Genomic DNA, 60,948 nt, shown 5'->3' on the forward strand with positions numbered 1-60,948 from the left:
ATACTGAAAATCCTAGCCTCAGCACAGACAACAAAAAGAAATAAAAGGCATCCAAATTGTCAAGGAAGAAGTAAATGTCTCACTATTTGCAGACCACATGATACTCTATATAGAGAACCCTAAAAACTCTACCAAAAAACTGCTAGAACTGATACACAAATGCAGTGTAGGATAAGTGTAAGTCCTAGGATACAAAATCAATGTATAGGAATCAGTTGCATTTCTATACAGCAATAACGAAACACCAGAAAGAGAAATTAAGAAATCAATCCCATTTACAGTTGCATCAAAAACCATAAGATACATAGGAATAAGCCCAATCAAAGAGGTGAGATACCTGCACCCTAATTAAAATTTGAATCTACCCACTTATCTCACTCTCCCCTGCTGTGAGCCTTGGTCCTCTGGTAATTGCCCTTCTAGCCAAGTGACTCATTTGGCCTCCAGCTGTCCTGCCTGATTCTTTCTATACTGAGAGGTGAGATGATCTTTCTCAAAAGCAAATCTGATCATATCACTCTTCTGGAGAACTTAGGAGAAAATCCAAAATACTTCATATGACCAACAAGGGTGTGTGATTTTTTTCCCCCTCACCTCCTTCTAGAACTTAATATGCTTCACTTGTCTCCCTGTTTCCTAAGCTCCAGCAATTTTGCCTTTTTAGCTCTCAAACATACCGAGTCACTTCCCACCTAAGACTGCATTCTCTGTATCCTCTACCTGCAGCACACCTTCCCATGCGTGCCCTTCTCTCCTCAGTGACTCCTATGTACCTGTGTATCTCCAGAGGTGTGGCTCTTCCTCAGGAACGCCCATCCTCATACTCCACTAAGTTAGGTGTCTCCCCTATATGGTGTTTCTCCACCCAGAACTTTTATTTTATGGCACTTAGGTCATTGATTTATTATGTGATCGTTTATTTATTATTTAGATTATAAACCCCATGAGTGCAAGGATTCATTCTTTCCTTTTACCATGTGTTCTCAGCTCCTGTTTTAAAAAATAATAATAATTGTAGGAGTGTCTGGGTGCCTTATAGACTAAGCATCTGCCTTTGGCTGAGGTACTGATACCAGTATTGGGGGATCGAGCCTTGCATTGGGCTCCCTGCTCAGTGGGGAGTCAGCTTCTCCCTCTACCTGCCATTCCCCTCTGCTCACGCTCTCTCTCTCTACACTCAATTTTTTTTCTCTTTCTCAAATAAATAAATAAAATATTTTAAACAAAAAAAAATTTAAAAATTGTATTTATGATATTTGTTAAAGATGGTAAAGCTGACCTTTTTCAGGGGTGCTAGTACAATGGGGTTTTATAGTAGAGGAGACATCAAACTCAACTCTGAACATGAGTGCAGGTGGGGATTTACAGCCAAACAGCAGGAAGGGGGGTAGTGGATGAAGAGCATCATTTAAGAGGAAATATCAGAGCTGAGGAACTATTGCTAGATCAGCTCAACAAGGTTCTTGCTGAAGGCAGATCAAGGTAATAAGTATCAAAGGCATGGAGATGAGGACTTTGGTCAGAGTTTTACACCAACCCAGTAGGATTTTTATTTCCCCGGGACAGAGCCCAAGCCTGGAGCCTTGAGGACTTAGCAGGCCTGACTCAATTTGGAACTCAGTCACTGCTAACACAGTGCCTAGCGCATAGTAGGTGGTCCACACACACACACACACACACACACACACACATACACACATATATAAAGTGAAGTAGGTGGTGGAGAATCTGTTGTGTGATTCACCAAGAAAGCTGCCCACTCTCATTTTATCCCTAACATGAGCTTATAGACAAGCTCTTCTCAAAAACTGAAAAATGAATTTAATAATTTAAAATGTCCTGAATTGTATCTGAAGTTGAATTTTCTTTGAGTTCATTTTGCTATATGGCAAAATAAAGGGCCTTGAAAAAGTATCTTTCCCACAATAGATACATAATTCTCTAAGTGATTTGTAAAAAGCCTAGCCATAGATTTAAAAAGCAATGTTTCCTTGTAGAATAATATTATTTATGCTGTGTTCCACACCAGACAATTTCCCTCTTTAAGCCAATAGGAACAATTGCAAGCTTCCAATGGAAACCTGAAATATTAGCAATCGTCTCATTAAGTCACTTAAACATTCTAGTCGCCTCAATGCCAGTTACTTTGCCCAATAAACAAGAAAGCAATTCCTCTTCCTACTTAAAATCACAGCTACAAATTTTAAAATCATTTCATGGTTGTGTGGACAACCAAGTTATTCTGCAAATGTATTACTAAAAAGACACAGGGGGCCTTAAGCTAATTCTCAAAACAAAGTGCATTAGATCAGCTTCAGGATATTTTTCGTTTTCTTTTGCTCCCGGCTCCTATTTCAAGCCTTAAAAGGCTCTGGGCCACACAGCTTGGGTACTCCTTATGACTACTACGATCAATGGAAGGTCAATTGATTTACTTTGCTTTTAAGTAGATAACATGCCAAGTGACCTTTGGTGGATCAAAATGTGATTCTCTCAAAGACTCTGATCTTTTTTCAAAAATCAAAAGATTTTTTTGGGAAAGAGAACTTTTTATTACTTTTAGTTACAGAAAACTCAACAGTGAACACTTAGCCCAGTTTGGTGACCAGTTGTTTAGATTTTGCCTCTTCCAGTTTGACTATGCCAACTATGGACTTTAGATCCAGGATGCTGCCTTCCAGGGATGGCAGGTCTCATCGAATCTGTCATTGTTATTGTTTCTGACAGCTTCCACCAGCTTCACTTCAGCTCCTTTGTCTTCTGAGTTAACCTATGTGAAGATGACAGTGGTACAGGTTTTCCTGTGGACCAGACACCCCAGTCTGGCCTTCCCCTTGATAATGTGGTAGGGAACCCCCATCTCATGACATAGAGCAGGCAGGAGGACAGCCAGCTCAGTGGGATCCACATCATGTGCAGTCACTACCAGTTGAGCCTTCCTGTTTTCCATTAAGGTGGTAATAGTATTAACTGCCACTTGAAGGACAGGTGACCTCTTAGTGGGGATGTCCCCTTTGCCCACAGCTTTCTTTTCAGCCTGGGGCCAACAGCCTCTGCTTCTTCTCTTGCTTTGTCTCTGGTCTGTATCTGTGGGCCAGCTTCAGCCTTCGAGAAGCTGCTTGGCGGCCCAAGACCTGAATGAACTGATTAATCATGAAGATACTTTTAGATGTTTATGCAAAACAGCCCTGTGCCATTGCAGCCCAATGTAGCTGGGCCATTTGATGGAGGATGAAGTCCTTTTTGAGCTCAATGACCTGCTCGATGTCAAATTTCTTGGGCATTTTCTCAAGCAAAGGACTGATCACCCTCTTGGCCTACTTCATGACAGCAGGGGCTGGGGCTACCTCCTTCTCCTTCACCTTCTTTCCTTTCAGCATCTTGGATGGCTAAAAGAGAGCGAGAGCCAAAAATAAAAAGATTCCATGATCTTTGAGTCAGAGCACTGCCTAACTCTCAAACATAGCAACTATTCTCACCCTTTACCCTAGTGTGCCTGCCATTTCCTTTTTTGTTGTTGTTGTGATTTCATGATTTTTCTTTTATAGAGCGTTTTCTTTGGTTTAAAAATGCCTTGGGGCGCCTGAGTGGCCGTCAGTTAAGTTTCTGTCTTCAGCTCAGGTCATGATCTGGGGCCCCAGGATCCACTCCCACCCCCCAAGTGGGGCTCCCTGCTCAGCAGGGAGTCTGCTTCTCCCTCTGCCCCTCCCCTCTTCCCCTGCCCTCCTCCCTGTCTCCATATTCTCTGTCTCTCTCTCTCGGATAAATAAATATAATCTAAAAAAATTTTTTTAAATGCCTTGTTTGTTTTTATTTTTGGAAATGAGTTGAATTTAATAACAATATATAAAAAGTTAAATTTATTTTTTAATTACCGTATGACACTGTAAAAAATAAAAACACAAAATGATAATAAGTAATGCTTGTAGAAGTGTTCATAAGAAGCAAAGGTACAAAACACACATGGGAGTGACACCAACCCTAGGACCCCGGAGACCTCCCAGAAAAGAAAAAAAAAAAAAAAAAAAAGAAATGGGCTGGTGGTTGTAATTTAGCTTTAAAATTTGTCACATTCAAATGCAGTACACAAAGTGATATTTGCAAAATTGCAAGCAAATATGCTTAGTGGCTCACTCCCAGAACCCAATCTGGAAATGCTCCAGAGTGAAAATGAAATTGATGGACCCGACTAATTAACTGAAAGACTGTCACAAACCCCCTGGGACATCTCAAGTGGGTTGGCGTGCGTGGGAACTGAATGCCCGACTGCAGGAGGACCGGAAGCCACAGCAAGTCGGTGGCTAGAAGATCTCTTAACTGTTCTTTCTTCTCTCTGCAGGTTAGCCCAAGCCACTCAGCCCAAGTCACCACACGCAGGAAGAAAATCTGAGTGACAACCTGGTGCTGGAGCCAGGGACGGGTAGAGTCTAAGTGGAGCCAGAGCCCAGGAGGTACAGGACAACAGGTTGCAACAAGTCCTGGTGACCTCCCAAGGGAAGTGACAAGCCTCTGGTAACATGAGATCACAGAGAAATATGATGAGCATCCAAAATTTAGCTGCAGAATCAATGTGGGGCAAAGCACAATGAATTGATTTCACTTCTATGAAGAATCTAAAGAACCAAAGTAAATGAAGAAATAAAGAAACAGACTCATAAATTGTTGACGGAGGTCATCAAAAAGACATGACAGACACTTGACCTGTGAGATGGACCCTTGGGCACTCGGAGGCTCCTCACCCTTCTCACCCCTCCCTTGTCCTTGGAATGTGAGTTGTACTTTCCTGCTCCCAGAGGCTGCTTCTAGGACATGGGCTTGAGCTAGTGAGGTGGAGTGGAGCACACTTGCACCAATTACATAACTAAACTCAGCGAAGGCCTCTTTACTGTTAGGATTTGGTGGAGAGGTTTGGGGATCCATTTGTCTTGCTGCTGCTCCAGACAAGCATTCTATGTAAGTTTCTTTTGCGTATTGAAACTGCCACCTACCAACCTGGAGTAATCTTCAGTCTCCCCTGTCCTACTGGCGGCCAGTTTCAGATTACACCAGGGAAGCTCCAAAGAGGATTGTCAACCAACACAACTACAAAGAACAAACAAGGTTACCAGAGGGGAGGGGTGGAAGGATGGGTGAAGGAGATTAAGAGGTACAAATTTCAAGTTCTAAGATGAGTAAGTCATGGAGATGAAAAGTACAGCATAGGGAATATAGTCAATAATATTGAAATACCATCATATGGTGACAGTTGGCAACCTCACTTAGAGTGGTTAAGTAATGTATAGAAGTGCTGAGTCACTATGTTGTACCCCTGAAACTAACATAACATTGCATTGACATGACTCTATTTCAATTTTTATAAAAATAAACAAAAAGTACTTTTCAAGAGGATATTGGTAAGTTGAAGTAGGAACAAAGGGTTATGAGGAAGAGGCAATTACAAGTTATCATTGCAATAAGAAACACTGTAAAAAGGATCCAATTCAGAATGGATATAGCTAAAGAACAAGCTACTAAACTGGAAAAACAAAATGTAAAGGAATTCTCCTGGAAGATAATAAGTATGACATAAAAGAAGAAACTATGAAAGAAATGTTAAGAGTGGAGGAGGATGGGAGAAGCTTCAAAAGTAGAGAATACAATCAATGGAGGGGAGAAAATATTTGAAGAAATAATGACCTAAAATTTCCTATAAAGAAAGAAGGAAGATCACAGATTATAGGTTTTTAGGAAATGTCAATCAGAGAGATAAGAAAAGCCCACACTTTGTTAAGATCATCAAAGTCAAAGATTCCTCACACAAAGAAACACAGGTCAAATTGATACTAGATTTTTCAGCAATGATATTAGATGAGAACAAGGCTAATATTTTGAAAATGTTGAAGGAAAAAATAAATGTAGAATGTTTAGAATGAATAGAATGTTTTCCTCCAGTTGAGTTTTTGTTTAAGTGCAATAAAGATATACTCAAGCACATTATTGTGTCAGAAGGATTAACACAAAGACTGTCTTTGAAACTACTCTTGGAGGAAGTATTCTGGCAAAAGAAAATGCATCCAGAAGATACAAAGAGATATATACAGGAAGTAAAGGTGAGTAAACCTGAATTTGGATTTCATACACACGATTCGTATATTGTTTTGTGTCTAGATTTTTTTTGTTTAACGTAACGTCTTTGAGATTCATCCACATTGTTATACATGTCATCTGTGATACTTTCAATTATTCTGAATTTTAGGGATCAGAGGAAATAGAGTCAAAAGGGCAAACAGCGTAGATTTGAAAGACCTGAGCTGAAATTCTGATTCTTCTTTGTTGCGTGACTTTGCACAAATGATGTAATCTTGGGGCTATTTGGATAAATTTCTATACCTCAACTTTTTAAACTTCAAATAACTATAAGAATACTCAGCTCATAAAGTCGCTGTCAAGATTGAGATAAAATAAGTGAGAACATGGTGCTAGACACATAATAGTTGTTCCAGAAAAAAAAAAAATGAGAGAGATTTGTTCCATCTGAGTAAAGCAGGCTAGTCACAGATATTGACTAATTACACCACCGTAATGACCAACCACAGAGGGGATGAAAAGAAGCAGAAATTGTTTTTTGTTTTTTATTTTTCCCATCAAACATGACAATAGAAACCTTATTTTCTCCCTTGAAATACAATTTCAAGATTTAAAAGGGATTATATATAAGAATATATAATTTCAGTTTGAAAACAAATGAGCAAACAGTTAAACATTGAGAGCCGGTGGCAAGGCTTGGGGTGGGGAAGGGGGTTGGGTTGGACACTCTGTTGTAAGTCTTATCTTGAACTTGAGAGTCTGGATCCCAGCCATTTTCACCGTCTTTCCTCAGGGAGGATAAAATTAATTTGAGAGATTTAAAGATAGGCATTCCTGTTATGTTAAATGCTATGACTCAGGCAAAAATCTTTTTCATGAGACTAAAACAGAACCAGCATATCTGGTGGCATTAAAACGAAATGATAGACCAAAAAAACCCCATCATTCTCCTGCCTGTGTTTCAATCAGCTCAGAGAATATCTTCCCATACACATTAATTATTCCAAGATGTAGAGAATTAAAAATGTAACAACCATTTCCAATTATCTGTGCTGTTCCTTAAAAACTAAGGGGCGTGAAGCACTAAAGAGCTAATTTAGGGAGGAAGGCCGTCTTTGAATACGTTGAACACCCAGACGCCTTGGAGTACACTGACACTTTGTTGTCATCTGGTTTGATGTGACAGTTGAAATTACCATTTAGCTGAGGCATTTCTATATTGGTAATTCTTGGACTGGGCATTTTTCAGTGGAAAAAAAAAGTAAAGCAATCATTTTTCTTCTTGTGGTTAATTTTACATGAATAGAAAGAGATAATACAGTTTAGTCCTTTTTCTAATACTTCCGAATACGGTTGACCTTATAGAAATTTAATTATAAAATACATGTATGAACCTTGATGAATCTATTAGGAGGCTGTAGCACAGACAAAAGATTTGGAAGTAATTTTGCTCAAATAAGAGCCACAAAGTTAAGAAATATAAATATGTCATTGCCTAAAAGAATGCTTTACATCTTTATGGTGCTCTTTAGGTTTCATATATATTTATTCATTTATCTATATATAATCCTATAAAATAGGTAGAGTGAGGGTTAGGATCTCCACTCTAGAGGCAGAGAAATTTGGACTGAGAATTTTGAGAAGACTAATAGTAGAAGTGATGATGCTTCTTCCCAGATGTTTTTGTTGCCTCAAATTTTTATGGTCCCTTTACCATTTATGAAGCATTTAGAGATAACTCGCTAAGGCAGAAATTCAAACCAGGTTCATCCAAACAGAAGGGAATGAACTGATTCCCATAATGAGGAAACCAGGATGATCAAATGCAGACAGACTCAGCTCCCACCTTGCTGATGTTTCTCGCTTCCTCTACCTCAGCCCTGCCCTGTGTGTGTCTGTCTTTCCCTCCCTCTACAGGTGGGCTTCCTCTACTTGGCTCAGTAGGCAAGTACAAGCAGCCTCAATACCACTTCCTCCCAGCACCCACAGTACAAAAATGCCAGGGCTAATCTTTTTCATTTGCTCCAGTTGAAAAAGCCAGGAGGCCAGCTTAGGTGACATGCCAAGTTTTAGCCATTCTCTGAGATCAGTTGTATGGAGCTGTGATTGCCACAAGTAGGACCTTGTCTCTCATGTGTTACTTGGGGACAGAGCATGTGACTGACCACATGTAATGGGAGAGGATGATGCCCCAAAGGAAAGGATATTGGCACATATTCATTGTCTCCTGTGTACTGGCATAGAAAGAAACAGACAGGCAGCTTAATGGGCCTGATTAGAACCTTTAGAAACAGATACATCTATATGTAAGGATTTATTGCAAAATCTTTCTGGAAGTTCAAAGAGGTGGGGGAAAGATGAGTTATATAATTAATGCTGCAACAACTCAATTAATAATGTTGTGAAAACATCAGTATTTGTTGAAGGTAATGAAATGAATGAATGAGTGAATGAATGAATGAATTAGAGTCTGAGTTAGAGTCCAATTCTGCCACTTATAGCTCTGGGATCTTGGGTTAGTCACTTTTCTCTCGTAACTTCCATCTTCACTGCGATTCTTCCCTTTTGGCAGATTAAATAAGCTCTTGAAACCACAGGAGCCCAATGGAAGTATTAGCAGAGGACACAAACACAAAATAAGAATAAACAACCTAATTTATTTTGTGTTACAAAATAAACACAAGAAGTGCATTGAAAACATTAATGCTAATACTCCATTTTAGTGGAAGAGTGGACACTCTGATTTGAATCAGTATCACTGACTTCAAATTCAAGTTGGTTTAGCCTCCTTGGAAAATGACTTACAATATATTGCCAAAATTCTACAAACTGTGTATGTTTTCTCATGCTGACATTTCACATCTATGAATTACAGCTCTATAAATTACAAATGTAACATTCTTATGATTTAATTACAAAGATCCCTTTCTAGCATTGTTTGTTAGCATAATTAGAACTGACCAACATATCCAATAATAGGGAATCACTGAATAAATGATGGTATATCAATAAGTAGAAACACCACAATCATTAAAATGAATTTGTAAAATAATACTTAATGGCACAAAATAGTCATTGTGTATTTTTATATTAAAGCAGAATTTACAAATAGTAACAGAAGTAATTCCATCTCGATAAATAATATGTATTTGGTTGATTTTTTTAAGAGCTGAAGGGTGCACCGTGTAACACGGACAGATATTGCCAGTTAAGGACAAAGACTTCACAATCTCACCAACTTTGCTTATTTCCAAGTCTGTTCTTTTTTAACCTCAATTTCTTTTGTTCAAAATGGAAAGAACCAGACGTACCTTACTGTAAAAACTGTACACTTTAAATGAGATAGTACACACTAGTGTTTAGAATAGTGGTGTGTAGCACATAAGCACCCAATATATGGTATGGAAAAATTGATGCACCCCCAGAAGTCAACTGCGAGTGCTCCTATGTGGTTGGACAATGGACTGTTTTCATTTTGTTGTTTTGTTTTCTACAAATTCTTCATGATTTACATGTAAGTTTTGAAAATAAACACAAAGATGAAAGTAATTTTATAAAAATCTTTTGAAAATGTGAAGAACAATGTAAAGAGACTGGTGGGAAAGAACCAACATGGAAATTGTAGCTGTCTTTGAATTTTTAGCAATTAAAAAAAATTTCTCTTGATTTTCAAAACGTTTTATAACAACTATGTACTTCTTTGTTAGTTTCCTATTCTATCTCCATCTTGTTTTATCCTCACCACCCTTTCATCTTCCAAGGTAAGGGTGGGGAATACAAACATGAAGTAATGGAAATCATCTTCTTTGCCGGCGAAGAGATTCTGTTCCACCTTCTGCACATTGCTTCAAGCACAACAAAGTCATAATAACTGTGGATTTGCTTTTTTTTTTTTAAGATTTTATTTATTCATGAGAGACAGAGACAGAGAGAGAGAGAGGCAGAGGGAGAAGCAGGCTGCATGCAGGGAGCCTGACATGGGACTCGATCCTAGGTCTCCAGGATCACACTCTGGGCTGAAGGCGGCGCTAAATCGCTGAGCCACCTGGGCTGCCCTGGATTTGTTTTTAATTCTCAAATTGGACGTGCCATTTGATATGTTGTCTGAAACATGGTGTGGCTGTGGGACTTAACATCTGCATTTAAGACTTGCCAGAAAATCAGAAATGAATTCTCACAGGAATTAACACTGCTTTCTTTCTGCTTGGCACACGCATACATAATGTTCAGAGCCTTCTCTGATGGTACTGTGTTCTCATGGAAGACTATTCTTTTGTCCATTTTTTCCATTGTCCCTGTAACGTAAGAAGGATCCAGACACTTTTGCACATTATTGCTTCCACACCTAGGGAGGAGAAGTGTCACTGTCATTATCACATTAAAGTGTGCATCAACTTATTTTATCAGGTAGATCTTCTTCTGTAAGATGATCTGCTTTCGCTTACCTCCAGAACACTGATTTTTAATTTGATCTTAAGATAAAAAAAGTTATTCCTCTAAAAATACAAAGAAATATCCATGACTATACAGTATTAAGATTGCAACACAGGAATAAAGAAAAAATTGATTGTGCCCTAAGTGTCCCAAATGTTCTTGTTGCTAAAGAAAGTGAATGGGCTACAGGCCAATATAGCTCTATCTTATTAGTGAAAAAAATGTCATTTTGATTTATATTAGCTTAAGAGCCACAAGTTTTCACTCACTTTTAATTTTATGTTGGATTTCTCTGCATGAAAGTAGGAAGACAACCTAGAGAAAACCAAAATAGATCCAAACAAAATCCACCAGCCATCAGTATGGAATCCATGAACATCTTGTCTCTTTTTGCTGGCCTTGCTTACCCTTTCATAATCTGAAAATGGACTAAATGACTCCATAGGAAAAGCAGGCATTGCCCAGTAGGAGGTAGAAGAGTGATTTTTTTTTAAAGATTTTATTTATTTATTCATGAGAGAGAGAGAGGCAGAGACACAGGCAGAGGGAGAAGCAGGCTCCATCCAGGGAACCCGACATGGGACTCAATCCCGGGTCCCCAGGATCAGGCCCTGGGCTGATGGCGGCGCTAAACCGCTGAGCCACTTGGGTTGCCCGAGTGATTTTTTTTTTTCTTTAAGATTTTTAAATTTTATTTATTCATGAGAGACACAAGCCTGATGTGGGACTTGATCCCGGGACTCCAGGATCACGCCTGAGCTGAAGGCAGACACTCAACCGCTGAGACTCCCAGGCGTCCCTAGAAGAGTGATTTTTAATATTACAGGTGATCTCTCATCCCCAACAGATAGACTAAAGGTCTGGGCTGAAGAGAATTTTCCTAGCCTGACTTGTTAAGACTGCTTCCCAGTAGATAATTTTTGGCCACAACGCCTCCATCAGCTCTCACGTAGCACCAGGTTGTGTAGGAGCTAACTCATTATTCTGATGTAGTTTGACTCTCTAAAGAAATATTTAAAAGGAAGAATAGCTCAGAGTAAGGAACAAAGGAGTTAGACCTCAAGTTAGTATTTATTAAATGTGACAATATGAGTGACAAACAAGATGAATAAGCTCTGGAAATCTGCTGTACAACATTATACCTGCAGCCAACAATTAATGTATGGTACACTTAAAAGTGTGTTAAGAGAGCACATCTTGTGTTACGTGTTCACAAGATCTGCTTGTGAAATGAAAGAAAGAGAGAGAGAGAGGAGAAGGAAAAAAGGTAGGAAAGGAAGAAAACTGAATGAGTGGATAAAGAGGTCTGAGTATGAGTCTTGGGTCTGCCACTTAAGGTCAGGGATCTTGGGATAATATTTATCTTCCCACAGTTACACACAGTCTTCATTAGATTGTTGGAGGATAAAATGAGATAGCAAGTGTGTAAAGCACCTGGTAGACAATGTATATAAGTGCTCAATAATTACCTCACTTTGAGATGATGGTCATGTTACCCTCTCCAGCTTCATAAACACGGCAAGAAAAAGCAATGTTAGCCAAGACACAAAAATATCTTCTCTGGCTGATGCCTTATTTCTTCAGACTTTGGCAAACACTCTCGCACTGGAGAGGGTGTGGCACTAAGACTATTGGAAGAGCTAAATGACAGGAACAAAGGGAAAACTTTTCCCCCAGAACAAAAGAGCAGTCTCACTAAAGTTGGAATTGTACCTTCGCTACAAATCAATTCAGACAAAGGAAGGTTATTTGTTGTGTGCCATTTGCCAAGAATAAAAAAAGAAATCTAGGACTTGGAAAATAAGAAACATGTTCACATTCTTTTCACTTTAAAACTGTTGCTCGCTGCATTTGCATATATTGTAACAAGCATCCCTTTCATTTACCTTGAAAAGAGGGTTGATTTGCCCCCAGAAAGATGATTACTCTTAGAACTTCTGACCCTATTAGGCACAAGGAAACCTGCAAGTTCTACGGGAACCTATTTTCTTCTTTATGCATACCCTTCCCTCATTTTGTGGCTTGAGAGCTTCTAGGGTCACTGGTCCACACTGAGCATGCATCTAAAATGTAACCCACTGAACTGTTCTATCCTGTTTTGAATTCATAGCCTGTTACACTGCAGCAAGCAACAAGCTCATGTTTAGGAAAGGAAATGAAAAAACACAAATAGCCTGGCTTTCTTTGGAGCTGAAGAGTTGCACAGGGAAGCCAGCTCAGCCAGCTTCACATCAGTCCTCTGTAGCATAAGAACTTGGCCTCCATTGCTTATACTGCAGCATGGTTAGGAGGCTAGAAAATAGATGAAACGATGTCAGCAATGCATAAAGAAAGAGAGTATAGCCATCCGCTCACCAAACAGTAGCAATTCCCCCGACCCATAGCACTTTCTAGGAGCAGGATACAAACAAACAGAAAATGCATGCTTAGGATGTTGTTCCTAGTGTTAGAGGCTGGTGGGTATCCGCTGGTTTGTGCTCATGATTTGCATTTTTGCATGAGGAAAGATAATGCAACATCCATGGTATCAGATATTTTAGGAGTCAAAATTGAATAGATCTGGGATCTCAGATTTAAATGTCCATAGGAGCAAGCAGATGACCTGACTATGTAAAGCAGACCAGGTATGAGCACTTCTGGTGGTTAGGTCCATAATGAGTGCTGCAGACCCAATGTATGCTCCCACCCTTATCCATGTGTCAAAGCCCAAGTTCCCAATGTAATGATATTTGGGAGGTAATTAGTTTGTGAAGGTGGAGCCTTCATGAAGGGATTATAAGAGACACGAGACTGCTGTCCTCTCTCCCTACCATCTGAGGACACAGCAAGAAAGTGGTCATCTGCAAACCACAAGGAGGGCTCTCACAGACAACAAATCCACCAGCACCTTGATTTTTGGACTTTCCAGCCTCAAGAATGATGAGAAATAAGTGTTTTCTGTTGAAGCCATTGGTCTATGGTATTTTGTTATAGCGGCCTGAGCTGAGAATAATGGGGACAGATAATTTCTCATGTCTCTTCCTCCATCTAATTAATCTAAAGAAATGACTGCCATGTATAGGGAACTAGAGGTCCATATGTATAGTGAATTCAGGTCTAAATGTCTATGGAATAGCCTCTCCAGGGAAACAAAAATTTTGTGAGATCCCAGGTCTCTGAAGACAAGACCAAGCACATGGGGAATGGAGAATATGAAATCAATCATGGAGGGTGGGGCAGGGGGCACAGTGTGTGAGAGCTGCTCATGAAAAAAAGCTGCCAGCTCTTAAGTGTTTGGAGATGCTCCAGGCTTTCCTGTAGCAGACACCATGTACCTTCTGAGGATCAGCTGTAGGATTTTGAGTGAGATTGAAAAATGAACAAACTCTCCAGCCTCTGAAGGCTCTGATGCTGTTAGACTGAGGTCACAGGGCAATACTCAAAGGTGACAAGAAATCAACTGGGTGAATGTACTACTTTTATCAATTTCTTTTTAAAGATACCATCAATAAGCCTTAAAAATTAAGGGTTCAGCAATTATTTCATTCTGCCCTCTTTTTAGCAGATAATTCTTCCATCAGGAGTCCCTAATTATTGGTTGCTTGAAACACAAACAACAACAAAGTGTTTCAGGTGCAATGACCTGAGGCAGCATCTGGATGGGCGCAGCTTGAGATTGTTCTTTGCACCCCACCGCCATTGCCTCCTGTGTGTGATGGTTACTGTGCTTTAAGAACGCAGTACCCAAATTCTGCATTCTCTGCAGGGTGTGATTACATGAATAATCTTGTCAGAACACAGTGGATGCTCCCTCCACCACCTGCTCGCCCACCCTCTCTTCCTCCGTGCCAGTCAGCCCTCCTCCCTCTCTAGAGTTTTTCCCAAAGCTTCTCATCATCTGGAAATGGAGTTAGGATCCCATGAAACAGATGTGAGGGAAGGAGCATGTTTTAAAGACAGGAAAGAGTGCACCTGTGTGGCTCAATGGTTGAGCATCTGCTTTGGCTCAGGTCATGGTTCTGGGGTCCTGGGATCCAGTCCTGCAAATGGGCTCCCTGCAGGGAGCCTGCCTCTCTCTCTGCCTATGTCTCTGCCTCTCTCTGTGGTTTCTCATGAATAAATGGATAAAATCTTTAAAAAAAAATAGAAGAAGGATCCAATTAAGGAGAGAGAGAAGGTGTAGTCTTTAATGTCAAGTTTCTGAAAAGCAGAAACCTCAGGGAATCCTGAGAATGTGGGAGAATTTGCCGGTGGGAGGAGGGATCACAAGAAGGAGTTATCAGGCCTCCCCTACTTCCTCTTCCTTCCTCCCCAATTACTTATGCTCCTCTGTGCCCCAATTTTCTCACTCGCAAAATGGTAATAATAATGGTATCTTCCTTCCTACCCCACTTCTCTTTCTCCTTTTCAGGTCCAAACATGCAGAATATTTGGACTTAAATTGACCCTTAGCTATTCTATCTTTTCCATTTCCAACCATTTCAAGAGTGTTTCTAATCTGTTTTGCAATGATCCTAGGCTAGATAGGAGCCATTAATAAAATCTTATAATTCTCATCAAATAATTGGGAATGCAATATTCTCCTTGTGTGCGACAGATTCTATTACAGTAGATTCAGTCTGTTATAATTGGACTCATAATGTCTAGGCTTTTAAAATAAAATACAAAACAAGACCAAATAGAAGAATCAAAGAAGCATTTTCTATCCTTTGACCTCCTCAGCCACCCCCCCACCTGAATACCGAAGATTGGTGACTTCCCAGCAGATTTTTTTTTTTTTTTTTTTTGAGAGAGAGAGAGCACACAGAGGGAAAGGGAGAAGCAGATTTCCTGCTGAGCAGGGAGCCCAAATCAGGGCTCCATCCCAGGATTCTGGGATCATAACCTGGGTTGAAGGCAGAGGCTTAACTGACTGAGCCACCCATGCTCCCTGCACCACCACCATCCCCCTCCGCCCCAGCAGATATGACGGAATGGGTCTTTCACAGTTATCTCAAAAGTCTGTCTAAAGCAATCATGCATCCTGAAGTGACCCTGGAGAGCGAGGTTGAGTCTCATGGGATGTGTGATGACCAGACATGTTCTTGGCTTCAGCCCCTGCTGCTTGTCTTGGTGTGGAGGCTTCATGCTCCGATATATGAGTGTTCAGCCCACATAGGTTAATTGAGCAAATCCTGACTCAAGTGTGTCTACTAAAAGCCTCTGTTACACTTTCATTTCACAGGAGACCTCTGGGTTATTATTGTGTCTGACAGTGACATCCCAGGCATTGGTATGCAGGCTGCAGATGCACTTGCCAAAGGGCCACTGGTGCTGGCGGTGGGTCCCCTCTCATGCACTGCAAACCCAGCTCGCCCCATGGGAGTAAATGTCTCCTGCCTCAGAGGCTAGTGCTGTTTTGTAAAACAATCTGTTCTCATTTGCATCCTCTTTAATTTTTCTTCTTCTGAGTAAGTCAATTTTCAATTAACTTCAACCAACCCACATTGGATACTAATACATGTAAGGCATTGTTATAGGTACTGCAAGGAATATGAAGTTACATTTACTAGGCTGTACATCCCCCAAGGGCAGAGCCCTGTCTTATTATCCTTGTATTGTGCATAGTGCCTGGCACAAAACAGGGGCTTCATAAACATAACTGAACCAAACAAAATAAATGTGTCGACTGTCATCTTTAGGTACTCATTATAAAATAAGGCGGATGCGAAAATTAATTGAAAACAAGAAAGAATGTACTAAGCCCATAATACAGACACAAAGTGTTATGAAGAATAACAATAGAGCAATAACATGTTTTAGGGGTTAATTAAAAGGAACTTCATGGAGGAGATAGTAATTAATGTGGTCAATGAAGAATGGTGGTGTCCAGCAGAAAAACAGAGCTAAAAATCAGACAAAGAACATTCAGGATGGATGGGAGGGAATGATATGAAAGAAGGTGCTGAGGCTTTGGGAGCTGGGAAAGTTCAAGCATATATAGGTGACATCACGTAGTGATTATATGTACAGGCTCTGAGTTCAAATCCCTGTGTTGTCACTTACTTCTTAGAATGTCAACCGAAGCAGTAATTGATTCTAGGAGTGTCTGTAGTCAACAGGTCTTCAAGGAAGTAGAATACAAGGACAGTGGGGTAGCCTGGCTGCCTCAGAGCTGAAAAGCTTATAGAAAGAAATCGAGTTCAAAGCCTTTATTTTCCCAGAATAAGGCATAATCAGAAAGCCAGGGAGTTTCTCTGATTTCTAAGGAAGTACTAAAAGAACTTATCTTTGCTACAGACAAAGGACTCAAGTAGTAAAAAATCAAAGTCAAGGTTTGAACCTGTGGGTTGCCAAAATTCAGAGTGAGAGAGGGCATCACCAAAATAGCAATGCAGGAAACCCCAGCTTCCATCCTGCTCGAAAGATAAATAATTAGACAATTATCCATGAACATAAACAGCTCTGGGAGAGCTCTGGGGCCACTTAAGAAACATCAGCAAGTCAGTGGAACAAAAAACCTGAGACTAACTGCACAAAAAGGGAAGGGAGACAGTTTCATTCTGCCTGCATCATCCCATTCCCCACAGTAGCACTGCTGGGCACCAAGAAGAAACCCCCTAGCTAGAGTTTTCCTCACAGGGAGAGGAAGAGGAGGGTGAGAAAGCAGCTTCCCCAGCCTTTGGGGCCCTGCACAAAGATCCTACCAGCCTTCTGTCTCCCTGCCTGCTTTCTTCTCCCTGTCCCGTCCCACCACCTCCGCCAGGAAGCCAGTCCCAGCCTCTGTGATTGTGAGTTAGGCTCGTCAAGGTGGTCCTGCAGCTGTGTGTGTGCACATCACATGCTCTGGCCACCATCAGTCACTGCCTGCTCTGGTCTCTAGCCACTGGATGTGGAGGTGCCACTGAGGACCCCAACCGCACTTCCTGCCACTGCAGACACCCTGCAGCACGCACCAGGGACCACACAAGTTGTTCATGCTGTGAACCCCAGTGGCCTGAGCCAAAGAGACATCATGCCTTCAGACCTGGTGCTGCCACATGCCCCCATATTTGGCACCCAGCACCACTAGACCTGGGGCCATGGAATGCCCCAGCATAAAACATTGGGCATGCTTTCATGATATGTAAAAATATCAGCAAGCTAAGAACAGAAGGGAATCTCCTCACCCAGATCAACAGCATCTTTGAAAAACCTATAGGCAATATCATACACAGTGGTGAAATGCTCAATGCTTTTTATCTATGATTAGAAACAAGGCAAAGATATCCACTTTCATCACTGGTGTTTAACATTACAGTACTGAAGGTCCTAGCCAGAGCCAGAGGTGAGAAGAAAACAAATAAAAGGCATGAAGATTGTAACAGAATGATAAGAACAAAATTTTTCTTTTTAAGATTTTATTTATTTATTCATGAGTGACACAGAGAGAGAGAGAGAGAGAGAGAGGCAGAGAGAGAACCAGGCTCCACACAGGGTGCCTGATGTGGGACTCGATCCCGGGACTCCAGGATCATGCCCTGGGCCAAAGGCAGGTGCTAAACCGCTGAGCCACCCGGGGATCCCTTCTTATTTGAAATAATGATCATGTAAGTAAAAAATCCTGAGAATTTTCAGGAAAACTAGTAGAACTAATAAATGCATTTAGTGAGATTGTAGGATATAAGTGTAATATTTTTAAAAGATCAATTGTGCTTCTTTATAGTAGCATTAAACTTTAAAAACTGAAATTTTAAACACTATTTACTATCACATAAAAAAGAAACAGCAAAATATTTAGATAGATTTAATAAAGGATATGTAAGTCCCTGTATCCTATAAACTGCAAAGCAATTTAAAAAGAAATTTAAAATATGTAAGTAAAAAAAAAAAAAATAAATAAAATAAAATAAAATAAAATAAAATAAAATATGTAAGTAAATGGAGATACATAAAATGTGCCTGGATCATAATGTTGTTAAAATGGCAATCTTCCCTGGGATGCCTGGGTGGCTCAGCGGTTAAGCACCTGCCTTCGTCTCAGGTTGTGATCCCGGAATACAGGATCGAGTCCCGCATCAGGCTCACTGTGAGGAGTTTGCTTCTCCCTCTGCCTATGTCTCTGCCTCTCTCTCTCAGTCTGTGTCTCTCATGAATAAATAAATAAATCTTAAATAAAATAAAATAAAATGGCAACCTTTCCTCTATAGATTTGTGCAATCACAACCAAAATTCTAACATAATTTTTAAAATGTATAAATTGACAAACTGACTTTAGAATTTTTATAAACAGGCAAAAGACCTGGAATAGCTAATACAATTTAGTAAAAGGGAAACAAAATTGAAAAAACTGTGCTGATTTACATAGTTACTGCAAAGCTATAGTAATTACGATAGATTGGTTTTAGGGAAAGGCTAGACCTATAATGAAAGAGAAAAGGCAGTCCAGAAATAGACCCATATTTTAAAGTCCATTGATCATCAACTTAAGTGCCATGGTGATTAGGAGAAAAGATAGTCTTTTCAAAGTGATGTTGTAAGAATCGTATATTTCTATAGAAAAAAAAAATGAACCTTGACCCCTATCTACCTTACATTATACATAAAAGTTAACTCAAAATGAATTGTAGATCTAAATGTAAAAACTAAAACTATTGTGCTTTTAGAAAAAAATGCAGGAGAAGATCTTAGTGAAATTGGGTTGGTCAAAGATTCCATAAAGAGGACACAAAAAATACAAACTATAAAAGGAAAAACATGATAAAATGTGTTTCATCAAGGTTAAAAAATTTTCCTCTTTGAAAGGCATAGTTAAGGTAATAAAAAGTCATAGACTGAAAGAAATTTTTGAAAAATATATATCCAACAAAGAGCATATGTCCATAATATGTAAAGAACTTCTACAACTCAATAATAAAAGACAAAAAAAATAATAATAAATAGACAAAAGATTTGAGGATGCATTTCTCACAGAAGATATATGAATCACCAAAAAAGGATGAGAAAAGCAGTTCAATATCACTGGTCATCAGAGAACTACTGGTTAAAACCACAATGAAATACCACCACACATTCATTGCAATAGCTAAAGTTAAAAAGACTTAACAATACTGTGTTGGTGATGATGTGGAGTAACTGGAGCTCTCATAGAAATAGAAACCAGTACACAGAAAACTATGTAACAGTACTTTATAAAATTAAATATATATTTACCATATGATACATTTCCACTCATAAGTATGAGAAATAAAAACATATGTCCATACCATAATATAAACATAAATGTTCATAGAAGCATTATTCATAGTGGTCCCAAACTGGAAGCAACTCAAATGTCCATTCACCAAACTGGTGAATGAATGAAAAACTTTAGTATATCCCTATAAGGAATTTAATGCATAAACAACATTGAGAATTGAAGAATTATCAAAACATTATGGTAAATGAAAGAAGTGACATACAAAGGCATGCATGCCATTGATCCTGTTTATGTGAAATTCTACTGAAATTCTATAGTGACAGAAAACCGATCAGTGATTGCTGATGGCCAAGGTGCACATAAGGGATAAAGAGCAAAGAAATGTTTTAAGGTTCCATGTTGTTTTATACTTTGTGGCATTATTTACATAATTGTTTATGTGCACCAAAATTCATTAAATTATATACTTTGTGGCATTATTTACATAATTATGTGCACCACAATTCATTAAATTATATATTTTAAATTGGTGAATTTTATAGTGTGAAATAATACTTTAAAAATCAAAAGAGAAAAAGAAAAGAAAAAGTGAATGACATGTCAGGAGCAAGGTGCACAGAATCCAGTCTACTAAAAAGACATCTGGCTTCCAGGAGCAGCAGTAAAAGTGTTCAACTCCTACGCCTAGTTCTTAAACTTTTGTGGCAACAATACCTTTGGCAGTCTAATAAAACTTATTCTTGTCAGAATATTTTTTATTTGGTAAGAGCATGTGGTTACAGCATAAAATTAATCATCCTATCCATTGTTAAGTTTACTATTTACTGGCATTACATTCACATTATTGTGCAATCATCACCACCATCCACCCACAGAACTTTGTAAATCATCCCAAATGAAACTGTATACCCATTAAACACTACCTCCACATTCTTTCTTTTCTCCATCCCTGGACAGCACCATTTCCCACACTTCTGTGCCCATGAATTGGACTAATCTAGGAACTTCATATAAGTGGAATCATAAAATATTTGTCTTTTTGTGACAGCTTATTTCACTCAGCATAATGTCCTCAAATTCATCCAGAATTTATTTATTTTTTTTAAAGATTTCATTTATTTATTCATGAGAATACACAGCGAGGAGAGAGAGTGAGAGAGAGGCAAAGACACAGGCAGAAGGAGAAGCAGGCTCCATGGAGGGAGCCTGACGTGGGACTCGATCCCGGGTCTCCAGGATCATGTCCTGGGCTGAAGGCAGCGCTAAACTGCTGAGCCACCTGGGCTGCCCCAGAATTCATTTTTTAAGGCTGAATAATAGTCTATTATATACATATACCACATCTTGTTTATGTATTTGTCTGTCAATGATGAAGAGTATTGTTTCTACCATTTAGCTATTGTCAGTAATATTTCTCTAAATGTGAATATGCAAATATCTGTTTGAGACTATGCTTTCAATTCATTTGGTTGGATATTTCCAGAAGTGGAATTGCTAGATCATATAATAGTTTTATATTTAATATTTTTACATTCAGAAAAATTTTAAATAATGAAAATAAATACATATAGTTACAAAAGCAACCAAGTATATTGAAAAAGTTATTAAATGTTTAAACATAAGTGTGTATTTTATACCATCAAAATGGAGGTGGGGGTAGCATTTGAAATGGTTTTGAAATGTTTCTAGGGGTTTCACAGATTTCATATTCAAGTCTATTGGTGGAGAATTTTCTATTTCAAGTCCATTTTGGAAATGTATGTCATTCAGTATTTGAAATTTTGCAAGGGTGTTGGAATATACTCTATTCTTCCATATTAACAGCTTGGCTAAGAAAGTTTGTCTTTTTTTTTTTTTCATTTGTATTCATAAAGGAAACTTTAGAACCTTGAATTCAAAAGCTTATTCATATAATTAAATATGTCTGCCAGGTAAGTTAATCTAGGTATAAATTCCTTTATTTCAAAGTGTTCTAAGAATGTGTTTTCCTCATCTTTTAGCAAACACAAAGCTTCTATCATTAGTTCAAATAAATACTTTAAAACTTGTCCTCTTGAAGACCAGTGAATTATGTCACCCATACAAATCATAAATATTTTAATCTCATGTAATAGTTGTTGCATGTATCTTGCAATACATTTATACTCATCACTATTTCAGAATATCATGACTAGAACTGCTGTTAGATCATACATATTCATATTTCTTCCCCCTGCTGACCCTTGTTTGACCAGTTGGCCAACTCTGGGTCTGGGTCAACTGGCCATTCACCTCCAAATCCTGAGATGACTTGTTTCCCTATTGGTGACCCAGCCATCTGTGTTGACTTTTATTTTTTCTTATTTATAGAAATAAGTTGCCAAATAAGTGACTAGCTCCATGAGAATGTAGACCAAATAAGCTTAAATATCTCATAGTTGAAATAAATGTTAAGTGATCATTTAAAATAACCTACAATTTCCATTTACAATAAAAAGGATCATAAGAGATTACAATGAATAATTATATATCAATAAATTAGACAACCTAAAAGAAATAAATTTCTTAGAAACATACAATCTACCAAGACTGAACCATCAAGAAATGAAAATCCGAATAGATGAATTACTGGTAAGGAGATTGAATCAATCATCAAAAATTGCCCAACAACAGCAAAAAAGTGTAGAACTATATGATCAGAAGTGAATTTTACCAAACATTTAAAGTGCTAATGCTAACCCTTTGCAAAAGAGTAGAAAAGAGGGAATACTTCCAAACTCATATGATGAGGACAGTAATACTTTTATATAATAACCAGTTAAGGACACTACAAGAAAAGAAAATTATAGGCCAATATCCATGATAAATATAGATATAAACATTCTCAAGAAATATTAGAAAACTAGATTCAACAATACATTAAAAGGATCATACACCATCAAGTGGGATCATTTTAGAGATGCAAGGATGGTTCAACATCTACAAATCAATCAATGCAATCTATCAGAATAACAAAGAATAAAAATTATACAATCATCTCAATAGATGCAGAAAATCATCTGACAAAATTCAACATCCTTTAATGATAAAAACTTTCAATAAATTGTGTATAGAGGGACTATAATAAAAGTTATATATGACAAGTTCACAGCTAACATCAAACTCAAGGTTGAAAAGCATTCAGCTTTTCCTCTAACATAAAAAAACTCTCACCACTTTCATTCAACATAATACTAGAAGTACTGGCCAGAGCAATTAGGTAAGAAAAAAAATTAAAAGCATCTAAATCAGAAAGGAAGAATTAAGACTATCTCTATTTGCAGATGAAACAATATTACATTTAGAAAATCCTAAAGGCTTCGTCAAAAAAATTGTCAAAACTAATAAATTAAAGTTGCAGGATGCAAAATTAGTATACAAAGAACTTGCTATACACTCATCATGAACTATCAGAAAGAGAAATTAGGGAAAAATCCAGTTTACAATTGCATCAAAAATAATAAATACTGAAGAACAAACTTAACCAAAGATCTGTGTGCTGAAAACTATAAGACATTGATGAAAGAAATTGAAGAAGGCACAAATAAATGGAAAGATATTCTATGTTCATGGATTAGAAGGATGAATACTGTTAAAATATCCATGCCATCTAAAGCAATCTGTAAACTTAATGCAACTCCTATCAAAATTCCAATGGTATTTTTCACAGGCATAGAGAAAACAATCCTGAAATTTGTGTAGAACCACAAAAGACCTGAATAGCCAAGGCAATTTTGAGAAAGAAGAATAAAGCTGGAGATGCCACACTTGCTGATTTCAAACTATATTACAAAGCTATAGTAATTTAAACAATAATATGTAGATCAGTAGGACAGAAATATATACATATATTTAATCAATTAATTTACTACAAAGGAGCCATCAATATCAATGGTGAAAGGATAGTCTCCCCATTAAATGGTGCTGGGGAAACCAGACGGCCAATGCAAAAGAATGAAGCTGGATCCCTATTATCTTACACCATACACAAAAATCAACTCAAAATGGATTAAAGACTTGAATGTAGGACCTCAAACCATAAAATTCCTAGAAGAAAACTTAGGGAGTAAGCTCCTTGACATCAATCTTGGCAATGATTTTTTGGATTTGACACCAAAAACAAAGACAACAAAAGCAAAAATAAACAGTGGAACCACATCAAACTAAAATGCTTCTGCAAGGGAAAGGAAACCATCAATAAAATGAAAAGGCAACCTATAGAATGGGACAAAATATTTGCAAATTATGTATCTGGTAAGAGATTAATATCCAAAGTACATAAAGAACTCATACAACTCAATAGCAAAAAAAAAGAAATAGACAATCTGGTTAAAAAATGATCAGAGGACCTGGATAGACATTTCCCAAAGAAGACATACAGATAGCAAACAGGAAGATAAAAAAGGTGCTTGACATCACTGATCATCAGGAAAATGCAAATCAAAATGATAATGAGATGTTGCCTTACACTTGTCAAAATGTCTATCATCAAAAAGACAAAAACTAATTGCTAGTGAGGATGTGGAAAAAAGGTGTACTATTGGAGAGAGTGCAAATTGGTGCAGCTACTATGAAAAACAATGTGGAGGTTTCTCAAAAGATTAAAAATAGAACTACTATACGATCCAGGAATTTTGTTCTGGGGTTATAGTCAAAGGAAAGGAGGGACGCCTGGGTAGCTCAGTGGTTGAGCGTCTACCTTTGGCTCAGGTTGTGATCCTGGAGCCCCAGGATCGAGTCCTGCATCGGGCTCCTTGCATGGAGCCTGCTTCTCCTTCTGCCTATGTCTCTGCCTCTCTCTGTGTGTCTTTCATGAATAAATAAATAAAATATTTTTTTTAAAAAGGAAAGGAAAGTAGAATCTCAATGAAATATTTGCATTCCTATGTTTTTTGCAGCATTATTCATAACAGCCAAGATAGGGAAACAACCTGAGTGTCCATCAATGGATTGATGGGTAAAGAAGATATGAGATATACATCTATGTAAAGCTATAGCTATATATATATATATATATATATATATACTATTCAGTCATGAGAAAGAAGAATATCCTGCCATTTGTGGTGACACGGATGGACCTTGAGGGCATTATGCTATCAATCAGACTGAAGAAGACAAATACTGCATAGGATCACTTATAGGTAGATCGTTATACAAAGTCAAACTCACATAAACAGAGAGTAGAAAAGTGGTTGCCAGCGGCTGATGGAGGAAGTGGGGGGAGCATAAGAAGAGGTTGGTAAAAATACAAAATTTTCAGTTATAAGATGAATAAGTTCTGAGAATATAATGTAAAAACTTGTAACTTTAGTAGATGACGATGTATAGTTGAAATTTGCTGAGAGCAAAACTTAAATGTTAGTAGCAAACAAAAAGAGATAAATATGTGAGATGACCAATGTGTTGATTAACTAGATGGGAGAAATCTTCCAGAATTTGACATATATCAAATCACCGTGATGTACACTTAAAAAAAAAAAAAGATTTTATTTATTTATTCATGAGAGATACACAGAGAGGGAGGTAGAGACACAGGCAGAGGGAGAAGCAGGCTCCATGCAGAGAGCCTGATGCGGGACTCCATCCCAGGACCCCGGGATCAAGCCCTAAGCCGAAGATAGACTCTCAATCACTGAGCTCCCAGGGGTCCCCACCATGTACACTTTAAATATGTCACAATTTGGGCAGCCAGGGTGGCTCAGTGGTTTAGCGCCACCTTCCGCCCAGGGCGTGATCCTTGGAGTCCCGGGATTGAGTCCCATGTCGGGCTCCCTGCATGGAGCCTGTTTCTCCCTCTGCCTGTGTCTCTGCCTTTCTCTCTGTGTGCCTCTCATGAATAAATAAATTAAAAATCTTTTTTAAAAAGTCACAATTTTATATGTCAATAATACCTCAATAAAGTTGAAAAAATATTAAACTTGTGGACAATAAAATATATGAAATAAAAAAAATTTTCTGATTGATAACAGATTGCTCAATGGATATAGGCCATGCCCTGTGTAATATGCTGTAAGAGTATTAAAACATCTCTTAGAAATGTCTTGTTTTTTAAAAAAATTCTTTTTAGTTTATTCTCTGAGATATATATAGTAATGACATCCATATTCAATATAAGACGCAGTGATATTCATATGTTATTACTCCATGAAAATACCATACATTAAAGATATATCTCTGCAAGAAAAGTGTGAAAGCTATTCAGAAATAAAACCCACTATTTTAGGAAGGCAAAAAACAAAAACACAAAAACAAGCAATTCTATGTCAGTGGTTGAATTTCAAGGACACAGACTCTGAATTAGTGTTTTAATCTGCATGCCAACATTAGGATTAAAAGTCATTAAATGAATTAAAATTTTGCATAAACTATAAAATCTGCTATATCTTATTGACTTGTTATATAAATATCTTGAATATCCTATACTTTACGTAGATAGCATTAAAATTACCTATTGCTAAACCATTAAATTGGAAATACATAAATTTGGGTTTTACAATGTCAATTGAATCAGTATTATCTAGATGACTATATATTTATTTTTGTAGACTCAATTTAAAGCTGAAATGTCAAAGAAAAGGAAAGATAATGATTCTAGTAATATGCTTTCACTTTGTATTTTTGATGTGGTGGGATGATGGACTACAAAAGCCATAATGTTTTCTGGGCCAAAAGTTCTTGTCAATGAAAGTGTGTATCCAGCAAACTGATAAAGGACTTCTCATCTGCTCATGGCAAAAAAAAAAAAAAAAAAAAAAATAGACCTAAACAAGGTATTTGGGGTGAAGAGGTAGTGTGAAGAAAGTTCAACTCAATAAAACTGGGACCTCTCTAAATCTTGAATTTACTGTTTCACAAAAACCTTTTCTTGAGGCATTCCATGACAGTTGTCAAACACAAGAAACTCCACTCTTTGTGGAGGTGTAAGTAAAGCCATGTGTTGCAAATAGCCAAGCTGGTTTGTAAAATAAAACAGGAGAAACTAGAAGTGGTTTTCTTGTCTAATGACATGTTCTGGAATAGTTGATATTGCTTTTAACATTTTGAAGGAAATCATCAAGTAATTGACAGTCTCCTTGTTGCCTTTCAGCATGCAACTGGGTAAAACTACAGACATTTTTTAAAGTAATCACCTCCTTTTTTATACTCACTATTTACATGCTAATGCCATCAAAGAAAAAACTCTTATTTTATGAACTGCTTTTGAAATTACAAAGATTGCCAATGTTTGGAAATGGTAAAAGGTTTTGTTTTTTGTTTTTTTGCCAAATCACTTTCTCTGAAGGTAATAGCTTTATATGCAGCACAGATGGAGCCCTTGCAGTGCTTGGTAAGACATCTGGTTTTGCCACTTTAGGGGAAAAGGAAGCTCCCCACATCTTCATCACAGACAAGACTTTTCCAAAATTTCCAAAAGAAGTTTGGTTGAAAGCCATAAAGTTATAAGCTTCATCAGAACTGATCCTGATTCCTTGGTTACAAAGAACTGAAATTGAACCTAAAACTTTACTTTTTTAAAAGATTTTATTTTTTTTTATTTGACACAGAGAGAAAGCACAAGAAGGGGGAGAGGCAGGCAGAGGGAGAGAGGGAAAAGCAGGCTCCCAGCTGAGCAAAGAGCCTGATGAGGGTCTCGATCCCAGGACCCTGAAATCATGACTTGAGCTGAAGGCAGATGCTTAACTGAATGAACCACCAAGATGCCCTTAAATCTGAAACTGTATTAAAAAGGGAATTTATTTGAAGAGATTGATCATAATAAGGCTAGAAAACCAGGCCTGAGCAAGTCTGAAGGAAGGAGAGCAGCCAAATTCCTGTCACAGGAGTGGCCGAGAGTGGTGCCAATGCCACTAGGCTCTTGACTGAGCTGCAGCCATCAGAAATAATTCCTATTGACCTTCTGCTCTTGTGTTACTGCCTCAAGAACATGTTTGTCACCTTCAGGTCATTTCTATGCTCAACTACTAAGAGATTATGAGAGGAATAGCTGCCTTCCTTCAGCTTCCCTAGTCAGAAGAAAGGTATGATTTTCTTAAATATACAGCTAACCAGTAGTGAGCATGGTAGAACAAGTAACTCTGAGCTTTTTTCTATCTAACTGTTACAGTGTTAACATATTATAAAGTTCATTTTTCAGGTAACAGCCTAACATTGTGGATTCATATATACCTTACCATCCTGCATACATCTTTAAAGAATGACTAGAAACAGAATGTGTGTATGTTTGTGTGTGTTTTCATGACAGTTTCAAAAGAACTATTGATCACACATCAGTCCCATACACATGAGCAGAGGTAATAGTTTATATCAGTCATATCATCATCTATCACAGTAAATATAAGCATACATTTCACTTTCAAATGCAACATTTTATTTTATTGCAGATTTTGTGTATTTATGAGAGAGAGAGAGAGAGAGAGTGAGAGTATAAGAGAGCATGAGTAGTGGGAGGGATAAAGGAAGAGGGAGAAGCAGACACTCCCCTGAGCAGAAAGCCCAATAGGAGGCTTGATCCCAGGACCTTGGGATCATAACCTGAGCCAAAGGCAGACACTTAACCAATTGAGCCACCCAGGTGTCCCTCAAGTGCAACACTTTAATTTCTTCTTTCCAAGCTAGTGAAATCATGTGTCTAAAGGAAAAAGGAAAAACAAACTCCTTTTGAATGAGATCGTAGAGAGGGTAATTGGCTGTGGAAAGAATCAAGAAAGATAAATTTCCACTTCAATCAATCAATTAATTTAATTTAAAAAAAATTGAGGACCATATGTACCAACATCATGGTTGAATAACTTGTCAACAAAGCTTTATTCCAGGACAGTGAAGCAACATCCTTGGAGTTTTGAGAGAGAGAAAAAATTATGATCCAAGTATTGTTAACATAAAATTGGATTAGGAAGTGTAGGTCTTCTAATGATGTGTCATTGGTGAACAGAAAATAGGCAAATGGGGTGGAAAGAGAGATCTGAAGAAAAGGAATATGATGATTGTGAGGCGAGTGGTTGGGAGGAATAGGCACTGAAGGTTATTCCTGCCAATTATTTCAAGTCATTAAAAAGTCACATTTTTCTATTAAACTCTCAATTTAAGAATGTGGTTTCACAGCACTAGAACAAGTAACATTAAAATTTGTATGGAACCACAAAAGGTCCTAAACAGCCAAAGCAATCTCGAGAAAGAAGAACAAAGTTGGATGTACCCTACTCCCAGATTTCAAGATATACTACAAATCTGTAGTGATCAAAACAGTATTGTTTTGGCAAAAAATAGACACATGGATCAGTGGAAGAGAATAGAAATTCCATAAATAAGCTTACACAATTAATCTACAGGAAAGCAGACAAGATTATAGAATGGGGGAAAAGATAGTCTCCTCAACAAATAGTGCTGGGAAAACTCAACAGCTATGTACCAAAGAATGACACCAGACCACTTCCTTACACCATATACAAAAATAAACTCAAAATGCATTAAAGACCGAAACCATAAAACTCTTAGAAAACAGGCAATAATTTCTTTGACATTGGCCATAGCAATATTTTTCTAGGTATGTCTCCTTAGACAAGGGAAACAAAAGCAAAAATAAACTATTGGGACTACATCAACATAAAAAGCTTTTATAGCCTAATGATTGGAAGCAGATATTTGCAAATGATATAACCAATTAGGGGCTGATATCCAGAATATATAAGGAATTTATCTAACTTGATACCAAAACAAACAAACAAATAGTCTGACTAAAGATGGGTAGAGGACCTGAATTTTTCCAAACAATACATCCAGATGGCCAATAGACATGTAAAAAGATGCTCAACATCATGAAACATCAGGGAAATGCAAATCAAAACCACAATGAGATATCACCTCACATCTGTCAGAATAGCTAAAGTCAAACACACAAGAAGCAACAGGTGCTGTGAGGATGTGAAGCAAAAGGAACTCTGGTACACTGTTAGTGATAATATAAATTAGGAATGTAAATTGGAAAACAATATGGCAGTTCCTCAAAACATTAAAAATAGAAATACCATATGATCCAGAAATTCCACTACTGGGTATTTGCCTAAAGGAAATAAAAACACTAATTTGAAAAGATATATGCACCCCTATGTCTATTGCAGCATTATTTACAATAGCCCAGGTATGTAAGCAACCAAGGTGTCCATCTATAGATGAATAGAGAGGATATGATATATATATAATACAATGGAATATTAGTCATGATAAAGAATGTAATCTTGACATTTACAATAACAGACATGGACCTAGAGGGCATTAAGCTAGGTGAAATAGGTCAGGCTGAGAAAGACAAAGAACATATGATTTCATTTGTATGTGGGATCTAAAAACAAAACAAAGAAACAAACAGACTCTTTTTTTTTTTTTTTTCAAACAGACTCTTAAATACAGAGAACAAACATGATTGTGAGAGGGGAGGCGTGGGGGGGATGGGTGAAGGGGATCAAGAAGTATGAACTTCCAATTATAAAATTAGTAAGTACAGCATAGGGAATTTAGTCAATATGATTGTAATAATGTTGTTTGGTGACAGATGGTGATTGCACTTACAGTGATGAGCACTGGGTAATGTATAGGATTATTTAATAATTACGTTGTATATATGAAACTAATATAGCACTGTATGGTAATTATACTTCAATAAAGAAAATTCAAATATCTAAAAATGTTTAGAAAGAAAAAAGGGCATGAGTTTTCAAAACTTGGGAAAAATTAGAAATTATTCCAACTCCTGGAATTTTAATGTTTATGGATGATTTGGAAATTATACCAACTTCTCCATATATATATATGTTTGTATATATATATATGGAGAATATATATATATACACATATACATATTGTATAGGGTGTAGCTCATCTGTGACTAAAACACTAATCATATAGTTCTGGATAATGATGATGATATTGAAAACAGACTGATCTGCAATAGGATTTCTGTGCAGGAATATTTGTCCACTAATGGGACAACTTCCTTCTTTAATTAACCAAAGAATAAGACAACCACAACTAATGGAAAGAAGCTGTATTTTTTCTCTAATATTTTCTAGCATGTTCCTACAGATCTTATTTATTCAATATTGAAAAGAATACTAATGCAATCATGATGCAGTAGCCGGGTGTAACAAAAAGTACCCAATTTTCCCTGGCATTACTAAACTAGCACGGTTTATTACCTTTATTTTAGAGCTACTCATATTTTTATGGAGTACCACTTATCACATAAAAATTATATGATGAACAAAGATTTTCTAAGAGCCTCAGTATTGATAAATTCAAAACACTGTTTTTAACCTTGAAAATCCTTTGATCTAGTAGAAAGATAATTGTTCTCAGAACTGAAATGCATAACCATTATATAATGAAAGAAAATCTTGTGAGCTTTCCTGGCTGATGGAACAAGTTTCAATCTGTCAAAGTCAGTTTCCATTGCATTATTTGAATTCAAAAGAATGGTAGATATTACATCTTAGTATCCACAGAATTAAAATCTTTTATTAGGGACACTTCTATTGTAAACACACTCCACGCATATAACATTGAAAGATACTGTTAAACAGAAAGCTAAAGGACAAACCCAAACACAAAGATGAGCTGCTGATGGCTCTGAAGTGGGCCTAGTCAAGGAGGAGTCTGTAGGTCTTACACCCTTTTAGTCCCAGGGAAATCAGAAGTGGCCCAGAATTCCTCTCTTACAGTGCTCAGATCATAAAAGCACTCCACAAGAGGCAGGATCTCACTATGAGGAGGGCTTCCAGACCACTGCCCAATGTAAGACTTGATAGTTTTGGATGGGGTTAGATGGAGATAAACACATAAGAGAAGGAAAAAGAGAGAGAGAGAGAGAGAGAGAGAGAGAGAGGCATAGTGAGGGAAAGGATATAGAATTTTACCCAAAATGAGCTTGCAAACTAAAAGTAATAAATATAAAAATTTAAAAATTACCAATAAAATTTAAAATGCAGAAGATTAAATCATTTTAGAATAAATATACATGATGTAACAAACTGAATAATGGCTTGAAATAAGTACATTTAGTTTCTAAAAAAAAAAAAAAAAACCCATAAAATGAACATCCATGAGAAAGAATAAGACAATATAAAGAAAGACACAGAATGGAATAGGAATCATTGGCTAAGAAACAGAACCAATTAGAAATCTGAAGTTAAAATATTGTCATTAAAATTTAAAAAACCATGAATGGGGTAAACTCTATACTGGGTAAGATCAAAAATAGAATACAAGAATTGGCACATACTACCAAAGAATTCACCCAGAAAGCAGAACAGAGAAGCAAAGACTTTAAAAGCAAACTAGCAGATAAAAGATATGGAAGATAAATTTAGAAGCTCCAACCTATGTCTGATGAATGTATCAGAAGAGAAGAATAGAGAAAATAAGCAGAAAAAAGATATATGAAGAGATAATAGCTAATGATTTTGCTGAATTGAAGAAGGAATAGTGTCAAAGCAAAGGAGTATTCTAAATATTAAGAAGGATTTTTAAAAATTGATCCATGCCTGGACAATTGGGTAGGAAAATTGAAAAGTATCAAGAATGGGGATCAAATTCTAGAAATATCAGAGAGAAAAGGCTGATTCTGCAAGAGAATGATAATGAGCCTGATTGTAGGTTCAGCAATAATAGATGCCTGAATACAATTAGACTACAATAGAAAAATAGTCTTAAAAGTATTGAGGGAAAAATACATGTCAGTCTGAAAATAATTATTTTAACAAACTTTTATTATTTGTCATTAAAATGAGAGATATTAGTACAAGGATAGACAAATGGACATGTAAATAGAAAACTGGAACTGAATTATAGATGTATAAGCAGTTTGTGTGTCTGAGATAGAATTGTAAATCAGTAAGGAAAAAGCAGATTTTACTCAATACTTTGTACTTGCTCTTTGTTCTTCTATGTAGAAAAGAATGGGACTAGACCTCACCTCATGTCATGTCCACAAATGAGCTCCAAGTGGCTTAAAGACCTGAAATTTTAAAGCAAAACTTTAAAATACTTAGAAGAAAACTTCTTTTTGTGATCTCAGATCACTAGGATTTCTTAAAGCATTAAAAGCACATTGTAAGGGAAAAGATTAATAGATTTGATTACATTAAAATTAAAACCTGCTATACAAAAACATTATAATCATAATGAATAAGATTTAGTTGCTTTCAATATTTTCTCCATTACATTGCTACAATGAACATCCTTATACATATTTTTATGCAAATATTTTATCCAATAAATTTTTTGAAGTGGAATTGCTGAATTGAGAAATAGATAAAACTTAATAGCTCTTGCTTTCTAAATAGTTTATCGATTTATATTTGCATTAAAACTATCTGAGAGTATTTTCCTGACACTGTTTTCAAAGTGATGACTGTAATTTTATATTTATAATATCAATTTTGTTTCTGATCTTTTGTTATCTCAAGTAATGCTGCAGTAAACATCCTTGTACATGAGTGGGTTTGCGTTTGTAAACGTTCCATGCAAAATAATAGAATTGTGTAAGGTCCTGTATAAAAAAGTTCTAGAAATGAAGTTGCTGAATCAAAAATGTGTATACTTTAATTCCTGTCAGCAGAGATAATAATTGTGCTACCACCAAGAGTTCATGACAATGGGCATTCCCCATATTCTGGGTGGCATTATGACTCTCAAACTTCTCAAAGTTCTTCATTTCGCCAATCTGACTAGTGAAAAAAGGTATAGCGATTTTAAAGTGTGCATTTCTTTAGTAATGAGTTCAATCAAACCACTTTTCATATTTTCTAAAGCTATTTGGATTTCCTTTCTTTTAATGAATTGTATGCTCATGTCCTTGCCCTATATCTCATTGCGTTTATCAATACATCTCACAGTTTTTATTGAGCACCTACCACTAGGTGCTCTGCTCTGGACTCTGAGGAAACAGTAATGAAAATGGTAGACAAGATCTTCTGGGTCCAGAACTGCCCATTTAGTGGGGAGAGTCAGGTACTAAACACATGAAGTGTACTTTCAGTGTAACAAAGATAAAACATGACAATGGGACAGATAGGAACTGGTAGAGGGCACTGCTTTGGAAAAGGCAAGCAGAGGAGGCACCCTATTGAATCTGCTCTTCCCACTTCCTCTTCTCTTTGTCTGAACATATGATCTGTTTACATGTTGTCAAGGTAGACAACATTCATGATTCTGTCTGGCAATCATAATTACCACACAAGTTCGGTTCTGATTCTACATTTAATGTATTAAATTCACATAACCACCTTTCTTTCCATAGCTTTCCCATATCTGGATTTATAATATTGATTCCTTTATTGGTTTGTTTAGATTTTTTTCTTAAAAGGATTGATGTGTGCTCTATTCCTTAAATTCTTGTATGCCTGAATAAGGCTAGTCTATTGAAGGATAACTTAGCTTGCCATAAAATTCTTGAGTCATAGTTTCTTCTCCCCTTTCTAATGTTTTAGGGTTTTATTTATTTATTTATTTATTTATTCATTTATTCATTTATTAGGAGAGCACACATGCCAGTGGAGGCAGGGGGTGGGGAAGAGGGAGAGGAAGAGAGAGTCCCAAGCAGACTCCATACTGAGCGCAGAGCCCAACACAGGGCTCAATCCCAAGACCTGAAGCACCCAATGTTTTAGTTTTGGAAGTGTCTTCTGATATTGAGAGTCTTCTGTGACTTAGTCTGAGGCCAATTTGATATTTTCAATTCTTCAACATGACTTGCCCTTTACACCAGATTTTTAGCAGTTTCATCCTTTACCCTTGAGGTCCAGAAACAAGACTAGGATATTGATCAGATTTATCTTGCTGTGTTTACATTTTTCCTAGGACATCACGCTCCCCTTCAGTATTGAGATATGAGTAAATTTCAGTTTAGGCAATCTAATCTTTTCAATCTTATTGTTTTTTGAACTTCATATTCTTATTCTAACATCGCTTCCTAAAATGTAGTTTTAATTTACATAAGTTATTTTATTTTTCTAATCCATTTCCTTCCTCAGGTCTTCCAGCTCATTCTTTTATTGCCGTTTGTAGGTTTGTCATCATCATCTCTCTCTCCTAACTCTTATTTCAAAGAAGTCATGTTTCTTTAATTCCTCTCAAGTCATGGATTTAAAAAAAACTTTCTCCTGTTTTGAGGTCAAATTTGTCTTCTGCTTTGGGTTACTTATTTGCCTTCTGATTTTCTATTTTCTTTTTAAATAATAGTGTATATGTATAGAGACTGCCATAGACTGTATGTTTGTGTTCCCTCTAAATTTGTATGTTGGAACCTAATGCTGAAGATGATGACAGTAGGAGTTGTGGTCTTTGGGAGATAGATGATAAGGTCACACGGGCAGAGCCTTCATAAATGGGGTTAGTGTCCTTATAAAAGAAACCCCAAAGGGCTTCCTTGCTTTTCTGCTATGGGAGGGCACAGTAAAAAGACAGCTGTCCGGCAGCCCGGGACTCAGCGGTTTAGCGCCGCCTTCAGTCCAGGGCGTGATTCTGGAGACCCAGGATCGAGTCCCACGTTGGGTTCCCTGCATGGAGCCTGCTTCTCCCTCTGCCTGTGTCTCTGCCTCTCTCTCTCTCTGTGTCTCTCATGAGTAAATGAATAAAATCTTAACAACAACAACAAAAAAAAAAGACAGCTGTCCATGAACCAGGAGGCAGGATCTCACGGGATATGGTCTCTGCTAGTGCTTTGATCTTGGACTTCTCTGACTTCAGAACTGTTAGTAACAAATCTCTTCTGTTAATAAGCCACCTAATTTATGGTGTTTTTATTACAACAGGCTGAACAGATTAAGACACACTCATCACCAATTTCTTTCTCTTTTTCCCTCATAATTTCTCATTTTTAATGAAGAATATTTTAGGAAGGAGGGAGATGTGATCTGCTGAGTACCTACTTTCATTTCAATATGTTAATTTAGAACCCATTTTCTCGAATTCTTTATCCTTAGTGAACCAAGTCTTCTGTTCCCATTTTTAGTGGCATTTTTTAATTGAACTATATTTGGTATATAGCATTGTATAAATTTGAAGTGTACAGCACATGATTTGATACATTCATATATTGTAATATGATTGCCATGGTAACAATGATTAGCACCTCTATCACATCATATAATATCATTTCTTTTTAGTGGCTCGAATAGTCTTGATCTAGTCTAGTAAATTTGATGATTGTAATCGAGGTGAACAGAGAGCTCTATGACTCATGGTGAGGGACATATGTTTTCTGTGTGGTTATTTAGTTATTTTACATGGTGTGAGGTGCAGACAAGGACCTGGAGCATCCTGCTAAAATACACACTTGGATTCATCGACTCTGGGTGGGACTAGAATTTCTTCATTTTTAACATGCTCTAGGTGTGTTTGATTCTGCTAGTCCATGAGGGCACTTTGAATTGCAAGGATTTGGGGTTTACTTTCTCTTCTCCGCTGACTTAGAGTAGATGGTCCCAAACAGATTGACCCACATCCCCAGCCTGCCCCACAGCTCTTCCTGCCTCTTGCTCTCCTTCTGCCCAAGTGGTTGCTGCTCAGCAAGGCAGCTTTTGTGGTTTCTAGGTGTTTATATTACTTAGGTTAGCATTTGGTTTTTAAAGTTCTAATTCTATTGCATTAAGAAGTTGTTGATTATACGATTTCTATTTGGGGAAGTTTATTAAAATATTTTTGTGGCCTAAATGACTATCTGTTTTTGTATACACTGCAATGATACTGGAAAGAAGTGCATTTTCTGCTAATAGAGGCCGAGGTGTCACTCGCTCTCTCTCTCTCTCATACACACACATACACATCATATGTATTTTTTATTCCTTTTAGTATTAGCTTGTCTACTTGATATTTTTAATGATACTTTAATGTCTTTATTATTTAACCACTGTATTTCATCTTGTATCTGTCATTGTGTTCGTAATTTTTAAAATATTTATGTTCTCTTACTGTTTTCATTTTTTTACAATGAAATACAATGTCTTATTTTTATCTCCTTCAATATTTTGAAAATCATATCCTATTTTTATGTCCTTTGGTGATCAATTCTTTTTCAAAAGCATTCTTCCACCTACTTTTATCTAATTATCAGTTAAAATATGCATTTTTAATCCTTTGTGACAAGTAATTTCATACTTTTTTTAAAGTTTTTTTATTTTTATTTTTATTTTTTTTATTCATGAGAAACAGAGAAAGAGACACAGGCAGAGGGAAAAGCAGGCTCAATTTCATACACTTTTAAAAATGTCTCTCAAAAATCCCTACATAGTGATCTTTATTATTTATTCAGATGATGGTATGTACCCTAAGGAATTCCAAACACTCAGACTGCCTCACCAAACAAGGCATACCAGAGGACCTGCCCTGGTGGAGTTCACACTGTAACGGCAAAGACAGACAGGAAGAAAAATCAGTATATACTGTAGAATATGATTTCGGGAAATTATAGATCTATATCATTGTTCTTATCTAATTATACTTTACTTGCATAGTTTTTTCTTTTGAAAATACTTTTGGCATTTGTATTGAGCAATATAACCAGATTGACAATAATATTTAGATTTATTCCTATTTTGACTAGTTTCAATGCTCATTATTGCTCCTGATATATAATAGTTTTCCCCTTGAGAGGTCTCAATTTTATCTAATTGCTGGAAATACAGACAAAAATCTAGAGTCTAAAAACTTTAGTTTAAAAAATCTAAACATTTATTTTCATGGTTCTATTTTTTAAGCTCTTACATTGCTGAAGATAATTATTTGAAAATTTCTTTTTTTTAATATTTGTTTATTTATTCATGAGAAGACACAGAGAGAGAGGCAGAGACATAGGCAGAGGGAGAAGCAGGCTTCTCGCAGGGAGCCTGATGCAGAACTTGATCCCAGGACTCTGGGGTCACACCCTGAACCAAAGGCAGACACTCAACCACTGAGCCACCCAGGTGCCCATGAATTTCTTTAAAAGAACTAGTACTGTTATAAAATTACCAGATCATACTGTGGTATCTTAAAATCCTGTACAATTTTTTTTTAAATCTTATGCAATTATTTTGTTGCTTTCTGACATTTCATATTATGTAAGCAGAAACTTGGGAAAGATTTTTGCCTGTTGTGAATCACCTACTTTATCTGCCCAGAAGCTTTCAGGAATTTTCCTTGTACATGTATATAAATGGCTTCTTTTTGTGATTTTACAAATAAAGCATGGAGGGCATTAGAATGGATACATAGTATTCTGCTTGCCTTGTAACACAATTCATGGAGTAGAAAAGAAAGGAACTTAGATCTGTAGTGGTTTGGATCTCAGAGCTTTAGGTGAAACTCAGTAGGTACAGAATATGTACAACTTCCATTTCTTTTTATGTGGTTTATTATGTTCAGGAAACATAGCAGTGTGCCATTAGCCTTAGAAATTTTTTCCCCAATTGCCTTCTACCTTGCATGAAAATTTCCCTATATTTTGGCAATTATCTGTGAACTTTAAGTTTTAGTAAGTTGGTAAATTTCTGTCTTTTGTGTTTCCTCTTAAGTGATTTGTTGAGTTTGGTAGCCTCCTAGATGGATGCTAGTAGAAGTCCAGTGTTTGTTATTAGTTACAGTTTCTTTTAAAAGAGAACAGTATTCAATTTACAAACAATGTATAAAGTGTCAAAAACCATTTTGTCAAAATGTATGAGAAAGTCAGTGTTTTAGACTTTTTGAAGAAAACTGTATTGGTCAGAAAGCTATATTGCTCAGAACACTTCATTCAAGTGAGAGAAACCAAATTCAAAGCTAGTTGAGAGAAAGAGAATGGGAGAAAAGAATTTATGGGCACATGATAAAATGCCCAGAATAAAAAGTAATTCAAGCATAACTGTCTCTCACAGCTCAAAAGATATAATCAACTCATTATACTAATGCAAAAATAAATTCTTTCCAGATTACTCCTAGAAAACCGTAGACTTGATTGGCCTATCTTGGGCTTTATGGCCATGCCATGGGAATAGTCGTCCCATGAGAATGTTGGTTGTCTAGGAATGTCCCTTTCCTTTCAGAGGTACACTCTATAATACCTTAAAGGTTGATTTCATGTCCTAGGATTTTTCGGAATGTATTTTTTGTTGTTGTTTTTCCCCACCTTTACAGAGATGTAATTAACATATGACATTGTGTTAAGTGTGAAGTATACAACCTATGGATTTGATATATGTTGCAAAATCATTACCACCAAAGCATTATCTAACACCTGCATCACATCACATAACTATCCTTTCTTTTTTTGTGGTGAAATCATTGAAGATCTACTCTCTTAGCAACTTTCAAGTATATAATACAGTATTACTAACTATAATCCCCATGTTATACATTAAATACCCAGAACTTATTCATCTTCTAACTGGAGGTTTGTACTGTGTGACTGACATCTTCCCTTTCTCCCACTCCCCAGTCCCTGGTGACCACCATTTTAGCCTCTATTTCTAGGAGTACTGTTGTATGGTTTTGTTAGATTCTAATACAGTATTTGTCTTTTTTACTCTGCCTTGTCTCATTTAGCCTAAAACCCTCAAGGCCCATCCATGTTGTAATAAATGGCAGGATGTCCTTCTTTCTCACCTTCTGAATAATGTTCCACAGCTTCTTTACGCATTCATCTGCTGACGCATACTTGACTGTTTCCATATATTGGCTATTGTGAATAATGCTGCAAAGAACGTGGGAGTCCAGATATCAAGATCCTGTTTTCATTTCTTTTGGATATATAGCCCAAAATGGATCATATTGTAGCTCTATTTTTAATTTAATCATCACCAAGACCCATGTCAAGATGCTTACTACCCTCTATGTTTTCGTCTATGGGTTTTACAATTTCAGGTCTTATGTCCAAGCCTTTAATCCATTTTGAGTTAATTTTTGTGCATGGTGTAAGAGAGGGTTTCAGTTTCATTCTTTTGCTTATGGCTCTCCAGTGGTGTTCTAACACCGTTTATTGAAGATATTGTCCTTTCACCATTGTATATTCTTGACTCTTTTGTTATAAATTAGTTGATGACAAATGCTTGGATTTATTATTATAAATGCTCTTTATTTTCTTCCATTGATTTATGTGTCTGTTTTGTCCCAAAATCATATTATCTTGATGACTATAGCTTTGTGATATAATTTGAAATTAGGAAGTGTGGTGCCTCTAGCTTTGTTCTTCCTTAAGGTTGCTTTGGTTATTTGGGGTCTTCTGTGGTTCCAAAGTTTAGGATTATTCTTTTCTATTTCTGTAAAAAATGCCATTGGACTTTTTGTAGGGATTGCATTCAATCTGTAAGTGATTTTGGTTAGTATGGACACTTTAACAATATTAATTTTTCCAGGCCATGAGCACAAAACATCTTTCCATTTGCATCTCCTTCAGTGTTTTTTCATCAGTCTTGTAGTTTTCATTGGCTAGATCTGTCACCTTGTTGGTTAAATTTATTCCTAGGTATTCTATTCTTTTTGATGTGATTACACATGAGATCGTTTTTAATTTCTCCTTCTGATAATTAGTTATTAGAATATAGAAATGCAACTGATTTTTAAATATTGATTTTGTATCCTGAAACTTTACTAGATTTCTTGATTAGTTCTAACAGTTTTTGGTAAAGTCAAGATTTTCTAAATATAATACCATGTAATATGCAAATAAAGATGATTTTACTTCTTCCTTTCTTATTTGGATGCTTTTTATTTCTTTTTCTTGCCAAATTGCTCTGGTTAGGACTTTCAGTACTGTGTTAAATAAAAATGGTAAGAGTGAGAATTTTTGTCTTACCCCTGATCTTAGAGGAGAAAGCTTTTAGATTTTCACCACAGAGTAGGATGTTAACTGTGCTCTTGACATATATGCCTTTATTATGTTATGTTCCTTCTGTGTGAAGTTTGTTGGGAGTTGGAGAATGTTGAATGGAGGATGCTAAATTTTGTCAAATTCCTTTTCTACATCTATTGGGTTTATCATATGATTTTTATACTTCATTCTGTTAATGTTGTACATCACATTGCTTACTTTATGAAATTTGCACCACTCTTGCATTCCCCGGAATAAATTCCATTTTAATGGACTGTTGAATTCAGTTTACTAACATTTTGTTGAGAATTTTTACATCTATGTATACCAGAGATATTGGTGTATAACTTTCCTGTGATGTCCTTGTCTGTTTCATTATGAAGGTAATGCCGGCCTTGTAAAATGAGTTGGTAGTATTCCTTAATCTTCTTTTTTTTGAAAGATTTTTGAGAAGCATTTGTATTAATTCTTTTTTAACTGTTTGGTAGAATTCATCAGTGGTGTCATCTAGTTCTGGACTTCTTTTGTTGAGATGCTTTTGCTTACTGATTCAATCTCCTTACTAGTAATTGCCTGTTTAGATTTTTTCATTTCTTCATGATTCATCCTTGGTATGTTGTATGTTTCTAGGTATTTTTCCATTTATTCAAGGTTGGTTGTCCAGTTTGTTGGCATATTATTGTTCATAGCAGTCTCTTATGATCCTTTGTGTTTGTGTTTTGTCAGTTGTAAAGTTTCCTCTTTCATTTCTAATTTTCTGTATTTGAGCCCTCTCCTTTTTTTCCTGGTAAGTCAAGCTAAAGGTTTATATATTTTATTTATCTTTTAAAAAAAAGCAAGCTCTTCATTTTATTAATATTTTCTATTGTCTTTTTAGTCATATTTCATTTATTTTCACTCTGATCTGTTATTTCCTTCCTTTTACTAACTTTGGGCTTAGTTTCTTCTTTTTTCCCCTGGCTTCTTGCAGTGTCAATTTTGGTTGTTAATTTGGTTGTTATTTTTTTTTCCCTCTCTAAACTGCTTTTGTTGCATCCTGTAAGTTTTGGTATATTGTATTTCCATTTTTGTTTATCTCAAGATATCTCTTTATCACTTTTTTGACCCTTTGGTCATTTGGTAGTATGTTGTTTTATCTCCATGTACTTGTAAATGTTCCAGTTTTCTTCTTGTAACTGATTTTTAGTTTCATACTATCTCGATTGTAAAAGATGCTTGATGTGACTTCAGTCTTCTTAAATTTATGAAGATTTTGCTTTGTGGCCTAACATATGATCTATGCTGAAGAGTGTTTCATGTGAGCTTGAGAAGAATGTATATTCTGCTGCCATTGGATGGAATGTTCTGTAAGTGTCTGTTAGGTCCATCTGGTCCAATGTGTAGTTCAAATCCAATGTTTCCTTTTGATTTCAGAATGTATTTTTAGAAGTAGCTACCATGAAGCATCACTTCACACCTAGTATGATGACTATAGCCCAAAAGATGGACAATCATAAGTATTGGCAAAGATATAAAGAAATTGGGACCCTCATGCATTGCTGGTAGGAATGTAAGATGGTGCAGCTGCTATAGAAACAGTTTGACACTTCCTCAAAAACTTAAACATAGAGTTTCTGTATAACTAAGCATTCTATTCCTACAAAGAGAATTGCAAACAGATGTCTACACAAAAACATGTACACACATGTTCATAACTTCATTATTCACAACATCCAGAAGGTAGAAACAACCTAAATGTCCATCAGTAGATAAATGGATAAATAAAATGCAAAATTACTCAGCCATAAAAAGGAATGAAGTACTGATACATGCTATAAAATGGATGGGCCATGAAAACATGTCAAGTGAAAGAAACCAGACAGAAATGGTCTCATAGTATTTCATTCTTGAAACGTTCAGAATAAGCAAATCCATAGAAGGTAGATTAGTGTTTTCCAGAAGCTGAGGGAGGAGAACAATGGGGATTGAATGTTACTCAGTACAGGGTTTTATAGGGTGATGAAAATGTACAGGAATTAGTAATGATGGTTTCACAACTTTGTGAATCCATGAATAGCCACTGAATTGTACTCTAAAAAGGAGAATTTTGTAGTATGTCAATTATGTATCAATAGAAAATGATTCTTTAATAATATAGGATGGATTCAGAATGGAAAATGTGTAATCAGATATTTATATCAGCACTTCTGACAAGTTATAACATCTTCAGGGAATTTTCTAGCAATCTCATGGTAAGAGACATGGAATGCCTTCATCTGCTTTGTGTTAGTAAAGCACAAACTATCATGAAAAGAACTGTTCAAAGTTCTTTTTGTTTTGTTTTGTTAATTGGTGCCACCTTCTTGCATAGCCAGAATAATTTCATATTTGCAAGTTTTAGATATGACTGATGATGAACATTAATACACAAAAATATTCCAAATACTACTGAATTAAGTGGCATTTACACCTGGAAGATATTTTAGGTCAGTTACAATCTACTAAACTACAAAATCAGCATGCTATTCATGAAGTTTTCTCAGAAACCAGAGTATGATTCAAAAATTTCTTTTGAAAACAGTAAAAGTTCAATTTATATATGTAAATAGCTTACATGAGAAAAGGACAAATTTAGGCAAATAGAGAGGTTTTTATTTTCAAAGAACAGTAAAGGAACAGTAAATAACTTAATGTATAATATTACAGACTTTAAAACTATTTTATTTTAGGGGCACCTGGGTGGCTTAGTCAGTTAAGCATCTGTCTTCAGCTCAGGTCATGATTTCCAGGTCCTAGGAGTCCCACATTAGGATTCCTGCTCTGCTTTTTCTCTCCCTGTGCCCCTCCCCATCTCCTGCTCTCTCAAAATACAGAATCTTAAAAAAAAATTTTTTTGAATTTATTTTTTTAGAACCCAAAAATATAGAAAACTCTTCCAAACAAATATATAGCCTAATGAGTTTTTATAAGACCTTTTTGTAGCTACCAACCAGGTGAAGACATGTGGCATGATTCAATCACAATCCTACTCTTTGCTAAAGTAATACTGCACTGACTTCTGTAGAGATGACACAAATGTTCATTCCTAGAGATTATAGTTTAATCTTCCTTTAAAAAAAAAAAACAATTTTAGGGTGGCTCAGCAGTTTAGCGCCGCCTTCAGCCCAGGGGTGATCCTGGACACCCGGGATCGACTCACAGGTCAGGCTCCCTACGTGGAGCCCGCTTCTCCCTCTGCCTGTCTCTCTCTCTCTCTCTTTCTGTGTCTCTCAAGAATAAATAAATAAAATCTTAAAAAAAAAACAGGTTTTATTTATTTATTTGACACAGAAAGAGCATAAGCAGGAGGAGCAGCAGGCTGAGGGAGAGGGAGAAGCAGGCTCCCCCGCTGAGTAGGGAGCCTGATGTATGGTTTGATTCTAGGATCCTAGGATCATGACCTGAGCCGAAGGCAGACAATTGACTGAGCCACCCAGGTGCCCCTTAATCTTACTTTTTAAAAGGTGTTAGTACTTATGTCATTTTTAACCCACCAATTTCACTTCCATCCCTTCCTTTTTCCTATAACTTACCTATTAAGGAACCCAGGGCATTTGCCCAGCAAAATATTCCACATTCTCAATTCTGTTTTACTATGGAGTCATAGTGTAGTTCCTCTTTTTCTTGAAATTAGGCAGCTGAACCCCAGACTCCATCAGACTCAGGTTCAACTCTTTTGGCAAGACTATGTGGTGCGATATACTCCTACCACGAGTCTGTCTGTCTGTCTGTCTTTGTGGTTTGAGCAGCTGTTGATCCTCAGCGCCTAGATCCATTCATTCATTAGTGGTTCAAAACAGTGATTTTTCAATTCCATCATTTTTTTTTTCACTTTTTAGATAAAATGTTTTTACAAAGAGATGCTTTCCTGCTTCTCACATTTGGTTATCCAGTCATACAGTTTGTACAGAGGAGCAAGGATAAATGCTTGATTCTTCCCTCTAAATAGTTGTTTGGCTTTTGCACTGTGGGGATAAAGAGAAATGATCTACTATTTTTTAAAGTTTTCATACTCGAAAAAAAAAAATAAAATAAAGTTTTCATACTCGAGAATAAAATGTGATCCCACACTTTTATGAAAACAAAGAAGTAGAGATTCAATAATCTCATTTATTTTTAACTTTTTATTGAAGTCTAATACGTTTAAAGAATGTCCACGTCATGAGACTGTAGGTCAGTGATTCTGCATGAACTGGCCATACCATGTAACCAGCAACCAGATCAAAAAGCAAAATATTACCAATACCTTAGACCAGCTTCTCCAGGTGACGATGAACTCTGAGGATAACCACACCCCCTGACATCCAACAGCAAATTATTTCTGAGTGGGACCAAAAATTTAGATGAGTGGGACCATGCAGTATACATTCATTTGTCTAGGCTCTTTTGCTCATAGCTATGTTTGCAGTAGTCATTGGATTGTTTATCCATTATTCTGCTGATAGGATTCAGATTGTTTCCAGTTGGCAGCTGTATTGTTACGAACTTTTCAGGGCATGCCTTTTGGGTGGCATAGATGTACATTTCTTGGGATATATATGGCCTTTATTTTTAAACATGGTACTAGAACCAGATAATTCTTTGGGAGAGCTATTGAAATATGTAAATTTTTATAGAAAAAAAATGAGTCGTTATTAATAAATAGCACTATACGGTATTTAGTTTCAAAATTGCAGCTAATACTGCTGCCCACATCAGGCACAAGCCCCTAGCAAATCTCAGAGAAAGATGCACTGTCCACAGGTTGCATTCAGTAACTTGCCTATGCTTGACACAAAGAAGAAAATAGATAGCTCATGGGGCACTGGGTGGCTCAGCAGTTGAGCATCTCCTTTTGGCTCAGGGCGTGATCCCCAGGTCCTGGGATCAATTTGCACATTGGGCTTCCCACAGGGAGCCCGCGTCTCCCTCTGCTTATGTCTCTGTCTATTTCTGTGTGTCTCTCTTGAATAAATAAATATAATCTTTAAAAAAAAGGAAAATAGCTCAACACTGGAGAAAAATTTTATCATGTTGTTTTCATTGCCCTCTCAAGGCTCTGTCTATTTCTGCAGAGCAGTACCGGTTTACTGGTCAGCAGTTACCTAAGAAGCTTTGCTTAGAAACCTGAATTACCTGGAAACTTATTTTTAATTTGCTTTAATGGGGATTTATCACTTGTTATGGGTTGAATTATCCCTCCCACCCCAGATTCATACCTTGAAGTCCTAATCCCCAGTACCTCAAAATGTGACCTTATTTAGAAATGAGGTCATTGCCAATGTGATTAGTTAAGACGAGGTCATTAGGGTGGGCCCTAATCCAGTGTGACTGGTGTTCCTTATAAAATGGGCAAATCTGGGCACAGACATGCCTACAGGGAGAGCGCCATGTGAAGAGATCAGGGTGATGCTTCTATAAGCCAAGGAATGCCGGAGACTGGCCACAAGTCACCAGAAGGTAGGAGAGAAACATGGAATGGATCAACCTGTAACATCTCACAGAAGAAATCAACCACGAAAACACCTTGATCTCAGACTTCTAGCCTCCTGAATTTGAGACAATACATTCCTCCTATGTAAGCTTCCCAGTGTGTAGTGCTTTGCAACAGCAAAGGAACCCATCACCCTTTATAATGTGGTACCCTGGGTCATTGCCTATTTTCATGATCCTTAATTTGGCTTTTTAAAAAAGATTTTATTTATTTATTCACGAGAGACACAAAGAGAGGCAGAGACATAAGAAGAGGGAGAAGCAGGCTCCCTGTGGGGAGCCCAATGTGGGACTCCATCCCAGGACTCCAAGATCACACCCTGAGCCAAAAGCAGACACTCAACTGCTGAGCCACCCAGCCATCCCCTTAGTTTGACTTTTAACTTGGACGTAGGGACTGACTGGCAACTGTATAATCTTGAATAAAGGATAAAGGATTCAGCCACTGTCAGCCTCCACGTCCTCTTCTGTGTAATTAGGATAATAATCATACCTAGGATTAATGTGAGACTTAAATAAGATCTGCATTTAAAGAACTTCTTAAAATATCTCTAAATAGTAAGTTTTTATAAATATTAACTTTTATTATTATAATACTAGGCCACAACCACGATAAATTCCAAAAAGCAGAATTCAGACAAGCCACATTCTCTGAAACACAGGAACATGCCCAGAATAAATAAATAAAAATAAATTATCCCTAAAAAACAAATCCAAAAAGGAAATAAAAACTGTAGTTATAGACTATTTGAGGACAAGGCAATTATGACATCAAATCTTACAGCTATTACCACAAAATAAAATGAAAATGGTTACAAATGTATAGCTCTAAGGGTTTTCCATCAAGGAAAAAATTTAAAGATCAAATCAAGCAGATAGCACAGGGAACTAGAAAAAGTAACAAAGGGATTCTAAGAAAGCAGGATAAGAGCAGGAAAAAAATATTGACTCTAACCAAGCTGTCATTTTGGTAACCAACACTTGTAAAGCATTTCCTACATGCCCAGCCCTGTGCTAAGTGCTTTTCCCAGGCAATCTCTGAATTATCAGAACAATCTTATGAGGTAGGTTCTATGATTATTCCCATTTTATAGGCACTGGCACTGAGGCTTTGAAAGGTGAGGTAACCTGCCCAAGGTCACTGAGCAGAAGCAAGATTGTGTCCCAGGAAGTGTGACTACAGACCCCAAGTTCTTAATCACTGTACACTACACGGTTTTCTTCAGCCAGGGTACAACTGGTCACATTCTAGAAAACACCTACCTTAGTGCTTCTTATATACTGTTCCTACTACATATCCTGTGCATTTGAATTTAGTCACTTTTTTTAAGATCTAATTTATTTGAGAGAATGTGAGCACAAGCATGGAGCAAGGAGAAACAGAAGGAGAGGAAGAAGCAGACTTCCCACCGAGCAGAGAGCCCCACATGAGCATCAATCCCATGACCCCAGGATCATGACCTGAGCCCAAGGCAGATACATAACTGACTGAGACACCCAGGTGCCCCTAAAATTAGTCATTTCTTATAATCAGCCTCACAGCAGCACATACCCTACCCCATGCACACCCACATGTGTATGTACACACACCTGACACACTTACTTGCATCCTCTCCATCATTAGACAAGGGATGAGGAGGAAAAATTTCTCATTCCTAGGCTGGACCTCTAACAGTTGAGGAACAACTGGGCCCCCGACCATTCAAATATGGGAAGGGTCACATTACCCAGCCATCCTGTGTCCATCCAGCATGTGACAGGCTATGTCCCATCTCTGCTGCTCCGCGTGCACATGTGGCACCTGGAGCCCCTCTCTGCTCACACCTTGCTTCCACTTCTCCTGACTCTTCTTCTCTGCCCTTCTAAAGACTTTTGATATTTGCCATCCCTGGCTGCCTTGACCCACAAAGGATTTAAAATCAGATTGAGAATAGATTTTTTTCTCTTTACTTAAAATCCACAAATATGAACAAGTTCCAAGGACAGAAAAAAATTAATATTCATAGATCTCCAGTTCCTTTCAGTTCAGTAGTTAGTAATTATTAAAAAAAATTAATCTCCACTTTCATGTCAGGCTCTCATAAAAACAAATTAAATGCACTTAGCTGAAATATACCTTTATTTAACAATTATGCTTTTTCAGATGTGACAAAGTAAACCTTTTGAAAGGATCTTTATGTAACATAAGAAATCAGTTGGCATATCCTAGGACAAACCCTACAAGTAGAACAAAGGTAAATTGCAATTAGTTGTTTTCTAAGCATTATTTTCGGAAAGCCCAGTGTTTATTTCAGCCTTGCACATACTGTATAATGACATAGTATATCTGGAACTGTACACATTTAGAGACCATAATTATAGCAATGCTGCACTTCACTCCCTCATTTGCTAAGCTTAGTTGAAAACCGAAGCTAAGTGGAGTCAGAGTCTACCAGTTTACTCCACAAATTTATCCCAGTTTGAAAATAAATAATAATCACAACAACATGATGCTTTTAAAAGGAAATGAAACTGCTATGGTTTTCATTCCTTGAGAATGCAAAGCCCACCAAGGTAGAAAGCAGAAAAACGGGGGTTTTCATTGGATGTGTATTGCCATCCAAGGAAGCAGTTTGGGGTAAGTCTTTTGGTTTCTATTAATGTCACTCTGTTACAGTTAGAGATGGACAGGCCTCAGTTGGCTGCTTCTTCACATTTCATACCCTCCAGAAAATGTTTTGGGTTCGGAGAAATTCACAAGTTTACTTTGTTCTAAACACTCTTTCTTTTCATTTTTAAGTGACTGTAAACATTTACCTCAGCTTCAGATTCATTTGCACTTAGCTCATCAAAACTTTTCACAGCATAACTCTGCATGTACGAAAATAAAACCAAACACTCTTGCTTATAAAAGACACTGGATTCCAGAATCACTCTGCAGATTCCATCAGGCACTTTCAGCTTAGAAGCACAAAGTCATGTTTTGCCAAATATAATTGGATTAAAACATCCCCTGGGTTTTCACTCCCGGTGAGTTTCCCTGTCCCATCCCAGCCCTGGGGTGCTGCTGGGCCCTAACCTTTCCAGCCTACTTGGCGCTTGGTCCCAGGATAAACCCAGCGGATTCAAAATCATTATCTCCCTTCCCAAATCCGTTTGCCATTCTGAGTTTATTCTCAGGCAATGGCACCACCTTCTCCCTCTGCCCCACCCGAAAGGAGAGAAGTCAGCCTTCATCTCCTGCCATCCCACCAAACCCTGTTCATTCATCTGATTTTGCTTCCCTTTCGTTGCCCCAGGCTACGCAACATCATGTCTAGACCCTATTTCTGCAGGGACTTCCTAAAGCTAGTAGGTCTGCCTTCTAGACTCATCCCCATCAATCCCTTGCTCACTCAAAACCAGAATGATCTTTTCCAAGGGGAAAAATTTGATCACCTGAATTCCCTTTTCAGAACCTTTCCATGGTTTCCCATCACTTCTGGAATAAAGTGCAAATTTCCGAGTAGATTTTACCAGGTTCTTTTTAACCAGCTTCTATCTTCCCCTCCATTCTTCTCAGCTTCTTCTTGCCTGTTTCACAAAGGCCAGGGGATTGCCGTCAATTCCTCAAAACTGTGTGCTGTTTAGCATGATAATGACTGGGTTTTTTTTAAGATTTTGTTTATTTATGAGAGACAGAATGAGAGAGAGAGAGAGAGAGAGAGGCAGAGACACAGGCAGAGGGAGAAGTTGGCTCCAAGTAGGGAGCCTGACATGGGACTCCATCCTGCGTCTCCTGGATCAGGCCCAGGGCTGAAGGCGGCCCTAAACCCCTGAGCCACTGGGGCTGCCTTAGTCTGGCTATTTTATCACAAATATGGCAGTGTTCTAAATACAGTCAGTTCTGCTGTAACATGATATTCACAAAAAATGGCAAAAAATAACCATGCTGTGCAACATCATGCAATGAAAATCCTTATGGAAAAAACAGAGTGGGGAGGGGGTGCGGTACTGATGTAGGAAAAGATGTTAGGATTCGAACCTGACAGCCAAGAAAGAATTCTTGAGACTTCTTTGGTGCAAAAAAGGTGATTTTTCTTAAAGCACTGGGACAGGATCTGTGGCCAGAAAGAGCTGCACTGAGCTCCTGAGGGATGGCCCATGATGTACTGTCAAGTTGGGAGGGGGTTAGGGAGAGTGTAGGTCTCTAAGGAATTTTGGAAGCAAGGTTTCCAGGACCTTGAGAGGGCTAGTTATTGTTGGGAAAAGGTCATTTATTACTCTCTAATAAAACCTTGGTCATGAGACTCTTCAGAGGTATATCGGTGGGCCAAATGTTTGGGGGATGATTGCCAACCATGTCTTGGGAGAGGGGTGGTTAGAGATAAAGGAAATTCCTAAAGGGATTTTTATATATTAAAGTAGATTTACAGGATCCTAGGGGTTGGGCTAAGATTGCCTTTTGCCCTTAGCAAAGTATTAACATCTAGGCAGTTGAGTCCCTAGAGGAATGTCATTCTGCTAGTTTCAAGGGCTTGTGGATGGGGTGTAGTAAGGAAATGAAATGATGTTTCTTCTACCTTTGTTTCCCACATCAGTACCACTCAAAAAAAAAAAAAAAATCAGTGACGTTAAAAAAAAAAGCTAGAAAATGAATAAAAATGGTAACAAACTTTGACAGATGCCGAAGAAACACATAAAAAATTGGTATATATATTTTTGGTCTTCCTCACTGAATCCCAACACAGAGCTCCTAAAACCACTGCAATTTCCTGAGAGATAGGGATGAGAGGAGTATCTTTTGTTATTCGTAAGCCCCTTTCAGGGCTTTATGCTAATGAGGTCACTCGACGGTGGAGGCTGGAGATTGGGCCAATGGCTAATAGTTTTACTTTCTCAAGTGATTTGGGTTTTTTGTTTGTTTTTTTTCTCAGGCAATTTGTCTGTGCAGCCTGGGCAGGGGATCCGCCTGGAGCAAAGCTGACCCCACAGGTGGGAAACATCTGACTTCAGAGTGATGTGGGAGCCAGAAAGGTCCTTTAGCACCTCCACCAGCATCTGGATGGGTTGGCCTGCAGTTCTCTGGCTCCAGACATTGGTGAACCAGTGATTAATAAGACCACACCCAGAAGAGAGCAATTCAAAGCACCATCTCATTAAACTAGATTTGAAGTATTTTTATTATCTCCTCAAACTAGATTTTATATCATGAATTGACTTAGGTACTGTACCCCAAATCCATTTTTTGTGAATTCCAAAATATTCCCATCTCAGAATAAGAAAATCAGTGTTAGACAACCTATTAAATAGATGAAGAAGTGTCAGATGCATGGAAAGGTTTTTAAGAATTTGTGACAGGAATGCTATTAGGGGATGAGTGGAAAATAGATGAATGGATCAAAACAGCATTACTTTCTATGCTGGTTTAAAAGTTTAAGAATCCCCCCACCCCCCCAAAAAAAGTTTAAGAATCCAGGTAAGCTCATGACACAGGGGCTAATGGTGCAATTGCCACAGAATATATCACAGATTATTAATGTTTTCCACTCAGCAAGGTGAAGCTGACAGAGAACAGTGTTTTCCAATGTGTATTTCATGAAATACTTGTCTCTTAAAATTTTACAGGAAATGCTAGGTGACATAAAATGAGACAGGTCTCTTTACTATTGGATTGTTTCCAGTCTTTATTATGAAGATGTATGTGGTGACTTTCTAAGAAGGAGATGACAGTAAACTTTGTTTTCAAAATTTCTCTTTTCTTCCCTCTTTTATCTTTCTTTCTCTGGAGATTTGGACTTCCAAAAAGCATACTGTTAGAAATCCCAGCAAAGAGGATTGGAGAAAATGAGAACCCGTCAATTCTATCTTTCTCCAAACTGCTTCTACCATCATTGGTTCTACTCAATGCCTTAGGTCATTTTCCATGCTACTGAGTCGTGGACTTTCCTGGGCTGGGGACATCCACAAGACCAAGCTCTGCAGTTCCAAAGGACTCAAGCAGAAGAAGAAACAAGGAGCAGAGGGCAGTGAGAACCTCAAGCCAGTTGATGCTCTTCAACAAGTCTGAAACACAAAGGCATCTCTGGGAAAGGACTTGGGTCAGGGGCCACTGAGGGACCAGGAGGAGCCTTTGCCAGCACGTAAGACTTCATCCCGCCTCTGCCTCCCCCTCAGCAGCCACTTGCAGAGGAGATGAGGATGATGGAGAATCCCAGAGACTCAGCCACTCCTTCCTACCCCAGCCCTCCCCACTAAAACCCAGACTTGAACCACTGCCGCACATAGACCCCGGGGGATGGGCTCCTTGGCTTGCCATGTCTCCTAGCCCATGTTGCCCTTAGAAGGATGGGGTTTGTGGTGGGCTGTCCCAGCTTGTGCCTGGACCTTGTTCAAGGAGCAGAGAGGCTGGCTTCTGATGCCAAATGGCGGTTGGGCAGGACAATGCTCTTTGCGGGTACCTTACCCACCCCCTTCACCAGCGAGCTCTCTTCCCGAAAGAAATTTTGAGATAAAACAGTACATGAGGGGATCCCTGGATGGCTCCGTGGTTTAGTGCCTGCCTTCTGCCCAAGGCGTGGTCCTGGAGTCCTGGAATAGAGTCCCACGTCGGGCTCCCTACATGGAGACTGCTTCTCCCTCTGCCTGTGTCTCTGCCTCTCTCTCTCTGTGTCTCTCATGAATAAATTTTTTAAAAAAGTACATGAATCAATAAAGAAGTATAATGCAAGAACCGGAAAAAAAACCCACCTTTCATTTGCATCTCAAATTAACATAGGAATACACATCCTGACATAAATGAATAAACTATTTATCCATGTGCAAAGGAATAATCTCTCTGCCTACTGATGAAAATAACCCAAGACTCAATTCTACAGTGATCATGGGCACCTGGTCCTCAGACTTGGCTCTATCTGGGCTCATGGTGGCTTTTCGATGGGTGATTTTTAGGCCCGTCTGTCATTTGTGTGTAATTTATGATACTTCCCATCTCTAATGCAAAGTCTATGCTTCCCCTCACCTTTGAACAGGTGCTATGCAATTTAAAAATCAGCCTGAATAGTAAAATGGACCAATGAGTTTTCTGTGAACATGAAAGACAAATTGATAAATGGACATGCCTAGTCTGGGAGCCAGAACATCAATGAATTTTCCAGCCTCGAATACAACTAATGCTATTTCACAGCGACTTAGTCTTCTTCATCCCATTTTAGTAGTATGAATCCTGAATTTCAAATTAGCATGAAAAAGCACTCTCTTGTAGATAGATTCGTACTTCAGCCTGCTTTAAAGCTGCAACAGCCTCTGTTCCAGGAGTGCCAACCACATAAAAGTACCGCCTTTCAGGGGTGGGGGGGAAAGAATGTTCCTTTTCTTCCCTGCAATCTTCAGACTGCTGGATCCCCAAAACTGTCCTGAAAAAGAAATCTTTTCTCTTCTTTCCAGGGAAAGAGAAATTCTATAGAGTAACCGTTTAAATAATGATCTGTAAATCTTACTCAAGTTGAAGGGCAGAGTCCTTTAAAGGAGGGAAGGCCGTCTATGGCCACTGTTGTTTTCTCTCTTCTGGAGCTCTGCAGGAAAGCGTGTCCTCTCTAAGGCAAGGGATTAACAATCCCTGCCTGCACAGCCAAGGGATGGCTCTGAGCTCTCTCTTATTCTTATGTGCTGTCCAAGATGTCTCAAAGCCTCTCTAGACTCTATAAAATAAGAACAAAATAAATATACATACAACAGTCAATGCAGAGAAAATAGAAAGCCAGCAGAGATGATGAATAAATCCCAGAGCTCATTCTTTTAAAAGACCAATAGAATGCAAATACCATAAATAATCACAATCCTGATCAAATGATGCCTCTTCAGAAAAGCCTTCTTTGACCTCCTTAAAGTAATTACACTTGTCTTTATCATTATATTACTCCTTCGTTTTCTCTTAGTTTTTTCAGAGCACTCAGATTCCATTGCATATCTACTCATTTCCTTTTCATTGCCCTCTCCTCTTCTGCAGTACATCTCCACATTGGAAAGGCCTTTTTCTGTTTTGCTCCCAAAGATACCCTCAGCACCTATTAATTACAGTGCATGGAATATTGTAGGAGCTCAATAATTATTGTTCGCTAGATGGATACTAAAGAAGTAAATGGAAACACCATATCTCAATAGAAAACATGAGAAAAAAATACATGTGTAATCTTGATATATCCATGTATACATATGGAATATATATAGAGAGAATTTATATATATAAAATCTTGGAAAAATTAGTTAAAAATATATAAATTAATAAATGTTTGTAAATGTTAGTTACACTTTACATCAGTAAGTTATACTTTATATCACGTTAGTGATATGATCCAAGAGCAAGTGTAATGGAAAAGATTGGTAGTTGTGAAAGTCTTCAAACAACAACAACAACAAAAAACCAATGTTTAGAAACAAATGAATTAGAGGGGTACCTGGGTGACTCAGTCAGTTATGCGACTGATTTTTGCTCAGATCATGATCTGGGTTATGAGATTGAGCCCTGCATGGGGCTCTGAGCTCAGCAGGGAGTCTACTTGAGATTCTCTCTCTCTCCCCCTTTATGCCCCTTCCCCCTTATGTGTACACACTCTCTCCCTCTCTCTCTCTCTCTCTCAAAAAAAAAAAAAAAAAAAAGAGAGAGAGAGAGAGAGAAACAAATTAATCAGGGAAATATTTATAACATACACTATAAACAAAGTATTTGCATCTTCATATAAAAGAGCCTTTAAAATTCAAGCAAAAGATGAATTATGGTCACAAGACTTAACGTGGGGATCATTTTGTAAAGTTTAAAAATACTGAATCACTATGATGTACCCCTGAAAGTAAAATATTGTATGTCAATTATATTTTAATTTTTAAAAAGTACACAATTTCAACATAGGCACAAGGTAATAGGCAAGCAATTCACCAAGACAGAAAAAATGTATATGGTCAATAAACATATGAAAATGCCCTGCCTCCAGTTAGCATCGAAATGCAAGCTCCATGTAACCTCATTTTCACCTGTTATAATGGCCCAAAGGATAGCTAATAAAGGCTAAAAGTCTTGGTGAAGATACCGCATACTGGTAATGGCTTGGCAAGTTGAGCCTTTCTGAGAAAGAGTCTCAGAGAGAGAGAGAGAGAGAGATAGCATGTGTGAGTGAGTGGAGGGGCAGAGGGAGAGAATCCTCAAGCAGACTCCCCACTAGACCACAGCCTGATGTGGGGCTTGATCCCACAACTCTAAGATCATGACCTGAAAAATCAAGAGCCGGCAGCTCAACCAGCTGAGCCACCTAGGTACCTCCCACAATTATATATTTTCTATAAATCTTTAAAATGGAAGTAACTGTTAAAATAGTAGTTTTGCCTCTCAGAATTTATTGTAAGAAAAATGCTAAGGAAATATGTCAAGATTTAGTCACAGAGATGATAATAACAATGTTGTTTATGGTCACCCTAAATTAGAAACAAACTAAATATCTATCAATTTTGAATTCATTAAATAAATTATGGTTTATCCACATGATTTATACAGTTGTTAAAAACAATCATAGACTAGGCATTAATTGACAGTAAAGAACTGTTCTTAACATTATTAAAAATGATATGGATTGTGGGTTTTTTTTTAAGTTCTTATCTGTTAGAGATACATTCAGAAATAGGTGAAATGATATCATGACTTCACTTGGATTGGTTTAAAATACCCCACCCTTCACTTGACGGGATGAGCACTGGGTGTTATTCTGTATGTTGGCAAATTGAACACCAATAAAAAATAAATTTATTATTAAAAAAATACCCCACCCTTTCCCATTTAAAAAAGTATGTGGATGGGAAAAATTAAAAAAAAAAATGACTCTGGGGGTCAGTACTGTGTGACTCTGGGCAAGTAACTTAACCTCTCTGTGCTATAGCCCCCATGTGACATGGGGCCAATAATAAAAGTTCTTCAATTGTTGTGGGGGTTGAATAAAATAATGCAGGTATCATGTTTCCCACAGTGTCTGGCACAGAGCTAGGTGCTTTCCCAGGATGTGGAACACACCAGATGATAGGAGGTGCTCAAAGGTGCTTGGAGAACTTAAGAGGTCCTTAGCCAACATTACCACTGTGGTTTTGAAAGGTTAGCTTTTCTCTTCCAACCCTTAAATTTTGAGGGTGTAGGGCTAGGGAGGCTTGGGTAATGGGAAAACCTCATGCTGCTGAAAGAGAACCAGATGCCAGCAAGGAGAACTACTTAACGGGTAAGAGTATATCTTCTAGAGGAGAAATAAAAAGTGCTTCTTCCAAAATTTTGCTGGAAATTTCCTCTGGTGCCTGTAATAACTCAAAATGCAGTTGATAGTGGGCAAGAATTGAGGGAGGAGGCCAGTCCAGAGACTGACTTCAGAACCTGCCCTCTGAGCCCCTGGCTCCTTCTCTGGAAGCCTTCTACTCATTCTTGATTTTCTTTCCTGAGCATCGTATTCATTTAGGCAGGAACTTCCTGCCAAATGCAAAAGACTCACTAGCATGGGGATTAACTAATATGGGCTCTTCAACTTGGAGGTACGCAGAGAGCAATCCTAGTGCAGGGAGATTTATCCTGCAGTTATTTTCTACTGAAACCAACATTTGGAGTCTCTAACCCTCTCTTTTCTAGCCAGATCCTCAGAAGGGCCATGGCTTAATCAATAAGCAGAGTTATAAATTGGGATGGGAGGGTCGATAAAAGGTAGAGAAGAAAACATTCCTGGTCTGCTTCAAATTACACTTAATAAGTCACAAAGCACGGTAGATGAGCTGAAAATAGAAAAGATCCAAATTACTCTTTCTTTCTAAAACAGTCAAGCTAATCTCTGAAGCACTGAGTAACTAGATAGACAGGTGTGGCTTCTAACGTAGGCTTTAAAATAAGACATGAATGGAGGGAAAGAGTTGGTTCTCTTGGTTCTTTGTGGATATTCTATATATCCTCAGCATGAAGTCACTTTTTCTTTCATGAATAATATTGCCGTCTCAACCTAGTTGTCTGTCGTAGAAGCAACACTCTACAGTGTTTCCATTTTTAGACCTTCCCTTATTTAGACATATTTCCTTAAACCAGAAGGAAGGTTCCACTTTTACAAGTAATCAGGGAATGTGGAGTTCATGACTGTTATTCTATTTCCAGTCTTCCATCCAAGTCCTCCATCACTGCAGCCACATCCTCAATGTGTATGGGCTGAGCAATAAGAACCCTAGGAATATCCAGTTGTGAGGAAATTGATCAAAAAAAAAAAAACATGATCATCCAGAAATACTGATTGTGCTTTGGACAATATAATCAAGGGTAGTGTGTTCATTTGCGTGGGCTGTCATAACAAAGTACCACAGGTCAGGTGGCTTCAACAAACAGAAATTGATTTTCTCACAGCTCTAGGGACTATAAGTCTGAGTCCAAGGTGCCAGTAAGGATGATCTCTTTTGAGTCCTCTCTCCTTGGCTTATACAGGGCTGTCTTCTTCTTCTGAGACCCTTGCCAGCTTGGTCTTCCCTCTGTGTACGTCTGTTTCCTAATCTTCTCTCTCTACAAAGACATCAGTCATATTAGATTAAGGGCTCACCATACAGCCTTATTTTACCTCGATTACCTCTTTAAAACCCCTTTCTCCAAATATAGTCACATGATGGGGATGGTAGGGACTGGGGGTTAGGAATAACATAGGAAAATTCAACATAAGAATTTGGGGAGGGCACAATTCAGCCCATAATACTCAACCTTTTTTACCCACAAAATTTGTGTCTTTCTCATATGCAAAATACATTCACCCCATTAAAACAGTCCCCAAAAGGAAGCTATTCTAGTATCAACTTGAAGTCGAAAATCTTAACTAAAGATGATTCAAATCCAATATGGGAAACACTCAAGGTATGATCCATCCCAAGTCAAAATTCCCCTTTGGCTGTGAACCTATGAAACCAGAATGCAAGTTATCTGCTTCCAAAATATAATGATGAGACAGGCATAAGATAGATATTCCCATTCTAGAAGGGGAAAATAGGGTCACCTATGTTCTTCAGTCAGTGAAAGTGTCTGCCTTCAGCTCAGGTCATGAACCCAGAGTCCTGGGATCGAGCCCCATGTTGGGTTCCTTGCTCAGCAGAAAGCCTGCTTCCCCCCTCTCCCTCTGCTGCTTCGCCCGCTTGTGCTTTCACTCTCTCACTATCAAATAAATAAATAAAATCTTAAAAAAAGAGAAAAGAAAAATAGAAAAGAAGGAAGCAGTGTTGGGTCTAAGCAAGTCTGAAAGGTAGTAGAGAAAATTACACTAGATCTTAAGCCTCAAAAATAATCTTTGGCTCAGTGCTCTGTCCTCTAGGCCCACCCTGGTGACATCCCTGTTTTTCTAGTCCACCAGGCCAGTAGCCATGATTGGACAGACTATGTGGTTTGGGGAGAGGAGCACTAGATTGAGGAGACACTAGATGTGACTCTACTCAATAACCAGCTCTGTGCCCTTGAACATGACATTCAACATCTCAGCATCATGGTTTCCTCATCTGTAAAGTGAGATGGCTATCATTTCCAGGGCTTTTTTTTTTTTTTTAATCTCTGGAATGGTTTAGTTTGATAGGGAACATTAGTCTTCTTTTTTTGACAATTTCTGTCCCTGAAAGAGGATAGATGGTTAACGATTACAAAATACAAAAGTGCAATAATATTTAAGGCACATTTATCCTGTCTACAGAGATCACTAACATGATTTTTGCAAAATAGTAAAGGAGAAGTGGCCATTTTTCAGGATTCCTAATCAAGTAGTAAATCAATGAAAGTTGAAACTAAATTTGAAGACATGCTTAATATGATAAAATGTAGACTTTTAGGTTTTGGTCCAAGAATATGAAGTTCAGGTGCCTATTTACAGACCTGGCAAGTATGATAGCCCAAAACACCACTGTGGAGAAGCACTCTGTGTAACCAAATCTCTTCCTGAAAATCTGGGGAAAATTATATTTCCAGTGACACTTGGCACATCCTTCAGCTACTAATTGCCTTCTCATTCAGCGGTTCTCCATTTCTCCTGTTAAAAATCCCCAATCTGTTGTCTTGAAGATACAGGCAGGAAGTGTTACAGCAGGGAAATTAGAAAAGATGCAAAGGAGTTAAAATGAGAGCTGATTCATACCATTAGAAAAATGTGAGTCAGTAGCACTAAAGTTAGTCAGTAAAACTAAATTGTAGGAACCCTAAGGTTAGCAAGTCTCACAGGCTCAGTGCGTCAGAGTGCAATCATCTCATTAGGTAGCAAATCATGTCAATGAATTAATTAACATTATCATCTCTTACTAATATGAAAAGAACCTCAAGAAAGCTCTATCATCATCTTCAATAATCCAAATCTATAAAAGTTTAGATTCAGCTTCATTCCAAGTGTTCCTTCAAGTAGAATCGAAATCATAAGCTAATGTTGGCTACCCAGAGAGCTGACTCATGGGGCAGGGGTCATCTGTATTTGAGTGATGACTGTGCATGTTGTGGGAGGTCTGTAAGTGAGTGGGATTATCGAATATTAAAGGCAAGAAGAAATTTAGAAGTCCAACTGAATATTGTCACTTACCTGATGGATTTCAAGTTCAGGAAAAGTGAAGTCCCTTGCTTAGGCCACCCAGAAGATACAGGAATTCTTTACTATGTTCAACATTCTCCCAACTAAACTGACTCTCTGCCACCAAACACAAAGGATTTTATCTTTAAAAGGGTTTAATTGGTGTTTCTTTTTAATTATGAAGAGGATATATCTGATAGCTCTTTATATCTAGAGGTCAGAAAGAGAGGTGAAATTTTTAGCCAAAGCATAGTTGAAGAAAAAAATTATATATATTTATATACATTACATATATAAATGCATATTTATATATGTTCAGGTGTGTGTATGGGCATATAGACATATATATAAATGTATTTATCCACTTATCCCTTATAAGATTATTGATAAATATATATATATGTGTGTGTGTGTGTGTGTGTGTGTGTGTGTGTATATATAGGCATCCATTATGAAAGGATCAGTCAGTTTTCAAGTGTGGGGAAAAACTGCCTTTCACTTTGCTGAGATAATTTTTTAATATTAAAGACAAGTAGGGAAGGGAAAAAAAGTTGCATATGGAATAAACAAACCACATTGAATTTGCTTGCATCCCTTTTTCAACAGTGTGCTCTAGAGCAGTATTGGAGTTGTTTTAGGGATTAAATGGCTGACATTCAAAGTGCCTACATAAGTGCCTGGCAACCTGGTAGGCAATAAACTATTTCCCACAAAACAAGTATCTATTGTGCTTCTGCGGAAGACTGTGGAGTCAGCACGGTCCTCCCTCCAAGTTCTCCCTGCCAGCACTGCTGGACAAGTGGCATGGAACAATTAGGGGGAATTGCCGGAGGGCTGGATCCTAGAGAAGGAGGCCACTTCATCATCACAAGTTTTGAAGAACTGGCTTTGGATTTCATACCTATGGAGTTGATAACTGATTAGCAGATCTTCCTATTGAGAGAATGGCTAGAGGTAGCAGAATGAAAGTGGAGACAGGGAGAAGCCCTCTTATTGTTACTAACATGAAGGAATAGGAAGTGGAGATGTGGATTGACTTTTGTAACCAAGATAGCAATATAAGCTATTCCTGAGTTTGATCTCAAGAAGAAGTAACAACTATTCAAGAACAAGACACCACTGAGAGAATCCTAGAACATTGTGGTGAGGCTGAAGCACACTCTGCATCACACAGAGACCAAGGCAGACTGCTTTGGAAGGGTAAGAGAAGCAGCTGGTTGATGACTGCATGGCCTCTTCCTGGTCAGCGCAGCACATGCAGAGAGGTCCTCCTTGAGCCTACAGTTTTTCCAGTTGGAAAAAAATGGGGAAAACCAGCTTCTCTCAGCACTGGAGTTACTTTGCAGAAGTACCTGCCCTGGTCTCACACCATGGGAATTGCAGGGGTATCTGGGTGTTCAACTACTGAGAATCTCACTGTGACAGAGAAAGGGGGAGGGGCTTGCAAT

At 37.6% G+C, this 60,948-nt stretch overlaps 1 long non-coding RNA gene and 1 pseudogene across 1 annotated transcript; one reads left to right on the forward strand and one right to left on the reverse strand.

Annotated features, from left to right (window-relative positions):
• Positions 1-2,588: 2,588 nt before the first annotated feature.
• Positions 2,589-3,380, reverse strand: LOC140616483 (large ribosomal subunit protein eL8-like; annotated as a pseudogene).
• Positions 3,381-27,514: 24,134 nt separating this feature from the next.
• LOC140616484 (uncharacterized) lies at positions 27,515-52,665 on the forward strand. Its single transcript, XR_012016953.1, has 3 exons — positions 27,515-27,675; positions 50,858-51,145; positions 51,712-52,665. It is a non-coding gene; the product is annotated as an uncharacterized lncRNA (long non-coding RNA).
• The last annotated feature ends 8,283 nt before the right edge of the window (positions 52,666-60,948 follow it).

The sequence above is a fragment of the Canis lupus genome, chromosome 24 (genome assembly GCF_048164855.1).
Source record: "Canis lupus baileyi chromosome 24, mCanLup2.hap1, whole genome shotgun sequence".
Classification (NCBI taxonomy): Eukaryota; Metazoa; Chordata; class Mammalia; order Carnivora; family Canidae; genus Canis; species Canis lupus.